This window comes from Bombina bombina, chromosome 6 (genome assembly GCF_027579735.1).
Source record: "Bombina bombina isolate aBomBom1 chromosome 6, aBomBom1.pri, whole genome shotgun sequence".
NCBI lineage: Eukaryota > Metazoa > Chordata > Amphibia > Anura > Bombinatoridae > Bombina > Bombina bombina.
Genome location: NC_069504.1, coordinates 653,738,904 through 653,810,992, shown reverse-complemented (window position 1 = coordinate 653,810,992; position 72,089 = coordinate 653,738,904). Strand labels below are relative to the sequence as shown.

Genomic DNA, 72,089 nt, shown 5'->3' with positions numbered 1-72,089 from the left:
GGTAGAATTTAGTAAAACTATGCAAAGAAGACCAAGTTGCTGCTTTGCAAATCTGATCAACAGATGCTTCATTCTTAAAAACGCAGGAAGTGGAAACTGACCTAGTAGAATGAGCCGTAATCCTCTGAGGCGGGGATTTACCTGATTTCAAATAAGCATGATGAATCAAAAGCTTTAACCAAGATGCCAAAGAAATGACAGAAGCCTTCTGACCTTTCCTAGAACCTTAAAAGATAACAAATAGACTAGAAGTCTTCCTGAAATCTTTAGTAGCTTCAACATAATATTTCGAAACTCTTACCACATCCAAAGAATGTAAGGATCTCTCCAGAGAATTCTTAGGATTATGACACAAAGAAGGGACAACAATTTCTCTACTAATGTTGTTGGAGTTCACAACTTTAGGTAAAAATTTTAGAAGAAGTCCGCAAAACCACCTTATCCTGATGAAAAATCAGAAAAGGAGACTCACAAGAAAGAGCAGATAAATCAGAAACTTTTCTAGCAGAAGAGATGGCCAAAAGGAACACGTTCCAAGAAAGTAATTTAATGTCCAGAGAATGCATAGGCTCAAACGGAGGAGCCTGTAAAGCTCTCAAAACCAAATTAAGACTCCAAGGAGGAGAAATTGATTTAATGACAGACTTTATATGAACCAAAGCCTGTACAAAACAATGAATATCAGGAAGTTTAGCAATTTTTCTGTGGAAGAGAACAGAAAGAGCAGAGATTTGTCCTTTCAAAGTATTGCAGACAAACCCTTATCTAAACCATCCTGAAGAAACTGTAAAATTCTAGGAATTCTAAAAGAATGCCAAGAGAATTTATGAGAAGAGCACCATGAGATGTAAGTCTTCCAAACTCGATAATAAATCTTTCTAGACACAGATTTTCGAGCCTGCAACATAGTATTAATCACTGAGTCAGAAAAACCTCTATGACTAAGCTTTCAATTTCCATACCATAAAATTTAATGATTTGAGATCCTGATGGAAAAACGAACCTTGAGATATAAGGTCTGGCCCTAATGGAAGTGGCCAAGGTTGGCAACTGGACATCCGAACAAGATCCACATACCAAAACCTGAGCGGCCATGCTGGAGCCACCAGCAGCACAAACGATTGCTCCATGATGATTTTGAAAATCACTCTTGGAAGAAGAACTAGAGGCGGAAAAATATAGGCAGGTTGATAACTCCAAGGAAGTGTCAATGCATCCACTGCTTCCGCCTGAGGATCCCTGGACCTGGATAGGTACCTGGGAAGTTTCTTGATTAGATGAGATGCCATCAGATCTATTTCTGGAAGCCCCAACATCTGAACAATTTGAAAAAACACATCTGGGTGAAGAGACCATTCTCCCGGAAGAAAAGCTTGGCGACAGAGATAATCCGCTTCCCAATTGTCTATACCTGGGATATGACCGTAGAAATTAGACAGGAGCTGGATTTTGCCCAAGCAAGTATCCGAGTTCCTTCTTTCATAGCCTGAGGACTGTGAGTCCCACCCTGATGATTGACATACGCCACAGTTGTGTCTGTCTGAAAACCAATAAATGTCTCTCTCTTCAAATAGAAGCCAAAACTGAAGAACTCTGAGAATCGCACAGAGTTCCAAAATATTGATTGGTAATCTCGCCTCTTGAGATTTCCAAACCCCTTGTGCTGTCAGAGATCCCCAGACAGCTTCCCAACCTAAAAGACTTGCATCTGTTGTGATCATGGTCCAGGTTGGATGAACCAAAGAGACCCGTAGAACTATACAATGGTGATCTAACCACCAATCAGATATAGTTGAATATTGGGATTCAAGGATATTAAATGTGATATCCTAGAATAATCCCTGCACCATTAATTCAGCATTAAAAACTGGAGAGGTCTCATATGAAAATGAGCAAAGGGAATCGAATCCAATGCTGCAGTCATAAGACCTAAAACTTCCATGCATATAGCTACTGAAGGAAATAAAAGAGACTGAAGGTTCCGACAAGCTGAACCCAATATAAATTGTCTCTTGTCTGTTAGAGACAAAGACATTGACACAATCTATCTGGAAACCTAAAAAAAGGTGACCCTTGTCTGAGGAATCAAGGAACTTTTGGTAAAATGATCCTCCAACCATGTCTTTGAAGAAACAACAGAAGTTGAATCGTATGAGATCCTGCAGAACGAAAAGACTGAGCAAGTACCACGATATCGTCCAAATAAGGAAACACAGAGAACCTTTGAAAAGATTCCTAGAACTGTTGCTAGGCCAGAAAGGAAAAGCAACAAATTGGTAATGCTAGTCTAAAAAAGAGAATCTCAGAAAATGAAAATAATCTGAATGAAAACAGAATATGAAGATATGCATCCTGTAAGTCTATTGTGGGCAAATAATGCCCTTGGTGAACAAAAGGCAGAATAGACCTTATAATCACCATTCTGAAAGATGGTACTCTTACATGACAATTCAAAAGATTTTATATCTTTGGGACAATGAATAGTTCTGAACAAAACTCCAGACCATGTTCCTGAAACGGAACTGGTATGAATACCCCAGATAACTCCAGGTCTGAAACATACTTCAGGAAAGACTGAGCCTTTACTGGGATAGCTGGAATATATGAGAGAGAAAAAGACTTCTCACAGGCAGTCTTACTCTGAATCCTATTCTGTACCCCAATCTAAGAAGTTTGGACCGAACTGAACCAAACAACTTTAGAAAAATCTTAACCTGCCCACAACCAGCTAAGCTGGAATAAGGGCCGCACCTTCATGCGAATTTGGGGGCTGGCTTTGATCTCTTAAATGGCTTGAATTCATCCCATTTTGAAGAAAGCTTCCACATAGAAACATATTACTTGGGGAAGAATTAGGTTTCTGTTCCTTATTAAGAACAAAAACTGATATAAGCTTAAGATTTACCCTTAGAACTTAATCTTGAAGCAAAAAAACTCCCTTCCCCAGAGTAACAGTTGAAAGTATTGAATCCAACTGTGAACCAAATAATTTATTACCTTGGAAGGAAAGAAAATAGAAATCTGGATTTTAGAAATTAAATCAGCATTCCAAAATTTAAGCCACAAAGTTCTTCTAGCTAAAATAGCTAAAGACCTAGATTTAACCTCAATTTTGATAATATCAAAAAATGGCATCACAAATGAAATCATTAGCATGTTGAATCAAGTTAACAATGCTAAACAAATCATAATCCGATACTTGTTGCGCAAAAGTTTCCAACCAAAAAAGATGAAACAGCTGCAACATCAGCCAAAGAAATTGCAGGCCTAAGAAAAGGACCTGAAAATAAATTAACTTTCCTTAGATAAGATACAAGTTTCCCATCTCAAGAATCTTTAAAATAAATACTATTTTCCATAGGAATAGTAGTACGTTTAGCAAGAGTAGAGATAGCTCCATTAACTTTGGGGATCTTTTCCCAAAACTCCAAACTAACTGTTGGCAAAGGATAAAATTTTAAAACCTTAAAGAAGGAATAAAAGAAGTACCAGGCCTATTCCATTCCCTAATATTAGGAACTGGAAAAAAACCTCTGAAGTAACCACAGGAGGTTAATAAACAGAATTTAAATGTTAGCTAGCCTGAAAATCAAGAGGACTAGTCTCCTCAATATCCAATATAATCAACACTTTTTCAACAAAGAACAAATGTACTCTATTTAAGAATAAAAAGTAGATTTGATAGTGTCAATATCTGATGAAGGATATTCTGAATCAGATAAATCCTCATCAGAGAAGGATAATTCAGTATGTTGTCGGTCATTTGAAAATTCATCAACTAAATGAGAAGTTTAAAAAAGACCTTTACATTTTATTAGAAGGCGGGATGGCAGACAAAGCATTCTGAATAGAATCAGAAAAATATTCTTATAAATTCCCAGGTATATCTTGTACATTAGATGTTAAAAGAATAGCAATAGACAATGCATTAATACTGATGGACATTTTTTCTGCATGTAAAAGTTTATCATGATAACTTATTACAAACCATAGCTAAAGATAAAAATTCATAACATTAAAATAAATGAACTTAACTTTGGTAGGACTGATATCAGTCAGCAGGAATCCAACAGTGTTTTCTGATACATGAACAGTTTTGAGATATCTTGCAAATGTAAGAGATAAAACAACATATAAAGCAAAATATAAATTTCCTTATATGACAGTTTCAGGAATGGGAAAAAATGCAAACAAAATAAGCCTCTGGAAACCAGAAGCAAAATGAAATAAAGACTTAAATAATATCAGAAATCTGGCGCCAAGAATGACGCCCACAACTGACAAAATATTTTTTGGCGCCAAGAACGTCTGCAACAAACACAAGCGTCATAGATGACGCAACTATGTGAAAATTCTCGGCGCCAACTAAGACGCCGGAAATGATTAAATTACGTCAACAAACGTAATTCTCGCGCCAAAAAAGTCTCACGCCAAGAATGACGCAATAAAACATAATTTATGCTTACCTGATAAATTCCTTTCTTCTGTTGTGTGATCAGTCCACGGGTCATCATTACTTCTGGGATATTATCTGCTCCCCTACAGGAAGTGCAAGAGGATTCACCCAGCAGAGTTGCTATATAGCTCCTCCCCTCTACGTCACCTCCAGTCATTCGACCAAAGACCAACGAGAAAGGAGAAGCCAAGGGTGTAGTGGTGACTGAATTATAATTTAAAAAATATGTACCTGCCTTAAAAAACAGGGCGGGCCGTGGACTGATCACACAACAGAAGAAAGGAATTTATCAGGTAAGCATAAATTATGTTTTCTTCTGTTATGTGTGATCAGTCCACGGGTCATCATTACTTCTGGGATACCAATACCAAAGCAAAAGTACACGGATGACGGGAGGGATAGGCAGGCTCATTATACAGAAGGAACCACTGCCTGAAGAACCTTTCTCCCAAAAATAGCCTCCGAAGAAGCAAAAGTGTCAAATTTGTAAAATTTGGAAAAAGTATGAAGCGAAGACCAAGTTGCAGCCTTGCAAATCTGTTCAACAGAGGCCTCATTCTTAAAGGCCCAAGTGGAAGCCACAGCTCTAGTGGAATGAGCTGTAATTCTTTCAGGAGGCTGCTGTCCAGCAGTCTCATAGGCTAAACGTATTATGCTACGAAGCCAAAAAGAGAGAGAGGTAGCAGAAGCTTTTTGACCTCTCCTCTGTCCAGAATAAATGACAAACAGGGAAGAAGTTTGGCGAAAATCTTTAGTTGCCTGCAAGTAGAACTTGAGGGCACGAACTACATCCAGATTGTGTAGAAGACGTTCCTTCTTTGAAGAAGGATTTGGACACAAGGAGGGAACAACAATCTCTTGATTGATATTCCTGTTAGAGACAACCTTAGGTAAGAACCCAGGTTTAGTACGCAGAACTACCTTGTCTGAGTGAAAGATCAGATAAGGAGAATCACAATGTAGGGCTGATAACTCAGAGACTCTTCGAGCCGAGGAAATAGCCATTAAAAATAGAACTTTCCAAGATAACAATCTTATATCAATGGAATGAAGGGGTTCAAACGGAACACCCTGTAAGACGTTAAGAACTAAGTTTAAACTCCATGGCGGAGCAACAGTTTTAAACACAGGCTTGATCCTAGCTAAAGCCTGACAAAAGGCCTGGATGTCTGAATTTTCTGACAGACGCCTGTGTAACAAGATGGACAGAGCTGAGATCTGTCCCTTTAATGAGCTAGCCGATAAACCCTTTTCTAAACCTTCTTGTAGAAAAGACAATATCCTAGGAATCCTAACCTTACTCCAGGAGTAATCTTTGGATTCACACCAGTATAGGTATTTACGCCATATTTTATGGTAAATCTTTCTGGTAACAGGCTTCCTAGCCTGTATCAGGGTATCAATAACCGACTCAGAAAAACCACGTTTTGATAAAATCAAGCGTTCAATTTCCAAGCAGTCAGCTTCAGAGAAGTTAGACTTTGATGTTTGAATGGACCCTGAATCAGAAGGTCCTGTCTTAGAGGTAGAGACCACGGCGGACAGGATGACATGTCCACTAGATCTGCATACCAAGTCCTGCGCGGCCATGCAGGCGCTATTAGAATCACTGATGCTCTCTCCTGTTTGATTTTGGCAATCAATCGAGGAAGCAGCGGGAAGGGTGGAAACACATAAGCCATCCTGAAGTTCCAAGGTGCTGTCAAAGCATCTATCAGAACCGCTCCCGGATCCCTGGATCTGGATCCGTAGCGAGGAAGTTTGGCGTTCTGGCGAGACGCCATGAGATCTATCTCTGGTTTGCCCCAACGTCGAAGTATTTGGGCAAAGACCTCCGGATGAAGTTCCCACTCCCCCGGATGAAGAGTCTGGCGACTCAAGAAATCCGCCTCCCAGTTCTCCACTCCCGGGATGTGGATTGCTGACAGATGGCAAGAGTGAGACTCTGCCCAGCGAATTATCTTTGATACTTCTATCATTGCTAGGGAGCTTTTTGTCCCTCCCTGATGGTTGATGTAAGCTACAGTCGTGATGTTGTCCGACTGAAACCTGATGAACCCCCGAGTCTTTAACTGGGGCCAAGCTAGAAGGGCATTGAGAACTGCTCTCAATTCCAGAATGTTTATTGGCAGGAGACTTCCTCCTGACTCCATTGTCCCTGAGCCTTCAGAGAATTCCAGACAGCGCCCCAACCTAGAAGGCTGGCGTCTGTTGTTACAATTGTCCAGTCCGGCCTGCTGAAAGGCATCCCCCTGGACAGATGTGGCCGAGCAAGCCACCATAGAAGAGAGTTTCTGGTCTCTTGATCCAGATTCAGAGTGGGGGACAAATCTGAGTAATCCCCATTCCACTGACTCAGCATGCACAATTGCAGCGGTCTGAGATGTAGGCGTGCAAAGGGTACTATGTCCATTGCTGCTACCATTAAGCCGATCACCTCCATGCATTGAGCTACTGACGGGAGTTGAATGGAATGAAGGACACGGCATGCATTTAGAAGCTTTGTTAATCTGTCTTCTGTCAGATAAATCTTCATTTCTACAGAATCTATAAGAGTCCCCAAGAATGGAATCCTTGTGAGAGGCAAGAGAGAACTCTTCTTTTCGTTCACTTTCCATCCATGCGACCTTAGAAATGCCAGAACTAACTCTGTATGAGACTTGGCAGTTTGAAAGCTTGAAGCTTGTATCAGAATGTCGTCTAGGTACGGAGCTACCGAAATTCCTCGCGGTCTCAGAACCGCTAGAAGGGCACCCAGAACCTTTGTGAAAATTCTTGGAGCCGTGGCCAATCCGAATGGAAGGGCTACAAACTGGTAATGCCTGTCTAAGAAGGCAAACCTTAGATATCGGTAATGATCTTTGTGAATCGGTATGTGAAGGTAAGCATCCTTTAAATCCACTGTGGTCATGTACTGACCCTTTTGGATCATGGGTAAGATTGTCCGAATAGTTTCCATTTTGAACGATGGAACTCTTAGGAATTTGTTTAGGATCTTTAAATCCAAGATTGGCCTGAAAGTTCCCTCTTTTTTGGGAACCACAAACAGGTTTGAGTAAAACCCTTGTCCTTGTTCCGACCGCGGAACCGGATGGATCACTCCCATTAATAATAGATCTTGTACACAGCGTAGAAACGCGTCTTTCTTTATTTGGTTTGTTGACAACCTTGACAGATGAAAACTCCCTCGTGGGGGAGATAATTTGAAGTCTAGAAGGTATCCCTGAGATATGATCTCTAGCGCCCAGGGATCCTGGACATCTCTTGCCCAAGCCTGGGCGAAGAGAGAGAGTCTGCCCCCCACTAGATCCGGTCCCGGATCGGGGGCCCTCGGTTCATGCTGTCTTAGGGGCAGCAGCAGGTTTTCTGGCCTGCTTGCCCTTATTCCAGGACTGGTTAGGTTTCCAGCCTTGTCTGTAACGAGCAACAGCTCCTTCCTGTTTTGGTGCAGTGGAAGTTGATGCTGCACCTGCTTTGAAATTCCGAAAGGGACGAAAATTAGACTGTCTAGCCTTAGCTTTGGCTTTGTCTTGAGGTAGAGCGTGGCCCTTACCTCCTGTAATGTCAGCGATAATTTCTTTCAAACCGGGCCCAAATAAAGTTTGCCCCTTGAAAGGTATATTAAGTAATTTGGACTTAGAAGTTACATCAGCCGACCAGGATTTTAGCCACAGCGCCCTACGTGCCTGAATGGCGAATCCTGAATTCTTAGCCGTAAGTTTGGTTAAATGTACTACGGCCTCCGAAATGAATGAATTAGCTAGTTTAAGGACTCTAAGCCTGTCCGTAATGTCGTCCAGCGTAGCGGAACTAAGGTTCTCTTCCAGAGACTCAATCCAAAATGCTGCCGCAGCCGTAATCGGCGCGATGCATGCAAGGGGTTGCAATATAAAACCTTGTTGAACAAACATTTTCTTAAGGTAACCCTCTAATTTTTTATCCATAGGATCTGAAAAAGCACAGCTATCCTCCACCGGGATAGTGGTGCGCTTAGCTAAAGTAGAAACTGCTCCCTCCACCTTAGGGACCGTTTGCCATAAGTCCCGTGTGGTGGCGTCTATTGGAAACATCTTTCTAAATATTGGAGGGGGTGAGAACGGCACACCGGGTCTATCCCACTCCTTAGTAACAATTTCAGTTAATCTCTTAGGTATAGGAAAAACGTCAGTACTCGCCGGTACCGCAAAGTATTTATCCAACCTACACATTTTCTCTGGTATTGCAACAGTGTTACAATCGTTAAGAGCCGCTAAGACCTCCCCTAGTAATACACGGAGGTTTTCCAATTTAAATTTAAAATTTGAAATATCTGAATCCAATCTGCTTGGATCAGAACCGTCACCTACAGAATGAAGCTCTCCGTCCTCATGCTCTGCAAGCTGTGACGCAGTATCAGACATGGCCCTAGAATTATCAGCGCACTCTGTTCTCACCCCAGAGTGATCACGCTTGCCTCTTAGTTCTGGTAACTTAGCCAAAACTTCAGTCATAACAGTAGCCATATCTTGTAATGTTATCTGTAATGGCTGCCCAGATGTACTAGGCGCCATAATATCACGCACCTCCCGGGCGGGAGACGCAGGTACTGACACGTGAGGCGAGTTAGACGGCATAACTCTCCCCTCGCTGTTTGGTGAAATTTGTTCAATTTGTACAGATTGGCTTTTATTTAAAGTAGCATCAATACAGTTAGTACATAAATTTCTATTGGGCTCCACCTTGGCATTGGAACAAATGACACAGGTATCTTCCTCTGAATCAGACATGTTTAACACACTAGCAATAAACATGCAACTTGGTTACAATCTTATTTAACAAAAACGTACTGTGCCTCAAAGAAGCACTAACGATTAAATGACAGTTGAAATAATGAACTGAAAAACAGTTATAGCATCACTCTTTAAAAACAACACAACTTGTTAGCAAAGGTTTGTTCCCATTAGTAAAGCAACACTAATTAAATTTTAAACATAAAAATCACAGAGCAACGTTTTAAAACACAGTCACTACATAAATCTCACAGCTCTGCTGAGAGAATCTACCTCCCTTCAAAGAAGTTTGAAGACCCCTGAGTTCTGTTAGAGATGAACCGGATCATGCAGAAAATACAAGTGTAACTGACTGGAAATTTTTTGATGCGTAGCAAAGAGCGCCAAAAACGGCCCCTCCCCCTCACACACAGCAGTGAGAGAGAAACGAAACTGTCATAAGCAAAACAAGCAAACTGCCAAGTGGAAAAATAATGCCCAAATATTTATTCACTCAGTACCTCAGAAATGCAAACGATTCTACATTCCAGCAAAAACGTTTAACATGAATTAAATACCTATTAAAAGGTTTAATGTACTTTTACAGAGTAATTCCGGTGAAATACCATCCCCAGAATACTGAAGTGTAGAGTATACATACATGTCATTATAACGGTATAGCAGGATTTTCTCATCAATTCCATTCAGAAAATAAAAACTGCTACATACCTCAATGCAGATTCAACTGCCCGCTGTCCCCTGATCTGAAGCTTTTACCTCCCTCAGATGGCCGAGAAACAGCAATATGATCTTAACTACTCCGGTTAAAATCATAAGAAAAACTCTGGTAGATTCTTCTTCAAACTCTGCCAGAGAAGTAATAACACGCTCCGGTGCTATTGTAAAATAACAAACTTTTGATTGAAGTTATAAAAACTAAGTATAATCACCATAGTCCTCTCACACCTCCTATCTAGTCTTTGGGTGCAAGAGAATGACTGGGGGTGACGTAGAGGGGAGGAGCTATATAGCAACTCTGCTGGGTGAATCCTCTTGCACTTCCTGTAGGGGAGCAGATAATATCCCAGAAGTAATGATGACCCGTGGACTGATCACACATAACAGAAGAAATTATAGCATTTTGCGCTCCTGTGAGCCTAAAAGCCCGCAATTTAGAAAAGAGAGTCAATTTGAAAATTTCAGGTAAGAATTTTTTTATTTTTTTTAATATGCATTTCCCAAAATGAAACTAAAGGAAATATACTGATTAACCTGAATCATGGCAAATATAAGTACAAAACATATATTTAGAACTTTACATATAAAGTGCCAAACCATAGCTGAGAGTGTCTTAAATAAAAGAAAACATACTTACCAAAAGATACTCATCTACATAAAGTAGATAGCCAAACCAGTACTGAAACGAGAATCAGTAGAGGTAATGGTATATAAGAGTATATCGTCGATCTGAAAAGGGAGGTAGGAGATGAATCTCTACGACCGATAACAGAGAACCTATGAAATAGATCCCCATTAGGATGACCATTGTATTCAATAGGCAATACTCCCTTCACATCCCTCTGTCATTCACTGCACTCTGAGAGGAACCGGGCTTCAGCCTGCTGCGAAGCGCATATCAACATAGAAATCTTAGCACAAACTTACTTCACCACCTCCATAGGAGGCAAAGTTTGTAAAACTGAATTGTGGGTGTGGTGAGGGGTGTATTTATAGACATTTTGAGGTTTGGGAAACTTTGCCCCTCCTGGTAGGAATGTATATCCCATGCGTCACTAGCTCATGGACTCTTGCCAATTACATGAAAGAAATTGCAGTATTGTCTTAAGAAAAATATTGTAAACAAGAGATAGCAGTAGAGATCAACCTCCCAGTGGGGATGAGAGAGAACCCAGCTTATTTATAAAGGTATTTATTGAAGCTGCTTTAAATGCAAATAATTATTATTAGCTGCTTGCATTAATGCATTGTTCCTTTAAGGGGACATTCCAGACAAACATTAGATCAGATTATTAGAAGCCAGTACGTACATGCTTCTAGTGAAGGCTGTTACTGTATGTTTTAAATGCTTACATTTAAATCCAAAATGCATACATGTGAATTTTAGTTTGGGCTGCAATTTCCTCACTTTTATTTCCCTTAAAGTGAAGATCAATTCTGATGAATTGGTGCCTGGTTTTTAATAATCCTATTAAAAACAAGGGCACTTTAATACATCAAAATTGACATTTCACTTGTTTTCTTCAAATACTTACCTTTTAATCCTGACATACGCTGCAGCGCTTCCTCCACCCGTCGCAAGCCCTCTTTGCGGGTCCAAAATGACGAATCCGGCTTCCTCCAATCACGGTGTAGCCTCAGGCCAAGAATCCCCGGGGGGGGGGGGGAAGCCGTGATTGGAGGAAGCTGGATTTGTAATTTCTGATGTATGAAGAGGCTTCCGACGGCTAGGGGAATCGCTGGAGCGGTTGTGAAGATTAAAAGGTAAGTATTTAAAGAAAACTAGTAAAATGTCAATTTTGATGAATTAAAGTGCCCATGTTTTTAATAGGATTATTGAAAACCGGGCACCAATTCATCAGAATTGACCTTTACTTTAAGAATATCTGTTAATTTTTGTGTGTGCTAATACTCTCTTCCTCATATCTACATATAATAGGTGCAATCTGAAACAAATGATAAAAATGATATATATAATCTCTGTGTGTTTATGAATGTGTGTGTATATGATTGTGTATGTAAATAAATAAATGTGTGTGTGTTTTTATAATAATAATTTTATTAACAGCCAGTGGCGTAGCGTGGCTTGTCAGCGCCCAGGGCAAGGCAAGAATTGCGCCCCCTAACCCATTAGCACTGACTGAGTCTCTTCCACCAGTACAGTAGGGATTGGCAAATTTGCTTTGAATCTAGGAGCCAGCTCAACAACTTAGGAGACAGGTTTTTGTTTTAAAACAAACAAAGCTTTATTTTTAACAACAAGAATATATACTATATATAGAATTGTAAACTCTACATTCATCCTTAAAAATTAGGACTCATTATGGTTGCAGGCAGCCATTACTTTATTATATACATTAAGTAAGTACATTATATAAAACTTAACAATTACATTTTTTATGGTTTAATATTTAAACATGGGATTTCATTTTTAAAATACATCTGAGCCAGCATGCCAGAGTGTGAGAGTGATCTATGCTGCTTTAAAGTGAAAGCTGGTTATTATTTTCAAATTCATTTTTAACCTGGGTAAAACATACAAGATGTAGATCATCTACATCTTGTATTTTTTATTTTACCCAGGTTAAAAATGAATTTGAAATAAAATAACCAGCTTTCACTTTAAAGCAGCATAGATCACTCTCACACTCTGGCATGCTGGCTGGCTCAGACTCTGGGTCCTTTGGAAGTTGGAATTTGGCTGGCTGGCTCAGAGTGACTCTGGGTCCTTTGGAACTTGGCTGGCTGGCCCTGCAACGTCACCTGGGTAACGATAGATGCTAAGCTGCATTTTGCGTGTGTTGCCATTTCCAATCCCTATTCCCCAGGGCCCAGGCAAAAACAGGGGCTATAATAATTTAATTATAATTCTGGCTGGCAGTGGCACTGGTGGTCTGGTTCTGATACGGACCCGGTGATGAGTTTGGTAATTTTTGTTGACACTACTTACCTTATCATTGCGGGCGCAGTGTGCTAGTCAGCTTGACTCCACTCTGGCTCTGCTGCTCTGACCTCTTCCTCCCTCCTGACATGTGCGCTGGGAGTGGGAGTGGACCGTGCTAACTAGTGGCGTAAACACTAGTCTAGCAGCAGGTAACGGTTGGATAGGATTACACTCATAAAATTATGATAATTAAATCATTACACAGCATGTCTTGACTTCAGAGTAGTAGACAGTTCACTTGAGAGACAGAACGGCTGGGTGCAGGCGCCTGTCAGATTTTTTAGCCTCCCTGTAGCGCCGCTGGGATTGGGACTGTGACTGTCTACTGTCTTGAGATGGTGGGGACTGGGGAGGCTGGGAGCCAAGCATTTTGCGCCCCTCAGAATTTTGCGCCCGGGGCAACCGCCCCTGTGGCCCCCCCCACGCTACGCCACTGTTAACAGCTACTAAGAATTTTATGAAAAACTAAATAATTATAATATATGTGTGTTTGTGTATATCCATGTGAGCGTATATGTGTGTGTGTTTGCATCTGTGGGTATGCAGATGCATTATTAAGTTACCTTTTTTTAGGGGGGGGGGGGGCAAAAAGAAAAATCTTGCACCAGGTCACACTGTTCATTAGGTCTGCCACTGTATAGGTTAAAGGGATACTAAACCGATTTTTTTCTTTCATAAGTCAGATAGAGCGTACAATTTTAAGCAACTTTAAAATTTACTCCGATAATCAATTTGTCTTCGTTCTCTTGCTATCTTTACTTGAAAAAGCAGGAATCTAAGCTAAGGAGTCAGCCCATTTTTGGCTCAGCACCTGGGTAGAGCTTGCTGATTGGTGGCTAAATGTACCCACCTATCAGTAAGTGCTATCCAAGGGCTTTATTTCAGTTATTTTGACAGACTTGCATTTGAGCCAATCAGTGCTAAATAACTCCACGGGAGTGAAGGAACACAATGTTATCTATATCAGTGGTTCTCAACCAAAGTGACCTCAAGGCCCGGTAAATTTTAGCTAGACATGTCCAGGGCCCGGTAGTTTTTATATATATATATATATATATATATATATATATATATATATATATATATATATATATATATATATGTATATATATACATATATATATATAGTGAGCAGCAGGGGTGGGCTGATCAGCCAAGCAAATAGAGGGACCAGCAAGTAGGGGGGGCCACAAATAGCATCTCCACAGATCCTGGTGCATTCCTTAAGCTGGAGTTTTCAGTTGCCCTATCAGTAAATAAGCAAAAAAAAGTATGGGTTTAGTGGGGGCACTGGCAGGGGTCTGTTGCTGTAAGGGCCATGGAGTGTGGGGTCTGGCCCTGGAGGATGGGTGCCCTTTCTCTTTACCTTAATGTTGGGGGTCCTGGCTCTGGAATACATTTTGGTCAGTGTGAGACAGTGTTCCTGGGGGCCTTGATTGGTATCAGTCTACCCCTGGTGTGCAGTGGGGTAAGAGTGTGCAGTGGGGGCATGACAGGTCGGGGCCCACCAGCAGGGCTATCACGGCCCGGTACTGGGCCACGGCCCGGCTGTTGAGAAACCAGGATCTATATGGTACACATGAACTAATAGCTTCTGTGAAAAACTGTCAAAGAGGCGGCTTCAAGGGCTTAGAAATTAGCATATGAGCCTACTTAGATTTAGCTTTCAAAAAAGAATAAAAAAAGAAGAAAGCAAATTTGATGATAAAAGTAAATTAGAAAGTTTTTACTACACTGTACCTTTAAAGACTAGGAAATATTATTTTATTAGTCTGATTCTTTTGTCTGAACATTGCATTGATGAGACAAAACAGATATTATGAGAATAGTGTGTAATATATCACCAGTCAGTTTCTTTAAAAAAGTTTTTCTCATAAAAAAAAATACTCTTCTAAGAAACTCAGTAGCTATTGAATTACTCAAGCAATGCATAACAGGTGTTTATATTATATAAAATTACATTAATTTTAAGAACCCGTGCTAACTGGGGAATTTTGCTATTTTAAAGATGGGATCTATATTTCAACAAGCGTAAAAGAACAAAATACTTTTGTGAAAATGAATTACATCACATATTTACTTGACTGTGCTTTTAAATAATCGGTTTACAGTATCTAACTTTTTGGCTGTGTATGTTTCTGACCGGTAGGGGGAGCTAACCGTCTCTGTGCTTTCGGAGTAGCTAGTAGTTAATTGTAACAAGCAGGGGGAAGACGCATCCTGAATTAGTAGAGACCGTGGATTTGCGGCCTTTACTCTTGTACCTCTATCTGTCCTCATGTTGTGGTTTGGATTTGGGTATAAGGGTTTCGGGCAGGTCGCTCTTGGGGAGGATCTGATCTCGAGTCTTCCAGAAGTGGTCAAGTTAAAAGGCGCAGAGGTTGGAGATTCTATGATATCCAGAGTTATTCCCTCGTGGAGCTATACTGCGTTTCTGACAGGTGACGTCCTAGGGTGTCTTTTGAGTTAATCCTGTGAACAGATTATTTTCTTTTATCAATATGTATGAAGCTATGCAGTGAACCTTATGAACAGGATCAAGGGTAATTGTGAAATGTTCGTGTATGCTGTATTTACGAATATGCATCATTAAAACATAGTGAAATATAACAGCCTTTGGATAAAGTAGCCATTGCTCTTTTTTTCCCTTTCATGCATCTAAAAATATAGCTTATTTGAAATAAATAAATAGACAGTTATTAAAGTGAAAATTAAACTATATTGATTCAGACGGAGAAGCAATAAAAAAAAAAGAAGCTAATTTGTTTGTGGGACATACTAAACAGCATATTGGGATGATGGGCTGCAATACTTAACACTATCAATAGGTGTCAGTATACTTTTTACACACATTCATAGTAATGACTCTTGTAAGTAACTCAAAATATGTTCTTTTCTGCAGTGCTTGATACTAAGTTGCATAAAGTAGTTGCAAATGTTTAACTATTCACTTACTGATATAAATATAGTTGTATAATGGAATCATATTAAATTATATAGAAATTAGTCAATACTTTTGTAGGACTAGATAGCTGATTTAATATAGTACATGTATGTATCTGTTTTGATAGGAAACTGGGAATATGTTTTAAACATGGGAAGTATGGGTTACACATGCCAAGGAAAGTATTTGTTTTATTTCTGCTAAGTATGTGGTTATAATTATTTTTATACATGGGGATTATGGGTGCAATATCATGGTTAAACATACCAAGGAACACATTTCACCTGTTACTGATAAGAATATGGTTAAAAATATTTTTAGATATGGGGATTATGGGTGCAATATCACGGTTACACATGCCAGGGAACATATTTGATATTTTCTGATAGGAATATGGGTTTAATTATTTTCTACCTCGGGATTATGGGTGGAATATCATAGTAACACATGCCAAGGAAGATATTTAACCTGTTTCTGAAAGGAATATGGGTATAACCCCTTAATGACCGGATCATTTTTAAATTTTCTTACCCTTAATGACAATGGCTATTTTTACATTTCTGCAGTGTTTGTGTTTAGCTGTAATTTTCCGCTTACTCATTTACTGTACCCACACATATTATATACCGTTTTTCTCGCCATTAAATGGACTTTCTAAAAATACCATTATTTTCATCATATCTTATAATTTACTAAAAAAATAATATATAAAATATGAGGAAAAAATGGAAAAAAATACACTTTTTCTAACTATGACCCCCAAAATCACATCTAAAACCACCAAAAAACACCCATGCTAAACAGTTTCTAAATTTTGTCCTGAGTTTAGAAATACCCAATGTTTACATGTTCTTTGCTTTTTTTGCAAGTTATAGGGCAATAAGTACAAGTAGCACTTTGCTATTTCCAAACCACTTTTTTTTTCAAAATTAGCGCTAGTTACATTGGAACCCAGATATCTGTCAGGAATACCTGAATATCCCTTGACATGTATATATTTTTTTTTAGAAGACAACCCAAAGTATTGATCTAGGCCCATTTTGGTATATTTCATGCCACCATTTCACCGCCAAATGCTATAAAAAAAAATAAAAATAAAAAAAAAGTTCACTTTTTCACAAATTTTGTCACAAACTTTAGGTTTCCCACTGAAATTATTTACAAACAGCTTCTGCAATTATGGCACAAATGGTTGTAAATGCTTCTGTGGGATCCCCTTTTTTCAGAAATAACAGACTTATATGGCTTTGGGGTTGCTTTTTGGTAATTAGAAGGCCGCTAAATGCCGCTGCGCACCACACGTGTTTTATGCCCAGGAGTGAAGGGGTTAATTAGGGAGCTTGTAGGGTTAATTTTAGCTTTAGTGTAGTGTAGTAGACAACCCCAAGTATTGATCTAGGCCCATTTTGGTATATTTTATGCCACCATTTCACCGACAAATGCGAGCAAATAAAAAAAAAAAAAACACTTTACATTTTTCACAATTTTAGGTTTCTCACTGAAATTATTTACAAACAGCTTGTGCTTTTATGGCAGACATTGTTGTAAAAGCTTCTATGGGATCACCTTTGTTCAGAAATAGCAGACTTATATGGCTTTAGCGTTGCTTTTTGGTAATTAGACGGCCGCTAAATGCTACTGCGCACCACACGTGAGTTATGCCCAGCAGTGAAGGGGTTAAATTGGGTAGCTTGTAGGGAGCTTGCAGGGTTAATTTTAGAGATCAGCCTCCCACCTGACACATCCCACCCCCTGATCCCTCCCAAACAGCTCTCTTCCCTCCCCCACCCCACAATTGTTCCGTACTGGCAGAAAGTCTGCCAGTACTAAATAAAAGAGGTTTTTTTTTTGTTTGTTTGTTTTTAAATAAAAATAATAAAATATTTTAGCTGTGATGGACCCCTGCCTTAGCCCCAACCTCCTGACCCCCCCCTCCAGCTCTCTAACCCTCTCCCCTACCTAATTACCGCCATCTTGGGTACTGGCAGCTGTCTGCCAGTACCCAGTTTGGCCCCAAAAAACAAAGTAGTGTAGCAGCCCCCCCCCCACAATACCCCCACCCCTCCCCTTCCAGATCCTTTTATATTTATTTATTTATTTATTTTTACTTTTTTCTCCCTTTCTGCCCTCATTGGTGTCAGTGTGGCTAATGCGCGCACGTGCACGCGCGCCCCGTGCACACGCCCGCGCGCCCCATGCACGCACATGCACGCGCGCTCCCACCCAGACAACGGCACCATCGCTACCGGTGCAGAGAGGGCCACAGATTGTCTCTCTCTGCGTCGGAGGCTTGTAAAGGGGTATTGCAGGATGCCTCCATATCGAGGCATCACTGAAATACCCTCAGAGCTGCTGGAAGCGATTGCGATCGCTTCCAGCACTCTGTTAGACAACTGACGTACCAGGTATGTCTATTGTCATTAACTGTTAGTTTTTGCATGATGTACCTGGTACGTCAGTTGTCATTAAGGGGATAATTATTTTTTCTACATGGGAATTATGGGTGGGATAGCTTGGCTACACATGCCAAGTAATATATTTGACTTGGTACCCATAAGAATATGGGTATACATATTTTTATATGTGGGGATTATGGGTGCAATATCATGGTTAAGCATACCAAGGAACACATTTCACCTGTTTCTAATAAGAATATGGTTAAAAATATTTTTAGATATGGGGATTATGGGTGAAATATAATGGTTACACATGCCAAGGAACATATTTGACCCTTTCCTTATTGAAAAGTTTTATAAATATTTTTATATGTGGGGATTATGCTTACGCATGCTAAGTAACATATTTGACCTGTTTCTGATAAGAAAATGGGTATAATATTTCTACATATGGATTTTGGTTGCAATGTCATGGTTACACATGCCAAGGAACATATTTTACCTGTTTCTGATAAGAATATGATTATAATTATTTTTTTATTTCGGGATTATGGGTGGAATATCATGGTTACACATGCCAAGGAACATATTTGACCTGTTTCTGATAGGAAAATGTGTATAATTATTTTTCTACATGGGTATTATGGGTGGAATATCATGGTTACACATGCCAAGGAACATATTACCTTTTTGCTGATGAAACATGGGTATAAATATTTCTTTTACAAAGATATGACGAGTCCACGGATTTCATCCTTACTTGTGGGATATTAACCTCCTGCTAACAGGAAGTGGCAAAGAGCACCACAGCAGAGCTGTATTTATAGCCCCTCCCTTCCCCTCCACCTCCAGTCATTCTCTTTGCCTGTGTTATACTAGGAAGAAGTAAAGTGAGGTGTTAGTTTTAGTTTCTTCAATCAAGAAGTTTTTTTTATTTTTTAAATGGTACCGGTGTGTACTATTTTCCTCAGGGGGATATGGAAGAAGTTTTCTGCCCTGAGGTTGATGATCTTAGCAGACGTAACTAAGATCCACTTTGGTTCCCACAGAGTGCTAAAGGTAGTGTAAGAGAAATCTTCAGAGTGGAGAACAGCTGCATGCTATAAGCATTGAGGTATGTTCAGTCTTTTTTCTGAGGAGACCTGTTATATAAGAATGGCTGACATTTTATTCTTTGCTAAAAAAAGGGGTTAAAGTAGACCTGGTTTAAAAAAAAAAAAAAAGGGGTGTTACTTTAAATCCTTTACTAAACATTTTTCATTTGACATATTGGGTGTTTGTAAGGGACACTGGGAGAGGCAGCTCATTATCTTTATTGTGTGTTATGACAAAGGCTGCAGCATTACAAGGCTGTTTCTTGGGGGACCACATGGTCTTTTTTTCCTCTCCGCTTCCTATGCGGTGTTGCGGATTAGTTTGTTGATCGTCCTTGATGGGCGGGGCCTATTTTTCGCTCGCTCTGACGCGCAGTATACTTTGACTCAGAAGGCAACAGGCATGAGCTCCGGTTAGGCCTAAACTTATGCTCTGATGACTGGTTCGTGGTAGAGTCGTTTTTCCAGTACTTTAAGGGCAGGTAGGCTGCACAGCAGAGCTGTGGCGAGGTGCAGGGGTCATTTTGTCAAACAAATTGTTTTTTCTACTATAAATCTCCTGTAAAAGTAAATTTTGCCTATTGCTCTTAGGTGCAATAATTTTTGGGCACATTAAACATGTTTTTCTAATCGGATTTCGTTATTTAGCTTTTATAAACAGTTTTGGAAAAATTGTACTCTTTTTATTTTTTAAAGGCGCAGTACATTTTTTGAAAAAAATTGTTGAAAGTGTTTAACAACTTTTAAGATTATTGTTAGTCTGTTCAACATGTCTGACATTGAGGATACTAATTGTTCTATGTGTTTAGAAGCCATTGTGGAACCCCCACTTACGTCGTCTACCTCTTGTACTGAAATGGCCTTATAGACTCGGTAGACATGTAAATATTTCTAACAGAGGTCAGAAAGACAAAGATTCTGAATACTTGCCGAGCACTTCAGTCCATTCATCGGCCATCAGTGGCTCAGTGCATGGAAGTCATTGGATTATTGGTAGCGGCAATGGATATAATTCTGTTTGCCCGCTTTCATCTCAGACCACTGCAGCTGTGCATGCTCAGACAGTGGAATGGGGATTATGCAAATTTATCTCCTTAGATAAATCTGGATCAAGAGACCAGAGACTCTCTCTTCTTTGGTGGTTGTCGCCGGATCATCTGTCCCAGGGGACTTGTTTCCGCAGACCCTCGTGGGTGATAGTGACAACGGATGCCAGCCTTCTGGGGTGCAGTCTGGAATTCCCTAAAGGCTCAGGGTGTTTGGACTCGGGTGGAGTCTCTACTTCCAATCAATATTCTGGAACTGAGAGCAATATTCAATGCGCTTCAGGCGTGGCCTCAGTTGGCTTCGGCCAAATTCATCAGGTTCCAGTCGGACAACATCACGACTGTGGCATATATCAATCATCAGGGGGGAACAAGGAGTTCCTTAGCGATGATAGAAGTATCCAAGATAATCTGATGGGCGGAGACTCAATCTTGTTATCTGTCAGCAATCTACATCCCAGGAGTAGAAAATTGGGAAGCAGATTTTCTAAGTCGTCAGACTTTTCATCCCGGGGAGTGGGAACTCCATCCGGCGGTATTTGCCTCACTGATTCTCAGATGGGGCAGACCAGAGTTGGATCTAATGGCATCTCGACAGAATGCCAAGCTCCCAAGATACGGATCCAGGTCAAGGGATCCACAGGCCGAACTGATAGATGCCCTGGCAGTGCCTTGGAAGTTCAGCCTAGCTTATGTGTTTCCACCATTTCCTCTCCTTCCACGCATGATTGCTCGAATCAAACAGGAGAGAGCTTCAGTAATCCTGATAGCGCCTGCATGGCCACGCAGGACTTGGAATGCCGATCTAGTGGACATGTCCTCTCTGCCACTGTGGAAACTTCCTTTGAGACTGGATCTTCTCATTCAAGGACCTTTCCAACATCCAAATCTAATTTCTCTGCAGCTGACTGCTTGGAGATTGAACGCTTGATTCTATCTAAGCGAAGATTCTCTGATTCGGTCATTGATACTTTGATACAGGCTAGAAAGCCTGTTACTAGAAAAATCTATCATAAGATATGGCGTAATTATATCTTTATTGGTGTGAATCCAAGGGTTACTCATGGAGTAAAACTAGGATTCCTAGGATTCTGTCTTTTCTCCAAGAAGGATTGGAGAAAGGATTATCAGCAAATTCTTTAAAAGGACAGATTTCTGCTTTGTCAATTTTGCTTCACAAACGTTTGGCAAATATGCCGGATGTTCAGTCTGTTTGTCAGGCTTTAACTAGAATTAAAGTTAGACAGTAAACCTTAAAAAACATAATTTATGTAAGAACTTACCTGATAAATTCATTTCTTTCATATTAGCAAGAGTCCATGAGCTAGTGACGTATGGGATATACATTCCTACCAGGAGGGGCAAAGTTTCCCAAACCTCAAAATGCCTATAAATACACCCCTCACCACACCCACAATTCAGTTTAACGAATAGCCAAGAAGTGGGGTGATAAAAAAGTGCGAAAGCATATAAAATAAGGAATTGGAATAATTGTGCTTTATACAAAATCATAACCACCACAAAAAAAGGGCGGGCCTCATGGACTCTTGCTAATATGAAAGAAATGAATTTATCAGGTAACTTCTTACATAAATTATGTTTTCTTTCATGTAATTAGCAAGAGTCCATGAGCTAGTGACGTATGGGATAATGACTACCCAAGAAGTGGATCTCCACACAAGAGTCACTAGAGAGGGAGGGATAAAATAAAGACAGCCAATTCCTGCTGAAAATAATCCACACCCAAAATAAAGTTTAACGAAAAACATAAGCAGAAGATTCAAACTGAAACCGCTGCCTGAAGTACTTTTCTACCAAAAACTGCTTCAGAAGAAGAAAATACATCAAAATGGTAGAATTTAGTAAAAGTATGCAAAGAGGACCAAGTCGCTGCTTTGCAGATCTGCTCAACCGAAGCTTCATTCCTAAACGCCCAGGAAGTAGAAACTGACCTAGTAGAATGAGCTGTAATTCTCTGAGGCGGAGTTTTACCCGACTCAACATAGGCAAGATGAATTAAAGATTTCAACCAAGATGCCAAAGAAATGGCAGAAGCTTTCTGGCCTTTTCTAGAACCGGAAAAGATAACAAATAGACTAGAAGTCTTACGAAAAGATTTCGTAGCTTCAACATAATATTTCAAAGCTCTAACTACATCCAAAGAATGCAATGATTTCTCCTTAGAATTCTTAGGATTAGGACATAATGAAGGAACCACAATTTCTCTACTAATGTTGTTGGAATTTACAACTTTAGGTAAAAATTCAAAAGAAGTTCGCAACACCGCCTTATCCTGATGAAAAATCAGAAAAGGAGACTCACAAGAAAGAGCAGATAATTCAGAAACTCTTCTGGCAGAAGAGATGGCCAAAAGGAACAAAACTTTCCAAGAAAGTAATTTAATGTCCAATGAATGCATAGGTTCAAACGGAGGAGCTTGAAGAGCTCCCAGAACCAAATTCAAACTCCAAGGAGGAGAAATTGACTTAATGACAGGTTTTATACGAACCAAAGCTTGTACAAAACAATGAATATCAGGAAGAATAGCAATCTTTCTGTGAAAAAGAACAGAAAGAGCAGAGATTTGTCCTTTCAAAGAACTTGCGGACAAACCCTTATCTAAACCATCCTGAAGGAACTGTAAAATTCTCGGTATTCTAAAAGAATGCCAGGAAAAATGATGAGAAAGACACCAAGAAATATAAGTCTTCCAGACTCTATAATATATCTCTCGAGATACAGATTTACGAGCCTGTAACATAGTATTAATCACAGAGTCAGAGAAACCTCTTTGACCAAGAATCAAGCGTTCAATCTCCATACCTTTAAATTTAAGGATTTCAGATCCTGATGGAAAAAAGGACCTTGTGACAGAAGGTCTGGTCTTAACGGAAGAGTCCACGGTTGGCAAGAGGCCATCCGGACAAGATCCGCATACCAAAACCTGTGAGGCCATGCCGGAGCTACCAGCAGAACAAACGAGCATTCCTTCAGAATCTTGGAGATTACTCTTGGAAGAAGAACTAGAGGCGGAAAGATATAGGCAGGATGATACTTCCAGGGAAGTGATAATGCATCCACTGCCTCCGCCTGAGGATCCCGGGATCTGGACAGATACCTGGGAAGTTTCTTGTTTAGATGGGACGCCATCAGATCTATTTCTGGAAGTTCCCACATTTGAACAATCTGAAGAAATACCTCTGGGTGAAGAGACCATTCGCCCGGATGCAACGTTTGGCGACTGAGATAATCCGCTTCCCAATTGTCTACACCTGGAATATGAACCGCAGAGATTAGACAGGAGCTGGATTCCGCCCAAACCAAAATTCGAGATACTTCTTTCATAGCCAGAGGACTGTGAGTCCCTCCTTGATGATTGATGTATGCCACAGTTGTAACATTGTCTGTCTGAAAACAAATGAACGATTCTCTCTTCAGAAGAAGCCAAAACTGAAGAGCTCTGAAAATTGCACGGAGTTCCAAAATATTGATCGGTAATCTCACCTCCTGAGATTCCCAAACTCCTTGTGCCGTCAGAGATCCCCACACAGCTCCCCAACCTGTGGGACTTGCATCTGTTGAAATTACAGTCCAGGTCGGAAGCACAAAAGAAGCCCCCTGAATTAAACAATGGTGATCTGTCCACCATGTTAGAGAGTGTCGAACAATCGGTTTTAAAGATATTAATTGAGATATCTTTGTGTAATCCTTGCACCATTGCTTCAGCATACAGAGCTGAAGAGGTCGCATGTGAAAACGAGCAAAGGGGATCGCGTCCGATGCAGCAGTCATAAGACCTAGAATTTCCATGCATAAGGCTACCGAAGGGAATGATTGTGACTGAAGGTTTCGACAAGCTGTAATCAATTTTAAACGTCTCTTGTCTGTTAAAGACAGAGTCATGGACACTGAATCCATCTGGAAACCCAGAAAGGTTACCTTTGTCTGAGGAATCAAAGAACTTTTTGGTAAATTGATCCTCCAACCATGATCTTGAAGAAACAACACAAGTCGATTCGTATGAGATTCTGCTAAATGTAAAGACTGAGCAAGTACCAAGATATCGTCCAAATAAGGAAATACCACAATACCCTGTTCTCTGATTACAGACAGCAGGGCACCGAGAACCTTTGTAAAAATTCTTGGAGCTGTAGCTAGGCCAAACGGCAGAGCCACAAACTGGTAATGCTTGTCTAGGAAAGAGAATCTCAGAAACTGAAAGTGATCTGGATGAATCGGAATATGAAGATATGCATCCTGTAAATCTATTGTGGACATATAATTCCCTTGCTGAACAAAAGGTAAGATAGTCCTTACAGTTACCATCTTGAACGTTGGTATCCTTACATAACGATTCAATATTTTTAGATCCAGAACTGGTCTGAAGGAATTCTCCTTCTTTGGTACAATGAAGAGATTTGAATAAAACCCCATCCCCTGTTCCGAAACTGGAACTGGCATAATTACTCCAGTCAACTCTAGATCTGAAACACATTTCAGAAATGCTTGAGCTTTTACTGGATTTACTGGGACACGGGAAAGAAAAAATCTCTTTGCAGGAGGTCTCAACTTGAAACAAATTCTGTACCCTTCTGAAACAATGCTCTGAATCCAAAGATTGTGAACAGAATTGACCCAAATTTCTTTGAAAAAACGTAACCTGCCCCCTACCAGCTGAGCTGGAATGAGGGCCGCACCTTCATGTGGACTTAGAAGCAGGCTTTGCCTTTCTAGCTGGCTTGGATTTATTCCAGACTGGAGATGGTCTCCAAACTGAAACTGCTCCTGAGGATGAAGGATCAGGCTTTTGTTCTTTGTTGAAACGAAAGGAACGAAAACGATTATTAGCCCTGTTTTTACCTTTTAGATTTTTTATCCTGTGGTAAAAAAGTTCCTTTCCCACCAGTAACAGTTGAAATAATGGAATCCAACTGAGAACCAAATAATTTGTTACCCTGGAAAGAAATGGAAAGTAAAGTTGATTTAGAAGCCATATCAGCATTCCAAGTTTTAAGCCATAAAGCTCTTCTAGCTAAAATAGCTAGAGACATAAACCTGACATCAACTCTGATAATATCAAAAATGGCATCACAGATAAAATTATTAGCATGTTGAAGAAGAATAATAATATCATGAGAATCACGATGTGTTACTTGTTGCGCTAAAGTTTCCAACCAAAAAGTTGAAGCTGCAGCAACATCAGCCAAAGATATAGCAGGTCTAAGAAGATTACCTGAACACAGATAAGCTTTTCTTAGAAAGGACTCCATTTTCCTATCTAGAGGATCCTTAAACGAAGTACCATCTGACGTAGGAATAGTAGTACGTTTAGCAAGGGTAGAAATAGCCCCATCAACTTTAGGGATCTTGTCCCAAAATTCTAATCTGTCAGGCGGCACAGGATATAATTGCTTAAAACGTTTAGAAGGAGTAAATGAATTACCCAAATTATCCCATTCTTTGGAAATTACTGCAGAAATAGCATCAGGGACAGGAAAAACTTCTGGAATAACTACAGGAGTTTTAAAAACCTTATTTAAACGTTTAGATTTAGTATCAAGAGGACCAGAATCCTCTATTTCTAAAGCAATTAGGACTTCTTTAAGTAAAGAACGAATAAATTCCATTTTAAATAAATATGAAGATTTATCAGCATCAACCTCTGAGACAGAATCCTCTGAACCAGAAGAATCATCAGAATCAGAATGATGATGTTCAGTTAAAAATTCATCTGTAGGGAGAGAAGTTTTAAAAGATTTTTTATGTTTACTAGAAGGAGAAATAACAGACAGAGCCTTCTTTATGGATTCAGAAACAAAATCTCTTATATTATCAGGAACATTCTGCACCTTAGATGTTGAAGGAACTGCAACAGGCAATGGTACTTTACTAAAGGAAATATTATCTGCTTTAACAAGTTTGTCATGACAATCAATACAAACAACAGCTGGAGGAATAGCTACCAAAAGTTTACAGCAGATACACTTAGCTTTGGTAGATTCAGCACTTGACAGCGATTTTCCTGTAGTATCTTCTGACTCAGATGCAACGTGAGACATCTTGCAATATGTAAGAGAAAAAACAACATATATATAAAGCAAAATTGATCAAATTCCTTAAATGACAGTTTCAGGAATGGGAAAAAATGCCAAAGAACAAGCTTCTAGCAACCAGAAGCAATAAAAAATGAGACTTAAATAATGTGGAGACAAGAGTGACGCCCATATTTTTTCGCGCCAAATAAGACGCCCACATTATTTGGCGCCTAAATGCTTTTTGGCGCCAAAAATGACGCCACATCCGGAACGCCGACATTTTTGGCGCAAAATAACGTCAAAAAGTGACGCAACTTCCGGCGACACGTATGACGCCGGAAACGGAAATAGAAATTTTTGCGCCAAAAAAGTCAGCGCCAAGAATGACGCAATAAAATGAAGCATTTTCAGCCCCCGCGAGCCTAACAGCCCACAGGGAAAAAATCAAATTTTAAGGTAAGAAAAATGTTAAATTAAAATGCATTATCCCAAATATGAAACTGACTGTCTGAAAAATAAGGAAAGTTGAACATTCTGAGTCAAGGCAAATAAATGTTTGAATACATATATTTAGAACTTTATAAACAAAGTGCCCAACCATAGCTAGGAGTGTCACAAAAAATAAGACTTACTTACCCCAGGACACTCATCTACATATAGTAGATAGCCAAACCAGTACTGAAACGAGAATCAGTAGAGGTAATGGTATATATAAGAGTATATCGTCGATCTGAAAAGGGAGGTAAGAGATGAATCTCTACGACCGATAACAGAGAACCTATGAAATAGACCCCTTAGAAGGAGATCACTGCATTCAAATAGGCAATACTCCTCACATCCCTCTGACATTCACTGCACGCTGAGAGGAAAACCGGGCCCCAACTTGCTGCGGAGCGCATATCAACGTAGAATCTAGCACAAACTTACTTCACCACCTCCATCGGAGGCAAAGTTTGTAAAACTGAATTGTGGGTGTGGTGAGGGGTGTATTTATAGGCATTTTGAGGTTTGGGAAACTTTGCCCCTCCTGGTAGGAATGTATATCCCATACGTCACTAGCTCATGGACTCTTGCTAATTACATGAAAGAAATAATGTTATATAATTCTGCACATAGTGCAGAATTATATAACATGATATTAGCGCAATCTTTATAAAACAAAATTTCCCCTTTGAATTTTAAAAAATACCTGCTGTTTTACAGACCGCTCTCTGTGATCTGCTGAGCCGGTCTGTTTTTTTCAAACAGCGCATCGGGCCAGCTGTATAGTCACAGCCCGGCCCGACCGCGTCATAGCACTAAGTGCAGCTCTGACAGAGCAGGAGCGAGCTGCACTTAGTGCTATGGCGCGGTCTGGCCGGGCTGTGACTATACAGCTGGCCCGATGCGCTGTTTGAAAAAAACAGACCGGCTCAGCAGATCACAGAGAGCGGTCTGTAAAACAGCAGGTATTTTTTAAAATTCAAAGGGGAAATTTTGTTTTATAAAGATTGCGCTAATATCATGTTATATAATTCTGCACTATGTGCAGAATTATATAACATTATTTTGAATGTTTATGGACACTTTAAGCCTGTATTTAGACCTATTGCTCCTCCCTGGAGTGTGAATTTAGTTCTTCAAGGGGTTCCGTTTGAACCCATGCATTCCATAGATATTAAATTGTTTTCTTGGAAAGTTCTGTTTTTGGTTGCTATTTCTTCTGCTCGAAGAGTTTCTGAGCTTTCAGCATTACAATGTGATTCGCCTTATCTTATATTTCATTCTGATAAGGTGGTTTTACGTACCAAACCTGGATTTCTTCCTAAGGTTGTTTCAAATAAGAACATTAATCAGGAAATTGTTGTTCCCTCCTTGTGTCCTAATCCTTCTTCCAAGAAGGAGCGTCTGTTACATAATCTGGACGTGGTCCGTGCCTTGAAGTTTTACCTACAGGCAACCAAGGATTTCCGTCAGTCATCTTCATTGTTTATTCTGGAAAGCGTAGGGGTCAGAAAGCTACGGCTACCTCTCTTTCTTTTTTGCTGAGAAGTATCATCCACCTAGCATATGAGACTGCTGGACAGCAGCCTCCTGAAAGAATTACGGCTCATTCTACTAGGGCGGTGGCTTCCACTTGGGCTTTTAAAAATGATGCTTCTGTTGAACAGATTTGTAAGGCTGCGACTTGGTCATCCCTTCATACTTTTTCCAAATTTTACAAATGTGATACTTTTGCTTCTTCTGAGGCTGTTTTTGGGAGAAAGGTTCTTCAAGCAGTGGTGTCTTCCGTTTAGGTTCCTGTCTTGTCCCTCCCTTTCATCCGTGTCCTATTGCTTTGGTATTGGTATCCCACAAGTAAGGATGAAAGCCGTGGACTCGTCATATCTTTGTAAAAGAAAAGTAAATTTATGCTTACCTGATAAATTAATTTATTTTACGATATGACGAGTCCACGGCCCACCCTGTTCTTTTTAAAGGGACACTCAATTAAAATCAAACTTTCATTATTCAGATAGAGCATGTCATTTTAAACAACTTTTCAATTTACTTCCATTAACTAAATGTGCACAGTCTTTTTATATTTAAACTTTTTCAGTCACCAGCTCCTACTGAGCATGTGCAAGAATAAGTGTGTATGCATTTGTGAATGGCTGATGGCTGTCACATGGTACGTGTATGCATTTGTGATTGACTGATGGCTGTCACATGGTACAGGGGGAGTGGAAAAAGACATAACTTTTAAAATTGTCAGAAAAAAATCTACTACTCATTTGAAGTTCAGACTAAGTGCTATTGCATTGTCATGTTATCTTGCATTTGTTGATTATGCAAATCTACTGTGTTGACTGGTCCTTTAAGACAGTTTTATTTTTTGTAAACTTCAGTCACCTCTGCACCTTTTTAGCCTTTCCTTTTCTCTTCCTAAACCTTCGGTCGAATGACTGGAGGGGAAGGGAGTTGCTATATACAGCTCTGTTGTGGTGCTCTTTGCCACTTCCTGTTAGCAGGAGGTTAATATCCCACAAGTAAGGATGAAATCCGTGGACTCGTCATATCGTAAATGAAATTAATTTATCAGGTAAGCATAAATTTACTTTTTTATATATAGGGATTATGGGTGGAATAGCATTGTTACACATGCCAAGTAACACATTAAACTGGTTTCTGATAAGAAAATGTGTATAATTTTTCTAAGAAAGTATGGAGTGGGTAACAGCGCTATGACGTAGAGGGGGGCGGGATCGTGGGTGGGGTAGCAGGGGGCGCGCACTGGCGCGGACGCGTGCACGGGGAGGGAGCAAGTGGGAACTGCTATATTACGGCAAATTTCTTGTGTACAGTGGGAAAGGGGGGGAAGGCAAGCTGTATTTTTTTTTTTATTATAAACAATCAAGCAGGGGGTGGGGGAAGCTACACTACAGAAAAATAAATAAAAAAAACAAACAAATTTTTTTGCAAACTGGGTACTGGCAGACTGCTGCCATTACCCAAGATGGCTCCCAATAAGGCAGAGGGGGAGGGTTAGAGAGCTGTTTGGGGGGTATCAGGGAGGTTGGGGGCTAAGGGGGATCCTACACAGCAGCATATGTAAATATGCTAATAAATAAATTCAAAGATACCTTTTTATTTTAGTACTGGCAGACTTTCTGCCAGTACTTAAGATGGCGTGTACAATTGTGGGGGAGGGAAGGGAGCTGTTTGGCAGGGATCAGGGGGTGTGATGTGTCAGGTGAGAGGCTGATCTCTACACTAAAGCTAAAATTAACCCTGCAAGCTCCCTACAAGCTACCTAATTCCTTCACTGCTGGGCAAAATACACGTGTGGTGCGCAGCTGCATTTAGCTGCCTTCTAATTACTAAAAAGCAACGCCAAAGCCATATATGTCTGCTATTTCTGAACAAAGGGGATCCTCATCCCAGAGAAGCATTTACAACCATTTGTGCCATAATTGCACAAGGTGTTTGTAAATAATTTCAGTGACAAACCTAAAATTGTGAAAAAATTTAAGTTTTTTTTTTAAAATTTGATCGCATTTGGCGGTGGAATGGTGGCATGAAATATACCAAAATGGGTCTAGATCAATACTTGGGGTTGTCTACTACACTACACTAAAGCTAAAATTTACCCTAGAAGCTCCCTACATGTTCCCTAATTAACCCCTTCACTGCTGGGCATAATACACGTGTGGTGCGCAGTGGCATTTAGCGGCCTTCTAATTGCCAAAGAGCAACGCCAATGCCATATATGTCTGCTGTTTCTGAACAAAGGGGATCCCAGAGAAGCATTTACAACCATTTATGCCATAATTGCACAAGTTGTTTGTAAATAATTTCAGTGAGAAACCTAAAGTTTGTGAAAAAGTGAACGATTTTTTTTTTTATTTGATCACATTTGGCAGTGAAAGGGTGGCATGAAATATACCAAAATGGGCCTAGATCTATACTTTGGGATGTCTTCTAAAAAAAATATATATACATGTCAAGAAATATTCAGGGATTCCTGAAAGCCATCAGTGTTCCAATGTAACTAGCGCTAATTTTGAAAAAAGAGGTTTTGAAATAGCAAAGTGCTACTTGTACTTATTGCGATATAACTTGCGATATAACTTGTGTAAACATTGGGTATTTCTAAACTCAGGACAAAATTTAGAAACTATGTAGCATGGGTGTTTTTGGTGGTTGTAGATGTGTAACAGATTTTGGGGGTCAAAGTTAGAAAAAGTGTGGGTTTTTTTTCCATTTTTTCCTCATATTTTATAAAAAAATTTTATAGTAAATTATAAGATATGATGGAAATAATGGTATCTTTAGAAAGTCCATTTAATGGTGAGAAAACGGTATATAATATGTGTGGGTACAGTATATGAGTAAGAGGAAAATTACAGCTAAACACAAACACCGCAGAAATGTAAAAATAGCCTTGGTCCCAAACTGACAGAAAATGGAAAAGTGCTGTGGTCATTAAGGGGTTAAAATGGTATGCTCTATCTGAATCATGAAAGAAAAAAATTGGGTTCAGTGTCCCTTTAAACTTTCAGGATTCAGATAGAGCATACAATTTTAAGCAAATTTCTAATTTACTCCTATTAATTTTTCTTTGTTCTCGATATCTTTTTTTGAAAAAGCAAGAATGTAAGCTTAGGAGCCAACAATCAGCAAGCGCTACCCAGGTGCTGAACCAAAAATGGTCTGGGTCCTAAGCTTACATTCTTGCTTTAAATGACTTAATAGTTGTGCAAAACATATCAAGAATTTCTAACAATTTCTCTGGTAGAGCCTATATTATTATTTGACTCTGCTGACATAGTTGTGTTATAATTAAATATTCATGCAGGCTGCTTCTGTTTCCCTTCAGAGGATGGATCCGTTCTTCTATCTGGTTTTGTCGGTGGGTGCCACGTTCCGTATCTTTGCCTTCCGGGCATCAAATGCCTTGACCTTCTTCCAACAGAAAATGTCATTATTCTGCAGTTTACTGACTGTGTCAAGTGTTGGGCAGTTAACACTCTGAGTCCCTTATTAATGCATGAAAAATCTGTGTGGAAAATGGATACCTGTGCTGGACACAATGTAGGTAATATCTTAATTCATAATGTTTTATTTTTTTATTACCAGGCGAATGTAATGGAGTCTGATGCACCCACATTAGAATATATTTATTTTGTTTATTGATATACTAGCATTTATTTAGCATGCATCGGTATATTTCAATGTACAGTTAACCCAATGAATGCAGCATAGCAAAACACAAATTTGTACACTGATAAATGGGGAATTTGGAGTCATGATTATATGAGAGCTACCAGTGGTGGTGTTATAGATAACAATTGAGTGGACCGTTTGCTAGGTGTTATTTGGATCCTAGCAGATAATAATTAGGCAAGCCTGGATAATTGATCATATTCAGAGTTTAATGGGACGCTGAAGAAAACTTTGTTTAATCTATTTATCTATCTAATTATTACTTTTAAAAGCTATTCTCTTGTCATACTTGCAGAGGTCTGTTAGCAAATCTATCCTCACTATCACTTTTAAGAGGCGTTGGTATTAATTTGAAAGAACAGATGCATTTAAATATGTACAGATATGGTAGAAGAGATTACCTCTTAATAGGAACACACAGGAGAAGATATATGTTGATAAGGTTATTTCCTCTCATCATTAGCGTTCCCTTTGGTAGCCAATGGACACATCATCCCTCAAGCTCCATTCTTCAGGCAATTACCAACTAAATGCAGTGCCCACAAGTTGGTGTTAGGAAATGAACATGTTGTGCTAATCACCACTGAAGGGACTTTACTTACATGGGGAGCTGGCAGGTACAGTATAATGGTAAGACTGATAGAACGTAGATCATGATTTTAACTCAGCCCTTTAATCCACTTCTCGAAATCTCATATTATGTTGTTATATTAATAAACTGCTATTTAATGTCCCTCTTCTGTGCATCTTAAAGACATTGTTGTTGTTTATACAAGATACTTTTCACAATTATTATTTCTGTGGCGAGTCAATATATTTGCTGGTTCTTTCTTCGTTTCACTGCCAAGACCATTTTGGAATTAACATTTGCCACTTCAGCCCTGTTACATTGCCAGTATTAACAAAGGTGCACATTCTTATGTTCTAGACTACTGCTTAAAGGGATATGAAACCCAATTTTTTTCTTCCATGATTCAGATAGAGCTTGTGATTTTAAACAACTTTTCAATTGACTTCTATTATCTAATTTGCTTTGTTTTCTTAATATCCTTTGTTGAAGAAGCAGCAATGCATTACTGGGAGCTAGTTAAATTGGGTGAGCCAATAACATGAGGCATATAAGTGCAGCCACCAATCAGCAGCTCCTGAGCCTACCTAGGTATCATTTTCAACAATGATACCTATTGTGCTAAGTCTCGAGATGAAGCTAATTCAATAATTTAAGTAAATTGGAAAGTTGTTTAAAAAACATAATTTATGCTTACCTGATAAATTTATTTCTCTTGCAGTGTATCCAGTCCACGGATCATCCATTACTTATGGAATATATTCTCCTTCCCAACAGGAAGCTGCAAGAGTCCACCCACAGCAAAGCTGCTATATAGCTCCTCCCCTAACTGCCATATTCAGTCATTCGACCGAAAACATGCAGAGAAAGGAAAAACCATAGGGTGCAGTGGTGACTGTAGTTCAAATGAAAAAATTACCTGCCTTAAAGTGACAGGGCGGGCCGTGGACTGGATACACTACAAGAGAAATAAATTTATCAGGTAAGCATAAATTATGTTTTCTCTTGTTAAGTGTATCCAGTCCACGGATCATCCATTACTTATGGAATACCAATACCAAAGCTAAAGTACACGGATGATGGGAGGGACAAGGCAGGTACTTAAACGGAAGTTACCACTGCCTGTAAAAAAACCCTTTCTCCCAAAAATAGCCTCCGAAGAAGCAAGGTATCAAATTTGTTAAATTTGAAAAGTATGAAGCGCAGACCAAGACTCCGTCTTGTAAATCTGTTCAACAGAAGCCACATTTAAAAAAGGCCCAAGTGAAAACCACAGCTCTAGTAGAATGAGCTGTAATCCCTTCAGGAGGCTGCTGTCCAGCAGTCTCATAAGCTAAATGAATTATGCTTTTTAACCAAAAAGACAGAGAGGCTGCTGAAGTCTTTTGACCTCTCCTCTGTCCAGAATAGACAACAAACAAGGTGAACGTTTGATGAAAACTGTAGTAGCTTGTAAGTAAAACTTTAAAGCACAAACCACGTCCAATATTGTGTAATAGACGTTCCTTCTTTGAGGAAGGATTAGGATACAAGCATGGAACAACTATCTCTTGAGTGATGTACTTGTTAGATACCACCTTAGGAAAAAACCCAGGTTGGTACGCAGGACTACCTTATCCGTACGAAGGACCAGATAAGGAGAATCACATTGTAACACAGATAACTTGGAGACTCTACGAGTCGAGGAATTAGCTACCCAAAAGGAACTTTCCAAGATAAAGATTGATATCTATGGAACAAAAAAGGTTCAAACGGAACTTCTTGAAGAACCTTAAGAATCAGGTTTAAGCTCCATGGCGGAGCAACAGTTTTAAACACAGGCTTGGATCTAACCAAAGCCTGACCAAATGCCTGAACGTCTAGAATACCTGCCAGACGCTTGTGCAAAAAAATAGACAGAGTAAAAATCTGTCCCCTTTTAAGGAATTAGCTGACAACCCTTTTCTCAAAAACATCTTGGAGAAAAGATAATATCCTGGGAATCCAGACTTTACTCCATGAGTAACCCTTGGATTCATAACAATCAGATATTTACACCATATCTATGTTCAATTTTCCTAGAGACAGGCTTTCATGTCTGTATTAAGGTATCAATGACTGACTCGGAGAAGCCATGCTTTGATAACATCAAGCGTTCAGTCTCCAGGCAGTCCATCTCAGATTGATTCTATTTAGATGGTTGAAAGGACCCTGAGGTAGAGAGACCTGTCTCAGAAGCAGAGACCGTGATGGAAAGGATGACATGTCCACCAGATCTGCATACCAGGTCCTGCGTGGCTACGCAGGCGCTGTCAAAAACACCAAAGCCCTCTCCTGCTTGGTCTTGACCTCCGGAGGAAATCCCACTCCCCCGGAAGAAAAGTCTGACGACTTAGAAAATCCACCTCCCAGTTCTCAACACCTGGGATATGGATAGCTGATAGACAAGAGTGAGTCTCTGTCCAGTGAATTATTGTAAGACTTCTAACATCGCTAGGGAACTTCTGTTCCCCCTTGATGGCTGATGTAAGCCACAGTCGTGTATATTGTCCGACTGAGTATGATGTACCTCAGAGTTGCTAACTGAGGCCAAGTCTGAAGAGCATGGAATATCACTCCCAGTTCCAGAATATTTATTAGAAGGAGGGTCTCCTCCTAAGTCCACTATCCCTGAGCCTTCAGGGAGTTCCAGACTGCATCCCAACCTAAAAGGCTGGCATCTATTGTAACAATTGTCCCATCTGACCTGCGGAAGGTCATACCCTTGGACAGATGGACCCGACATAGTCACCAGAGAAGAGAATCTCTGGTCTCTTGGTCCAGGTTTAACAGGGGGACAAATCTGTGTAATCCCCGTTCCTCTGACTGAGCATGCATAGTTGCAGCGGTCTGAAATGTAGACGTGCAAACGGTACTATGTCCCTTGCCGCTACCATTAAGCCGATTTCATTCATGTACTGAGCCACCGAAGGGCGCGGATGGGATGAAAAAAACACGGCAGAAATTTAGAAACTTTGACAACCTGGACTCCGTCAGGTAAATTTTCATTTCTACAGAATCTATCAGAGTCCCTAGGAGGGAAACCCTTGAGATTGGGGATAGAGAACTCTTTCCTTGTTCACTTTCCACCCATGTGATCTCAGAAATGCCAGTACTACGTCCGTATGAGACTGGGCAATTTGGATGTTTGACGCCTGTATCAGGATGTCGTCTAAATAAGGGGCCACTTCTATGCCCCGCGGTCTAAGGACCGCCAAAGCGACCCCAGAACCTCCATAAAGATTCTTGGGGCTGTAGATATCCCAAAGGAAAGAGCTACAAACTGGTAATGCCTGTCTAGAAAGGCAAACCTGAAAAACGATGGTGATCTTTATGCATCACAATGTGAGGATAAGCATCCTTCAAATCCATTGTAGTCCTCTATTGACTCTCCTGGATCATAGTTAAGATGGTACGAATAGTTTCCATCTTAAATGACGGAATTCTGAGGAATTTGTTTAAGATCTTTAGATCCAAAATAGGTCTGAAGGTTCCCTCTCCTTGGGAACCACAAACAGATTTGAGTAAAAACTCTGTCCCTGTTCCTCTCTTGGAACTGGATGGATCTCGTACACAATGTAAGAATGCCTCCTTCTTTATCTGGTTTGCAGATAATTGTGAAAGGCGAAATCTCCCCTTTTTTTGGGGGGGGGTCTTTGAAATCCAGAAGATATCTCTGGGATATAAATTCCAATGCCTAGGGATCCTGGGCATCTCTTGCCCACGCCTGGGCAAAGAATGAAAGTCTGCCCCCTATAGGATCCGTTACCGGATAGGGGTCCGTTCCTTCATGCTGCCTTAGAGGCAGCAGCAGGCTCCTTGGCCTGCTTATCTTTGTTCCAGGTCCGATTGTCTCCAGACCGCCTTGGACTGAGCAAAAATTCCCTCTTGTTTTGCCTTAGAGGAAGAGGATGCCACACCTGCCCTGAAGTTTTTAAAAGGTGCGAAAATTAGACTTTTTTTTTTTTTTTTTGCCCTTGATTTAGACCTATCCTGAGGAAGGGCATGACCTTTTCCTCCAGTGATATAAGCAATAATCTCCTTCAAACCAGGCCCGATTAGGGTCTGCCCCTTAAAGGGAAGTTAAGTAGCTTATTTATTAAAGTCACGACAGCTGACCATGATATAAGCCATAGCGTTCTGCGCGCCAGTATAGTAAAAAAACAGAATTCTTAGCCGTTAGTCTAGTCAAATGAACAAGGCATCAGAAAGTAATATTTTCTGAGATATTACCAGTGCCGTGTGTTAACTCAGTAAGGCAGAAGGAGCTAAGGTCTGTTAATTCATGGCTAAAAACATGGTGTAAAAATGAGGGGTTTGACTTTTTAGAACACTGGGCTGATTTTTCACTAGGGTACAAATTGTACAGTAAGGATGGATTGCACCTGAATGACATGGGTGCAGGTGTGTTGGGGGAAAGGATGGTAGCACGTTTAGAGAACCTTTTAAACTAGGCAAAGGGGGGGAGGGTCAATTAGAACAAAATAGAACAGAGAGATCAGTGTCTGAATATGTCACTCCCTTAATATCTCAAGGAAGGGATGACTTAAGAAATGTCACATTAGAAAGTATAGAGGAAAGTACACCAAGTAGCAGCAGAAAGCACATGAAAATTAAATGTATGACAACAAATGCAAGAAGCATGACAGGTAAAATGGGGGAGCTGACGCTCTTAGTTGCAGAAGAGGACTATGATGTTATCAGTATAACTGAAACTTGGTGGGATGATTCACATGACTGGGCAGTTAACTTAGAGGGGTATACATTATTTAGGAGGGACAGGAATAATAAAAGGGGTGGAGGAATCTGCATGTATATTAAACCTGACCTTAAACCTACAATACGGGAAGATATTTATGATACAAGTGACAATGTAGAGACCCTGTGGGTTGAAATAAAGAGTGGGGGGAAAAATCCTAAAAAAATATTACTAGGAACATGCTACAAGCCTCCCAACATTAGTGACCCGGAGGAAACTCAACTACTTATCCAAATAGGTAAGGCTGCTAATAACAGTGCTGTAATTATGGGAGATTTTAACTACCCTGATATAAACTGGGCCAATGAAACTAGTTATTCAGCTAAGGGGGATAGATTTTTAAATGTTCTCAGGGATAACTTCTTGTCACAATTAATAGAGGAGCCAACTAGGAGTAAAGCTATATTGGATTTAGTGCTATCAAACAATACAGATATAATATCAAACATAGAAGTTAAAGAACATTTGGGTAACAGTGATCATAACATGGTCACATTTGAAATCTCTTTTCATATGCAGTGTTTTAAAGGCTTAACTAAGACTTTTAATTTCAAGAAAGCAAAATTCAACGATTTAAGGAAATCATTAAATAATATAAATTGGGACAATGTATTTTCTAATAAAAATACAGAGGATAAATGGATAATATTTAAAAATTTGTTAAATAAATATACATATCAATACATACCATATGGTTATAAAAATAAAAATAAAAAAAACTAAGCCGTTATGGCTAAATAAAAATGTGTTGAAAGAAATTAGGAAAAAACGTAGGGCATTTAAATTATTAAAAGAAAATAGTACAGACTCAGCATACAATATTTATAAGGAATGTAACAAAGCATGCAAAAAAGCAATCAAATTAGCCAAAATTGAAAATGAAAAATTAATTGCCAAGGATTCTAAGTCTAACCCTAAAAGGTTCTTTAAGTACATAAATAGCAAAAAATCTAAGAAGGATAATATAGGTACATTAAAATGTGTGGAGGGTAGCATGATAAATAATGACAGGGAGAAGGCTGAGGTACTAAACCAGTTTTTTTTCTTCAGTATACACAAGAGAGGAACCATTGAATGATACTTTGGAACAGAATAGAACATGCCAGTCCATACCACTAACTGGGTTTTGTTTAGAGGATATCAGGAAAAAACTAAAAAATATTAAGGTAAATAAAACTCCAGGCCCAGATGGAATACACCCAAGGGTGTTAAGGGAACTTAGCACTGTTATAGACAAACCTCTACTCTTAATTTTTCAAGACTCATTATCCTCAGGCATGGTACCCCAGGATTGGCGTAAAGCTGATGTGGTGCCACTCTTCAAAAAGGGAAGCAGGGATGATCCAGGAAGCTATAGACCAGTTAGTCTGACATCAATAGTGGGGAAGATATTTGAAGGGATTATAAGGGATTATATTGATGAGCATATTCGTGTAAACAAGATTATGAGTTCTAATCAGCATGGCTTTAGGAGAAATAGATCATGTCAAACTAATCTAATTAGATTCTACGAGGAAGTAAGTAAAAATATAGATAAAGGGGAATCAGTTGATGTGATATACTTAGATTTTGCAAAGGCATTTGATACAGTGCCACATGAGAGATTAATGCACAAAATTAAGGGACTGGGAATAGCAGAAAATGTTAGCTCATGGATAAATAACTGGATAAAAGATAGGGAGCAACGAGTAGCAGTAAATGGATCATACTCAGATTGGACAAAAGTAATCAGTGGCGTCCCCCAGGGATCAGTACTGCGCCCTGTTCTTTTTAATATTTTTATAAATGACTTGGAGCAAGGATTAAATAGCGACATCTCTATTTTTGCAGATGATACTAAGTTAAGTAAGGTCATTAGGTCAGAGCAGGATGAACTCTCTTTGCAAAGGGATTTGCTAAAATTAGAACTATGGGCAAGTGAATGGAAAATGAGATTTAATACGGAAAAATGTAAGGTTCTACATTTTGGAAGTAAAAATAAGCAGGCTATGTATTTTTTAAATGGGACAAGACTTAGCCAAACACAGGAGGAAAGGGATTTGGGAGTAGTAATAGATAACAAGCTAAAGATGAGTGCACAATGCAGGGCAGCGGCTTCAAAGGCTAATAAGATACTAGCATGTATTAAAAGAGGCATTGATTCAAGGGAGGAAAGCATAATTCTGTCATTATATAAAGCCCTGGTAAGACCTCACCTTGAGTTTGGAGTGCAGTTCTGGGGACCGATTGCTAAAAAAGATATTGCAGAACTAGAAAAAGTTCAGAGAAGGGCCACAAAGCTAATAAGGGGATTGGAGAAATTAACCTATGAGGAGAGGCTAGCCAAACTGGGTCTGTTCTCTTTAGAAAAAAGGCGCTTGAGAGGTGACATGATTACTTTATATAAATATATTCAAGGCCCATATACAGAGATGGCAGAAGCTCTTTTTATTCCAAGAAAATTGGTTCTGACAAGAGGTCATAATTTAAGGTTGGAGGAAAGGAGATTTAATCTCCTGCAACGGAAACGTTTTTTCACTGTAAGAGCAATAAAATTGTGGAACTCATTACCAAAGGAGGTAGTGAATGCCAATACCATAGATACATTTAAAAATAGTCTGGATAAATTTCTGTATATAAACAAAATTCATGGATATGATTGCTAGTATTAAATGGGTCACATTTTAATGGGGTTATTTAAGCTTAACTGGAGCTTTTTGTAAGTATTTTAGATTTGTATAGGTTGAACTCGATGGACTTCAGTCTTTTTTCAACCTTATCTACTATGTTACTATGTTACTATGTAAAACAAAGGAATTGGCTAGCATAAGCTTGTCAAATATATTCATCCAATGGAGTCGCTTAACTGTAAAGCCTCATCAAGAGACTCAACCCAGAACGCCGCAGCAGCAGTGACAGAAGCAATGTATGCAAGGGGCTGCAGGATAAAACCCTGTTGAATAAACATTTTTTATCCATTGGATCTAAAAAGCACAACTGTCCTCGTCAGAGGTAGTGGTACGCTTAGCTAGAGTAGAAACTCTTCTCTCCACCTTAGGAACTGTCTGCCAGAAGTCCCGTGTGGTGGTAACTATTAGAAAACATTCTTCTAAAAAATAGGAGGGGAAGAGAACGGCACACCTGGTCTATCCCATTCCTTATTAAAAATTTTTTAGTAAACCTCTTTAGGTATTGGAAAAACATCAGTACACACCGGCACTGCATATTATTTATCCAGTCTACACAATTTCTCTGGCCCTGCGATTGTACACATTCATTCAGAGCAGCCAAAGCCTCCCTGAGCAACAAGTGGAGGTTCTCAAGCATAAATTTTAAATGTAGAAATATCAGAATCAGGTTAAATCATCTTCCCTGAGTCAAAAAAAAATCACCCACAGACTAAGCATATTGTGAGGTAGTATCATACATGGTTCTTAAAGCGTCTGTATGCTCTGTATCTACCCCCAGAGCTAACTGCTTTCCTTTAATTTCAGGTAGTCTGACTAATACTGCTGCCAGAATATTATTCACCACCTTTGCCATGTCTTGTAAAATAAACGCTATGGGCGCCCTTGATGTACTTGGCGCCATTTGAGCGTGAGTCCCTGAAGCGGGAGTCGAAGGGTCTGACACGTGGGGAGAGTTAGTCGGCATAACTTTCCCCTCGACAGAATCCCCTGGTAAAAGAAACGCTATGGGTGCCCTTGATGTACTTGGCACCATTTGAGCGTGAGTCCCTAAAGCGGGAGTCAAAAGGTCTGACACGTGGGGAGAGTTAGTCGGCATAACTACCCCCACGACAGAATCCTCTGGTGATAATGTTTTTAAAGACAAAAAATGATCTTTATTGTTTAACATGAAATCAGTACATCTGGTACACATTCTAAGATGGGGTTCCACCATGGCTTTAAAACATAATGAACACAGAGCTTCCTCTATGTCAGACATGTTAGAACAGACTAATAATGAGACTAGTAAGCTTGGAAAACACTTTAAATCAAGTTAACAAGCAAATATATAAAACGTCACTGTGCCTTTAAGAGAAACAAATTTTGTCAAAATTTGAAAAACAGTGAAAAAAAGGCAGTAAAACAAACGAAATTTTTACAGTACATGTAATAAGGTAACAGAGCATTGCACCCACTTGCAAATGGTTGATTAACCCCTTAATGCAAAAAACAGATAAAAAAAAAAAAAAAAAAATGACAGACGTTTTTAAAAACAGACACAACAAACTGCCACAGCCAACAGTGGGAAGCTTCAGTTAACTGTTTCTATGCAAAATTTAAGCCAGCCATGTGGAAAAAACTTAGGCCCCAATAAGTTTTATCACCAAACATATGTTAAAAAACGATTAAACATGCCAGCAAACGTTTTAAAACACATTTTTACAAGAGTATGTATCTCTATCGCTGCATTTAAGGCTTTACTTACATTACTTCGGTATCAGCAGTATTTTCTTAGTCAATTCCATTCCAAGAAAAATATTTTACTGCACATACCTTATCTGCAGGAAAACCTGCACGCCATTCCCCCTCTGAAGTACCTCACTCCTCAGAATGTGTGAGAACAGCAAATGGATCTTAGTTACGTCTGCTAAGATCATAGAAAAACGCAGGCAGATTCTTCTTCCAAATACTGCCTGAGATAAACAGCACACTCCGGTGCCATTTAAAAATAACAAACTTTTGATTGAAGAATAAACTAAGTAGAAAGCACCACAGACTCTCACGACCTCCTATCTATGTTGAGGCTTGCAAGAGAATGACTGAATATGGCAGTTAGGGGAGGAGCTATATAGCAGCTTTGCTGTGGGTGGACTCTTGCAGCTTCCTGTTGGGAAGGAGAATATATTCCATAAGTAATGGATGATCCGTGGACTGGATACACTTAACAAGAGAAATAAAAATTAGGTTTCATGTCACTTTTAGTTTAAGGTGTTAAATGCACACTTTTTTTTTTTTTTCTTTTTTTTTTTTTTTTTTTTTTTTTAAAAATATCTAAATATGGTGATCACTCTACCTCAGCTATTTTAGGACTTTTATTTTTACCACTGTGCTTTCTCATGACACTATTATACATTATGGACAATTACAATAGAACTGTGTATGTGGACTTGCAAAAGTATTAGTTTGGTGGAAAACGTTTTGTAATTTTACTTTAAGACATGGGCAGCTTGGGCATGGAGATTTGGAAGATGTGCAAGATCCTCGAATTGTAGACGCTTTGCATGGTGTGGTGATGGTTGATGCAGCAGCAGGAGGCTGGCATTCAGTTGGTCTGAGTGGTAAGTGTTGAGACAAATCAGACATTCTACACTACAGCTTGATATGATCTTATATGCTCAAAGGGACACTAAACCCAATTTTATTTCTTTCATGATTCAGATAGAGCATGCAATTTTAAGCAACTTTCTAATTTACTCCTACTATAATTTTTTCCTTGTTCTCTTGCTATCTTTATTTACAAAACAGGAATTTAAAGCTTAGGAGCCAGCCCATTCTAGGTTCAGCACCCTGGATAGCGCTTGCTTATTGGTGGCTACATTTCGCAAACCAATAAGCAAGCATAACCCAGGTTCTTAACCAAAAATGGTCCGGCTCTTAACCTTTACATTCCTGCTTTTTAAATAAAGATTGCAAGAGAACGAAGAAAAAATTGAATGCTCTATCTGAATCATTAAAGAAAGAATTTGGGTTTAGTGTCATTTAAGTCTCCAGCATTTGACCATAACTGTCTTGATGTAGTTATACAATCTTTAAGCGTACTCTTATTATCCTTTCTGCTGTCAGTAGATTTGAGTATTTTTAATAATTTGTTTTTCTTTCAACATTTACCATTCATGGCTACTTTAATAAAAATGGTTTTGAGCATGAGTGCTGCTACAAGGTATCAGGTTTCCTCTTTTCCTTTATTGCAGTTAGCTTGACCTAAGTACTGGTACAAAAAGGTACCTTATGCCAACCAAACAAAACTCTTGAAGTAAATTAGTTTAATTTATATTTAGGAATGGTGGTATTGTTTACATTTAGTCAGTCTTACAAAATGACTTCTGATAATACAGAATATAAATATTAATGTCTAGAAGATACATAGTACTAAAGCTGGTTCCTCTTACATTTTACAGAAGGTGGTGATATTTACTGTTGGGGCTGGAATGAATCTGGGCAGCTTGGACTTCCTTCGAAAGCACTAGCACAAGAAAGTAAGTATTTGCTAGCCAGTTCAATAACCAAAAACAACATACCGGTAATTTCTTACACATCTGCTGCAGATTGTTTTGTAGCCCCAGACTGGCGTATTATCAGAAATCTCCAGCCCTATATTAATATGAAAAGATCTGTACACCTTTTATTGAGCCTACAGCTTTTCTTGATTTAAAAGGCTGAATCAAATCAAATAATGTAAATACTTTTTTTTTTAAATTTTCATAAAATCTTGTCCCCCAGCTTCCCCAAGCACATCCTTTAGAATGTAAGGTCACAAGTCCACCTGTCCTGTTGACCTTTTTATGTAAATATGGTTTACAGTTTATAGTGACTCAAAGACAGGGCTCTCTACCCTTATGAATTATGTAAATATCTTCCACTACTATATACTTAATGGTACTGCGCTGTGTAATGTGTTGGTGCTTTATAAATAGATGATGATGATAATAACAAACCAACACAAAAACAATTAGATCCTCATAAAAAAACAAAAGCAAACTTGTTTGCATATACATTACATTGTAATAGTTTTCAGATTCCAAAAATAAAGGTACCTTCTTACTAACCTAAAGCAAGTGAATTTGTTCAGCCCTGTCTATGGGAGGTTATTGTTGAAATATCTGCAGCTGGACAGGTATATTAGATATTTTGTGGGACATTGCATATATTGTGGAACACCATGAGGACCATCGTAAAAAAAAAAAAAATGTGGAGAAAAGATAACACCACCAGGAATAGCAAAGACCAGTACTCTACAACTAATAATCAGGAAATTAAAAGCCAACAGCAACTTTTAAGTGGATGCATAATATTTTTTTACATACTTACTACAGTAATTTTATGCATTCTAGACAATTTGTAGTTGGGGAACAAAACCAAATCTATTTTTCACCAAAATAACATTCAGATCTGTATTTAGGGCCTAATTGCAGACCAATGCCTGTTTATGATATTTCAAATGTATTTCTTATAAAATTATTTATAATGTTGGGGAAGAATGTAACCTTTTCCCTACCAGGAATATTAGAGACAAACCTGCCCAAAGTACCGGAGAATTTTTAATGTTTAAACAGAAATAGAGCCTTTGTTTTTTTTTTATTTACCAATGAAAACTATATCTATATATTTAAAGTAGACAACCCAAGGTATTGTGCTAAGCCTATTTTGGTATAGTTGATGTCACTATTTGGCCGCCAAATATAATCATATTAAAAAATCGTTAACATTTTCGCAAAATTTGGGTTTCTCACTAAAATTATTAACTACTGCAGTCATAAGACAAATGAATGTAAAGATTCTCTGGGATGCCCTTTGTTCCAAAATAGCATACATGCATGGCTTTGCCATCAGTTTTTGGCAGTAAGAAGGCCGCTAATTGCAGCTGCGCACCACACTTCTGAATTTCCCGGTAGTGAAGGGGTTAATCAGTTAGCTTGTAAGGTAACTATTTGCTCTAGTGTAGGGATTAGTACCTTCCCTACCTGGTTTTATATGGTGAAACACAACAAAATGGTTTGTTTTATAGCTGTCGCAAAACATTGTTTATTTATCTTTTTGACCAGAAGCAAATACAGAAGAAGCACCTACAGGGGCAGATCCTGCGGAAGCCAGTGAATTTATTACAATTCAGGCCTTTCCAGCTTTAATTGATCTGCCTCATGAATCAGAGGTTATCAAGATCAGTTGTGGATCACGGCATACAGCTGCCGTAACTGGTTAGTACAAATCTACACCTTTTGCAAGTACTATTGAATAAAAGTGACAAATAGGTTTTCTTTCCTAAGATATGGTGAGTCCACGACATCATCAATTACTGTTGGGCATATCGCTCCTGGCCAGCAGGAGGAGGCAATTAGCACCACAGCCAAGCTGTTAAGTATCGCTACCCTTCCTGCAAACCCCAGTCATTCTCTTTGCCTTCAGTGCAAGGAGGAGGTGAAGTTTTGGTGTCTGAAGAAGATTGGATTTGTTTCACTTCAATCAAGATTTTATTATTTTGAAAGCCAGAGTAGGTTTACTCTGACCTTTCCTCTCAAGATTGGGTCTAGCCGTACTCCACGTTAGTCTCTTCAGTAGGGCAGTGGTGGCTTTAAAGCAGTTAGGAACTTGTAAGGTGGGCCTTGCTGTGTTTTCCGAACATATTTGCTGCCCTAGTATAGAAAGCCAGAGTAGGTTTACTCTGATCTTTCTGTTTTTCCACAGGCCTCTGTAAGCAATTGGCATCCTTCCACGCTGTGTGAGCTGTCCTCCTGCCAGACAGCTAGAGATGCAGGTAAGTGCCTTTTGTCCTTTGGGGGCCTGAAGGAGGCTGGCACTTAAGAGGTTAACCTGGTTCATGATGCATCACTTTGGGGACTAGTATCCTAGGTTTAGGACCGTGTTAAGGCAGTAGCAAGCACTAGGATAAGCATGTGAAATTGAGACATGGGGTTAAACTTCCTTTATCGATAGGAAGAGTTAACCCCATTTTGTTGGCCAATATTTAAACTTATTTTTCCAGTTTGTGTTTCAAAGGTAGAAACTAGTTTATTGCACTACTATACTTGTCATGTATATTGCAACTCTGGGATCTTTAACCGCTGCGCAACTAGCGAACAGGAAGCGGCTCCATATTCTTGTCCTTCCGGTCTGAAGCGCGGGGTTCATAGAACCAGTCGCAGTTTTTCAGACCGGTCACATGAGCGCATCAGTCCGTTCTGTGTATGTTCCAGATCTGTTGCGAGCAGTTTACTTTGAGACACGGAGGGACGGTTAGAGACGTTCCACCTATCGTTTTGTGTTGGGCAGGTAGGCACCTCAGTCTGAAGGCTGAGGTGTAGGGGCGCTAACATGTTCTATAAAATAATATAGCAAAACTTTTGCATTTTTATTCTTGCCTAATTGTTTTTGCCAGATTTAAGTGTTAGAAAAAACAGTGGATAACTTTACTGACTGGGAACTAAGAGTGAAGCCCAGTCATGAGTGTATTTATAAAATGAGTAGGAAACCTGACACCAGGTATTACTTTATAAATTTAGCGTTTCTCACTTGGGGGACACTGGTGAGCATGAAGGGTTTATTTTAAAGGGACAGTTACTTAAAGAATGTTTTTATATGTAATTTTCATTAAATTTCTTTTACTTTCCTTCATCATGGAGCAGGATGCTGTGCCCTTGACCAAATAGTATGCCCTTGCCTTTTTTGTTCCCCTTGCAAGTTGAGAACTTTAAAAAAATAAAGACAAGCTGTTTTTTACTGAGCCAACAGTCTCTCAGGATGATGCTGTTCAGTCAATGCCACAGTCTTCTCCTCAGACGTCCCAAGCCTTAATGGCGTTGCATGCAGTGTCCTGCGGTTCCTCTTAATCTCCTGGAGGAGTTTATTTGCAAGCAGAAGTTGCTGCCCAGGTATCCTCTGTGGTATCTACGGCTTTAACTGCCATCCCCTTCTACAGGGTAAACGCAAGAGGGAAATTAGAGATTCAGATAGTAGGGTGTCTCCTCTAGTTTTGGCTACCTAAGTACTTTTTCTCGTACGTCTGATGAGGAAGATACGCCAGTAGCCTCTGAGGGTGAATCTCAGATTCGGACAGTATAATTACTTTCATCTGCTGCTGAAGTGGTATCCTTCAGATCTGAGCTTGAAGACCTCCGTGTACTTTTAAAGGAGGTTTTAGCTACCATGTACGACTCTGATAACTCTGTCGTTGTCAACCCTAAGAAGCCTAGTAAACTTCATAAATACTTTGAGGTTACTTCCTCTGTAGAGGTTTTTCTTGTACCTGACCGTACCACAGAGATTATAGCACAGAAATGGGAGAAACCTGGGATTCCTTTTTCCCCGTCTCCTGTCTTTAAAAAGATGTTTTCTGTTGCTGACCCTATTAAGGAGTCGTGGCAAGCGGTGCCTAAAGTAGAGGGGGCCATTTCTACTCTGGTTAGGAGAACTACTATTTATTTTGAGAATAGCTGCTCCTTTAAGGGCTTATTTGAAGAAAATGTTTGTTCATCACGGTCTCCTATGGCAACTTACCGTGTGTATTGCCGCTGTGATAAGTGCGGCAGCCTATTGGTTCGACGCCTTGTCTGAGTCTCTTCAGGGGGAGACTCCCTTAGAGGAGTTCCAAGTCAGGATTAAGGCTCTTAAGCAAGCCAATTCCTGGGAGCCAAAATATCTGGTTTCGCTGTGCTAGCACGCAGAGCACTGTGGCTGAAATCTTAGTCGGCCAATGTTTCATTTAAGCCTAGGCTTTTGTGGATTCCTTACTAGGATAAGACCTTGTTTGGACCCGGTCTTACAGGAATCATTCTGATATTACAAAGGGCGTCAGAGTAATTTTCATTCCTTTTGTAACTTCAGAGGAAAGTCTTCCCCTTCATCTTTCAAGCAGGAACAGCCCAAGTCTTCTTGGAAACCCAGTCAGTCTTGGAACAAGGGGAAGCAATGTAAGAGACCTGCAGCTGAATCTAAGTCAACATGAAGGGTTTGCCCCCGATCCAGGATGAGATCAAGTAGGGGGGCAGACTTTCTTTAGAGATGTCTCAGATCCCTGGGCTGTGTACATAGTATATCAGTGTTACATCCACCTCTCGAGTATCTGCAGACCAGATAAAAAGAGAAGCATTCTTGTAATGTGTACAGGATCTTTCTCTCCTTGAGTGATAGTTCCAGTACAGGAACAGGCTCTAGGTTTCTGTTCCAATCTGTTTGTGGTTCCCTAAAAAGAGGGAATTTTCCGTCCTATTCTAGACCTGAAGTGTCTAAACAGGTTTCTCAGAGTACCTTCCTTCAAGATGGAAACTATCCGTTCCATTCTTCCTTTTGTGCAAGAGGGTCATTTCATGACGATCATGGACCTGAAGGATGCGTACCTTCATGTTCCCATTCACTGGAATTTTTACAGACTTCTCAGACTCGCCTTTCAGGACAAAGGTTCTGAGAAGTTATTGGGTTTCAGGGAATTGTAGTGTCGCACTGCATGACATATTTGTTCAGGCGCCATGTTTTAACAAGCAAACTCTCACACAAGAGGTCCTGTTGTCTTGTCTACGTTTCCACGGATGGAAAGTGAATCTGGAATGAGTTCCCTTGTTCCGGCTACAGGGTAGTTTCCTTAGGGACCATAATTGATTCACTATCAATGAAAATCTTTCTGACAGAAATCAGAAGTTCCAGAATTCTCCCTTTTGCCTCTCTCTTCAGTCTACTGTTCGGCCATCAGTGGCTCATTACCTTTTGAGAGCTCTGCAATTTTGCTTGCTCAGTCAATAGAACGAGGTCCATGCGGATCTGTCTCAGAGGATAGATCTAGATCAGTCGACAAGAGACTCTCTTGTGGTAGCTTTTTCAGGAACATCTGTCTCAGGGAACATGCTTTCGGAGACTTTCCTGGGTGATTGTGACCACGGACGCCAGCCTGCTGGGCTGAGGAGCAGTCTGGGACTCGTTAAAGACACAGAATCTCTAGACTCGGGAGGGGTCTGCTCTTCCCATAAACATTTTGGAGTTGAGAGTGATTTTTAATGCTCTGATGGCTTGGCCTCAGCTGTCCTTAACACGGTTTATCAGGTTCTAGTCAGAAGGAACTCTGTGTTCCTTAGCCATGAAGGAGGTGGCTTGGATTATCAGTGAGCGGAAGCTCACAATTGCTGTGTATCTGCCCTCCTCAATCCAGGACAACAGGGAAGCGGATTTTCTGAGCAGTCAGACTTTTCATCCCGGGAAGTGGGAATTACATACGGAGGTGTTCTCCAGCTTACCCTCAGATGGGGGGTGCTGGATCTGATGGCATCTCTGCAGAATGCCAAGCTTCCAAGGTATGGTTCAAGGTCAAGGAATCCACAGGCCACTCTGATGCTCTAGTCGTTCCTTGGGATTTCAGGTTGGTTTTCTGGTTTCCTCCGTTTGCTTTCCTTCCAAGAGGCATTGCTCGTATTAAATAGGAGAGAGCGTCAGTGATTCTAATAGCCCCTGGGTGGCCTCGCAGGATCTGGTATGCAGACCTGGTGGAGATGTCGTCTCTCTCACCTTGGAGACTGCCTCTGAGGATGGACCTTCTGATTCAGGGTCACTCCTTCATCCAAATCTTGTTTCTCTGAAGCTGACTGCTTGAAGATTGTTCGTTTAGTTCTGTCTAAGCGTGGTTTTTCATTAAGACCATGATTAGGCTCGCAAGCCTGTTGCTAGAATGAGTTGCCATAAGATATGGCGTAAATATCTTTATTGGTGTGAATCCAAGGACTACTCTCGGAGTGGGTCAGGATTCCTAGGATTTTGTCCTTTCTCCGGGTAGGTCTGGAAAAGGTTTGTCAGTCAGTACCCTGATGGGTCAGATTTCTGCTCTATCTGTTTTGCTACATAAGCGTCTGGCGGATGTGCCAGATGTGCAATCCTTTTGTCAGGCCTTGGTCAGAATCAGGGCTGCGTTTAAGTCAGTTGCTCCTCCTTGGAGCCTTAATCTTGTTTTTTTAAAGTTTTGCAGCGGGCTCCGATTGAGCCAATGCATTCCATATATATTAAGTTGTTATCTTGGAAGGTTTTTTTTTCTTATTGCTATCTCTTCTGCTCAGAGTTTCGGAACTCTCGGCTTGCAGTGTGATTCGCCTTATTTTATCTTTAATGCCGATAAGGCGGTCCTTCGTACTGTTTGGTTTCTTCCCTAAAGTTGTTTTGGACAGAAATATTAATCAGGAAATTGTTGTTCCTTCTCTCTGTCCTAATCCTTTTTTTAATAAGGAACGTTTATTGCACAACTTGGATGTTGTGCGCGCTAAAATTCTACCTACAGGCGATTGAGGATTTTCGCCAGTCTTTTGTCCTGTTTGTTGTTTCTCTGGGAAACGTAAAGGTCAGAAAGCTACTGCTTTTTCTTTTTCTCTCTGGTTGAGAAGTATAATTTGTTTGGCCTATAAGAATGCTGGACAGCAGCTTCCTGAGAGAATTACAGCTCATTCCACTGGGCAGTCTTTTCTTCTTGGGTTTCAAGGATGAAGCTTCTGTGGAACAGATTTGCAAGGCTGCAATTTGGTCTTATCTGTATATTTTTCTCAAATTTTACAAATGTAATAGTTTTGCCTCGGCTAAGGTTTCTTTTGGGAGAAAAGTTCTTCAAGCGGTGGTGCCTTCTGTTTAGGTTAACTGTCTTGACCCTCCCTAATCATCTGTGTCCTCTAGCTTGGGCATTGGTTCCCAACAGTAATTGATGATGTTGTGGACTCACTATATCTTAGGAAAGAAAACAAAATTTATGCTTATCTGATACATTTCTTTCTTTCCGGATATGGTGAGTCGACGGCCCCGTCCTTTATTTTAAGTCAGTTATTTTTTACTAAACCTCAGGAACCTCTACGTCTTGTGTTTATTCCTTTTTTTTTCTTCTGTCGAATGACTGGTGTTTTTGGGAAGGGGAGTGATACTTAACAGCTTGTCTGGGGTGCTCTTTGCCTCTTCCTGCTGGCCAGGAGTGATATTCCCAACAGTAATTGATGATGCCGTGGGCTCACCATATCCGGAAAGAAAGAAATTTATCAGGTAAGCATAAATTTTGTTTTTCGCACAATGTTATACAGAGCCCACCTGTATACTGAATTATTAATTTTTTGCTGAGATCTAGTACAATAATATTACATACCCTTGCAACCGTGTTTAAGGTCTATATCTGAAAATACCTTATATAATGTAAAACACTGTAACAGGTGAGCCAATGTTTTTGGCTCATTATTCAAGACACAATTATAATTTAAGAGATTTATTTATAATTAATCAGATGGCCCTTAAAACCAGCAGTATTTAAGTATTTAGGATTTACTTCTGTAATCCAATTTGCTTTGTTCTCTTCGTACCTGTAAGCCGTTGACAGACGCATATACAGCTCTGGGGAAAAAAAAATTAAAGGGATACTTAACAGCTACTTAAGTTTTTCTGAACTAACTGTTTCTGAGGAATCAAAATAAACTAATACACTGTACTCAATGCTCTATGTTCATCTTATTACAAGCTCTTCAAGAAGACTCCTCATATTTTCTATGCTTATCTACAGCTTTTGTTTTCCTATGAAGGGTGGCATCTTGTAACGTACGTTACTCACAGGCACTGCAGTCACATGACACGTGTGCACCCAAGTCATGTGATGCGCACGGCATTTCTTATACCCTTCATGGGTTAGTATTAAAGGGACATTAAACTGCTGGGTACAACTACAGTATTGGGGTTAGTACTTATCATGCAATTGCTTCCCTCCTGTACCTGCAGCTCTATTAAAGCTGTTCTCTTAGTTTAACGGAATCCAGTTAGTAAAGCTCTGCATTTTATACTGAGCACCGCCATCTTGTAGCTCATGTATTGTTGCATCCCGTGATAGGAGCAGTGCACTTTCATAGATCTGTGATGTTACTGGATTTCTGACAACTGTTCCTTGCACTTCAGTTTAACTCGCATAATAGAGAGCAGAAGCGTTACATTTGTGCTGTTTTTTTTTTTTTTTACACAGTTTAAATATGACGTGAAGATGCAGATATTCACAAACTCATTGTACGGAGGTTATAATAAGAGAATGGCTTTGAAGACAGCTGCAGGTACAGGAGGAAAACAATAGCATGATCAGTAGTAGCCATTCTATTTTAGTTGTATTCAGCTATTTTATGTCCCTTTTAAGCTGAGCTTAGTAAATTTTAGCTTCAACTTTATTTATATGGAACATCAATGCCCCCAGTCAAACACAGGGATCCATCCATTGCTTTATGTAATATATAGTAATGATTCCCAAATTTAGTTTTTTGTAAATACAATCACTATTCACTTCATGATTCACTTTTTTAGCCTCTCTATCGCTGCTGTGTCGTCAGTAACCAACTTAAGAGAAGTTGTTAGCTTCTTGATATAACAGCTTCTTAGTGAACATTTTTCTTATGATTAAACAGGGTGAATGACATGAGGCTTATAGAACCGTGCTGTAAAACTTTAGTTTTTAAAGGGACAGTCTACTCCATAATTTTTATTGTTTTAAAAAATAGATAATCTCTTTATTACCCATACTCCAGATTTGGATAACCAACACGGTTATATTAGTACACTTTTTACCTCTGTGATTACCTTGTATCTAAGCCTCTTCAAACTGCCCCCTTATTTCTGTTCTTTTGACAGACTTGCATTTTAGGCAAGCACTGCTGACTCATACATAACTCCATGGGATTGAGCACAATGTTATCTATATAGCACACATGAACTATCACTGACTGTGAAAAACTGTTAAAATGCACTGAGATAAGAGGTGGCCTTCAAGGGCTTATAAATTTAGCATATGAGCCTACCTAGGTTTAACTTTCAATAAAGAATAACAAGAGAACAAAACAAATTTGATGATAAAAGTCATTTGGAAAGTTGTTTAAAAGTGCATGCCCTATCTGAATCATGAAAGTTTAATTTTGACTAGACTGTCCCTTTAATTAGCCATTTTATGCCCCTTTGGAACCTTTTAGATGAAAGCAGGAGGTTGCCTGGGTTGTACAAGGAGCAGAGATCACTAGTAATTGGATTACACCTAAAATCTTTGTATACAGTTCTGCAGACTGTTGACTACTAAACTAATGCTTTACAAGAACCCCTCTTCTTAATCTTACATTCTTAAGAAAATATGTATTCCTGAATTTCAGGTTCTGGAGATCTGTATACGTGGGGATGGGGTAAGTATGACATTTGTATGGTGTGATGTGTTATCTGACAATACAAGAACATTCATTGGTGTTAGGTTCTTTACTAATTACTCACCAACTTCTTTTAAACCAATATTCATATGTATATTTGTTAATGGTATTCAGTCTTGTCTGCTAAATAAATAAACAAGTCCATTAAGTTCAACCTATACAGACCTTACATGATTTACAATTAAGAATCTGCCAATTGAACATACATTACAAAATTTGAAAGCCTAAACATTTAAAGGGACACTGTAACCAAAAAATTTATTTTATGATTCAGATTGAGCATGAAATTTTAAGCAACTTTCTAATTTACTCCTATTATAAAATTTTCTTCATTCTCGTGGTATCTTTATTTGAAATGCAAGAATGTAAGTTTAGATGCCGGCCCATTTTTGGTGAACAACCTGGGTTGTCCTTGCTGATTGGTGGATACATTCATCCACCAATAAAAAAGTGCTGTCCAGAGTACTGAACCCCAAAAAAAGCTTAGATGCCTTCTTTTTCAAATAAAGATAGCAAGAGAACGAAGAAAAATTGATAATAGGAGTAAATTAGAAAGTTGCTTAAAATTGCATGCTCTTTCTGAATTACAAAATAAATGTTTTGAGTTCAGTGTCCCTTTAACACAAGCAGTCATTTCCCCAAATTCTGTATTAGCTAGAAATGTATCAAACCCATTTTTAAATGTATCTAAGGTATTGACAGTCACTACCTCCTAAGGGAATGAGTTCCACAATTTTATTGCTCTTACCGTGAAAAAATGTTTAGGTTGCTGGAGATGAAATCTGCTTTCCTCTAGCTTCAAATTGCAAACACTTGTCACAAACAACTGCCTTAGAATAATCTGTATATGGGCCTTGAATACAGGTGGCCCTCGTTTTACAACGGTTCAATTTACACCGTTTCAGAATAACAACCTTTTTTTCCAGTCATGTGACTGCTATTGAAAAGCATTGAGAAGTGCATTTATTAAAATAGCCAGTAGGTGGAGCTGTCCGCTTGTGTTGCAGCAAAGCCAAGCAAGCTGAAATTAATCAGTTTAACCAGACCTGAGCTATCTAGCAGATTTCAAAAGAACAAGATCTTCCTGTCTATAAATCAGTCCAGATTGGAATGCATAGAAATAACTATTTATTATAAGTGAAGTCTGTTTTGTGTGATTATTTTATTAGGTTTCTAATGCTGTTTAGCAAATGTTTTTGTTCATTTAACTTAGTTTAATTATATAGTCTGTGTTGTGTGATTATTTTATTAGGTTTATAATGCTGTTTAGCATTTAAAGTCTTCATTTCAAAGCTTTAAAAAGAATGTATTAGGCATTACTTATGAAAATTTTGAGAGGGGCCTGGAACCTATCTCCCTCACTTCCCATTGACTTACATTATAAACTGGGTTTCAATTTACAACGGTTTCGGTTTACAACCATTCCTTCTGGAACCTAACCCCGGCGTAAACTGAGGGCTACCTGTATATTTATATAAAGTATTCATATCACCACCCAAGCTCCTTTTTTTCTAGAGTAAACAAACCCAATTTGGCTAACCTATCTTCATAGTTTAAATCCTCCTTTCCCCTTATTCATTTTGTGGCCCTTTTCTGAATTTTTACTAATTCTGCAATGTCCCTTTTTAAAACTGGTCCCCAGAACTGCATATTAAAAGGATATGAAACTTAAAGGACCACTGTAAGTAAATATTTTCTATGCCTGTTACTAACTACCCCAAATACGCTTTTTATCAATAGCATTTCATTAACATATCTCTACCGTATATCAGAAATCTTGTCTGCAAATTTAATTGTTTTCCAAACCCACTCTGTGGGTATCCTTTGCTCTGTACCAATCCGTTTACAATACCTAGGTTTCAAAATGGCGCTTTAAACACAATTTCATTGGTTTAAGTATTTTGAACATGCAGTGCTGAAAATAGCAGGCAGGATAACGTGACATCATCGGCGAATAAAAGATATAACTTTTAGAACGTTATGAAACTTCGTTTTGGAGAAAATATAGGTCAGTAGGTTTTAATTAATGTTTATTAACTTTAATATGTTAGTTGTTTGGCTTAAAAATTATAACAGAAAGTAATCCTTTAATTGTTTCTTCAGACAGAAATTAAGCTTAGGCGTGTGCACGTGTTGGGAGCACTATATGGCAGCAGTTTTGCAAGAAAGTTATCCATTTGCAAGAGCACTAGATGGTAGCACTATTATCTGCCATGTAGTGCTCCAGATACCTAACTACGTATCTCTTTAACACAGAATACCATAGGAACTAAGCAAATTTGCTAATAGAAGTAAATTTAAATATTTAGTTTAAATGGTATGCTCTGTCTGAATAGCTCATATCCCTTTACCAGAGATTTATATAGCAGTTATCTGAACTGGAGCACAGCTTAAATAATCAGCTGATTAGTAAACATAGTTATTTTACCTGCTCTCATCTAAGGTAATCCTAAAAACCTGGACCGTTGGGGAGGCCTGAGGACAGGTTTGAAAACCAGTGGTATAGTTCAATTTAAATGATAGCCTGCTTGTTTGTAAATCCAAAATGTAGAACCGTACGTTTACCAATATTAAATCTTATTTACCATTTACTAGCCCATTCATTGTGCTGATTTTATTTAGTTCTGAAAATTGTGGCTTTTCTATCTCTCAGATCTGGAAGAGCATACTACAGGCTCTTTGATGCTAACCCTGATACATGTGTTTCCCTAATTGGCTTTAACAGATAAGAATTGCAAAACTATTCACTTTATACTAACATAATTGCCTTATCTGTAGAATCAATTACCAAACGAGTCAAGTGGTGGGGGGAGTTTGGCTATTGAAAAACATATGCAGCAAATATAGAAAGCAAAAAAACTAAATCTTAAATGCCCACTTAATGAAGTGCTCTAAAAAATTGTAATTATCTGTAAAATTGTGAGTTCATTAGGACAATTTGTTTTAATCTGGTGGTATGAAAAAATATGTATTGGTATTTCTTTCCTAAGATATGGTGAGTCCACAACGTCATCAATTACTAGTGGGATATCACTCCTGGCCAGCAGGAGGAGGCAAAGAGTACCACAGCAAAGCTGTTAAGTGTCATTCGCCTACCCATAATCCCTAGTCATTCTCTTTGCCTCTGTTAATGGAGGAGGTGAAATTTTGGTGTCTGAAGAAAATTGGATTTCTTTTGCTACAAGCAAGATTTTGGGTATAGCCGTAGTCCACATCAATCTCTTTAGTAGAGTAGTGGTGGCTTTAAAGCAGTTAGGAACTAGTAAGGTGGGCCTTGCTGCGTATTCCTAACATGTTGCTGCCCTAGTACAGAAAGCCAGAGTAGGATTGCTCTGATCTTTCTTTTTTTCACAGGCCTGTGTAAGGTGTGGCTTCCTTTCACGCTGTGTAAGCTGTCCTCCTGCCAGACAGCTATTTGTGCAGGTAAGTGCCTGTGGTCTTCTGGGGCTAGGAGGCTGGCACTGAAGGGGTTAATCTAAGACTCCTTGCATCATTCTAGGGACTAGAATCCTGAGTTCAGGGTCATTATAGGCAGTGGGCAGACAAACTGTATATGTGCCTTTAGAGACTGGGGTTTAAACTCCTTTATGGCAAGGAAGGAGTTAACCCATATCGTTGGCTCAGTAGATTTATTGATCAGAGGACACTTAGTTCATGTAGTAAACGCAAGAGGAATATTATATGTGAACGTAGTGTTTTGAGACTTTGTTTAAAAAGAGATTGCATCTGTTGCGATATATTTAGCCGATGCGACTCAGTAGCTGTTTTGTGGTCCTCTTCTGGCATTAAGTGCACGTTTTAGATGTGGCGCAGCTTTACAGGCCGGTCACGTTTTCCTTGGTTTTGCTCCTTCATAGTTCTTCTGAAACAATTGTGGCCACAGCTCGATGTGAAGGCAGCAAGCAGGAGCAGTCCAGCTTTAAATCCTCTCGCTCTTTTGCAAAGGTAGGCTGAGGTGTAGAGGTGCAGTTTAGGGGTTAAAGTACATTTAATTTTGCTGCCTAAAATCCTTTACCTTCTTGGGGATTAAGCATACTCGCTGAGAGGGCACAATTTGACTTTCTAGCTAAAGTCTATATATTACTGTTGGTTTTTTCTTAAAGTAACAGTACTTTAAAAAAAAAAAATATATATATATATATATAGTTACCAAATCCTTGTACCTTTAATGGGACAGGAAGCTGTTCTTATGGACAGGTGTCTGCTTTGTTTGGATAATTTAATTGTGTTGCCCTTGCAATTCTGTTCTTCATGCATAGATAGGACTTAAAGGGACACTCAGGTTAAATTAAATGTTCACGATTCAGATACATCATGTAATTTTAAACAACTTTCCAATTTACTTCCAATAAAAAAAATGTGCACAGTCTTTTATATTTACAATTTTTGAGTCACCAGATCCTACTGAGCATGTGCAAGAATTCACAGACTATACGTATATGCATTTGTGATTGGCTGATTGCTATCACATGGTACAAGGAAAGTGGAAATATACATAACTTTGAAATTTGTTATAAAAGAATCTACTACTCATTTGAAGTTCAGACTAAATGCTATTGCATTGTCTTGTTATCTTGCATTTGTTGATTATGCAAATCTAATGTGTTGACTGGTCCTTTAACAGTATAAAGATAAACTTTTTGTTTATGAGCCAACAGTCTCAGGATGATGCTGTTCAAATGCCACAGCTTTCTCCTCTCATGTCCCTAGCCTCTATGGCATCACATGCAGTGCCCTGCGGTTCCTCTCAACCTCCTGGAAGAGTTTATTTGCAAGCAGAAATTGCTGCCCAGGTATCTTCGGCGGTATCTGCGGAATTAGCTGCTATTCCTATACTTCAAGGAAAACGCAAGAGGAAAATTAGAGATTCAAATAGTAAGGTTTCTGCTCCAGCTTCTGCTACTCAAGTTGCCCTTTCTGATAAATCTGATGCAGAATATACGTCGGTAGCTTCTAAAGGGGGGGAGATCTCAGATTCAGACAGATTCTTCTGATGCTGAAGTTGTATCCTTCAGATTTAAGCTTGAACACCTTCATGTACTGTTAAAGGAGGTTTTAGCTACTTTGGACAACTCCGATACTCCTATCGTTGTCGACCCTAAGAAAGCAAGTAAACTTAATAAATACTTTGAGTTTCCTTCATCAGTTGAGGTGTTTCCTGTGCCAGACCATGCTACGGAGATTATAGCACAGGAATGGGAGAACCAGGGGTACCTTTTTCCCCGTCTCCTGTCTTTAAGAAGATGTTACTCCATTAAGGAGTCATGGCACATGGTGCCTAAGGTAGAAGGGGCCATTTCTACTCTGGCAAAGAGAAATACTATTCCTATTGAGTATAGCTGCTCCTTTAAGGATCCAATGGACAAAAAGCTGGAGGTTTATTTGAAAAAGATGTATGTCCATCAAGGTCTCCAATGGCAACCTGCAGTGTGTATTGCCACTGTGTCAAGTGCGGTATCCTATTGGTTTGAAGCCTTATCTGATTCTCTTCAGGAAGAAACTCCCTTAGAGGAGATTCAGGACAGGATTAAAGCTCTTTAATTAGCCAATTCCTTTATTTCTGATGCTACCATGCAGGTTATTAAAGGGACATAATACTCTGACAGGAAAATATCACCTGAGCATCTCTATGTAAAAAAGGAAGATATTTTACTTCACAATCTCCTCAGCTCAGCAGAGTAAGTTCTGTGTAAATAGTTATACTCCGCTGCTGCCCAGCTGCAGGTAAAAAAAAAATCATGAAGAAATGAACTGCAGCCAATCAGCTTCAACAGTGCTGAGGTCATGAACTCTTTTACTGTGATCTCATGAGATTTGACTTAAATCTCATGAGATTTCATAGTATACTTCCTTTAAACTGAATAGGGAAATAACATGAGAGTGCACGAGGCTCAACCCCTTAGCTGTCCCGGGACAGACATACTGATTTGCTGCTTAGAAGTCCTTTACAGTAGAACTTTTGAGGTAAATTATCTTTCTTTTTTACATAGAGATGTTCAGGTGATATTTTCTAGTCCGCTTTTTACAGCTATGCTGCATCACTTTCAAGTGTTTCAACATTTGGGTATTATGGCCCTTTAAGCTGGAAGCCAAGATATCTGGCTTTGCTGTGTTTGCTTGCAGGGCATTGTGACTGAAATCTTGGTCAGCCGATGTTACCTCTAAGTCCAAGCTTCTGACAATTCCTTGCAAGGGTAAGACCTTGTTTGGACCTGGTCTGGCAGAAATAATTTCTGATATTACTGGTGGAAAAGGGTCTTTTCTAACACAAGATAAGAAGAATAGACCTAAAGGACGTCGGAGTAATTTTCGTTCCTTTCGTAACTTTAAGGGAAGGTCTTCCCCTTCTGCTCCCAAGCAGGAACAGTCCAAGTCTTCCTGGAAGCCTAATCCGGCTTGGAACAAGGGTAAACAACTAAAGAAGCCCATAACTGAGTCTAAATCAGCATGAAGGGTTTGCCCCCGATCCGGGATTGGATCAAGTGGGGGGCAGACTTTCTCAGTTTTCTCGGGCATGGATATGAGATGTCCCAGATCCCTGGGCTGTGGACATAGTATTACAAAATAGATTTCAAGGCCTTTCCTCTCGGGGCAGGTTTCTCCTCTCAAGGTTATCTGAAGATCAGATAAAAAGAGAGGCATTCTTGAAATGTGTTCAGGATCTTTCCTCCCTGGGAGTGATAGTTCCAGTTCCTGTAGAGGAATAGGGCCTAGGTTTCTATTCAAATCTGTTCATGGTTACCAAAAAAGAGGGATCTTTCAGACCTATATTAGACCTGAAGTATCTAAACAAGTTTCTCAGAGTACCGTCCTTCAAAATGGAAACCATTTGTTCCATTCTTCCTTTGGTCCAAGAGGGTCAGTTCATGACGACCATAGACCTGAAGGATGCTTATCTTCATGTTCCCATCCACAGGGATCAGCACAAGTTCCTGAGATTCTCCTTTCTAGACAAATACTTTCAGTTTGTGGCTCTTCCATTTGGCCTTGCCACAGCTCCCAGCATTCTCTCAAAGGTTCTGGGGTTCTCTTGGCAGTGGTCAGGGCTCGGGAAATTGCAGTGGCACACTACCTGGATGACATTTTTTTTTCAGGAGCCATATTTTCAACAAGCAAACTCTCATACAGAGATCTTGTTGTCTTTTCTACGTTAACACGGATGGAAAGTGAATCTGCAAAAAAGTTCCCTTGTTCCAGCTACAAGGGTGGTTTCCTTAGGGACCATAATAGATTCTCTATCTATGGAAATTGTTTCTGACGGAGGTCAGAAAATCCAAGATTCTCTCCTCTTGCCTCTGCAGTCTATTGTTCGGCCATCAGTGGCTCAATGTATGGAGGTAATTGGTCTGATGGTCGCTGCCATGGACATCATTCTCTTTGCTCGATTCCATTTGAGAGCTCTGCAGTTATGCATGCTCAGTCAATGGAACGGGGACCATTCGGATCTGTCTCAGAGGATAGATCTAGATCAATCAACAAGAGACTCTCTTCTGTGGTGGCTTTCTCAGGAGCAGCTATCTCTAAACACATGCTTCTGGAGACCTTCCTGTATGATTGTAACCACGGACGCCAGCCTGCTGGGCTGGGGAGCAGTTTGGGGCTCGTTAAAGACGCAGGGACTATGGACTTGGGAGGAGTCTGCTCTCCCCAAAAAAAATCTTGAAGTTGAGAGCGATTTACAATGCTCTGATGGCTTGGCCTCAGTTGTCCTTAGCCCGGTTTATTAGGTTCCAGTTGGACAATATCACCTCAGTGGCTTACATCAACCACCAGGGAGGAATTCGGAGTTCCTTAGCCATGAAGGAGGTGGCTCAGATTGTTCAGTGGGCAGAAGCTCACAATTTCTGTGTCTCTGCCATCCACATTCCAGGTGTGGACAACTGGGAAGCGGATTTCCTGAGCAGACAGACATTTCATCCCAGGGAGTGAGCACTCCATCCGGAGGTGTTCTCCAGGTTAACCCTCAAATGGGGGATGCCGGAGTTGGATCTGATGGCGTCTCGGCAGAACGCCAAGCTTCCAAGGTACGGCTCAAGGTCAAGAGATCCGCAGGCCGCCCTGCTAGATGCTCTGGCGGTTCCTTGGGATTTCAGTTTGGCATATGTTTCCTCCATTAGCTCTTCTTCCACGAGTCATTGCTCGTATCAAACAGGAGAGAGCATCAGTAATTCTAATAGCTCCTGCGTGGCCTCGCAGGATCTGGTAATCATACCTAGTGAAGATGTCATGTCTTCCACCTTGGAGATTGCCTCTGAGGAAGGACCTTCTAACTCAGGGTCTATTCCTTCATCCAAATCTCGCTTCTCTGAAGCTGACTGCTTGGAGTTTAAACGCTTAGTTCTGTCTAAGCGGGGTTTTTCTGAGTCTGTCATTGAGACCATGATCCAGGCTTGCATGCCTGTTACTAGGAGGATTTACCATAAGATATGGCGTAAATACCTTTATTGGTGCAAATCCAAGGGCTACTCTTGGAGTAGGGTCAGGATTCCTAGGATTTTATCCTTTCTTCAGGATGGTCTGGAGAAAGGATTGTCGGACAGTTCTCTGAAGGGTCAGATTTCTGTCTTCTATATTTTGCTGCACAAACGTCTGGCGGATGTGCCAGATGTTCAGTCTTTTTGTCAGGCCCTGGTTAGGATCAGGCCTGTGTTTAAATCATCCTTTGAGTCTTAATCTTGTTCTTAAAGTTTTGCAGCAGGCTCCGTTTGAGCCAATGCATTCCATAGATAATAAGTTGTTATCTTGGAAGGTTTTGTTTCTTATTGCTATCTCTTCTGCTCGGAGAGTCTTGAAACTCTGTTTTGCAGTGTGAGTCTTTTTATCTTATCTTTCATGCTGATAAGGCGTTTCTTCGTGCTAAGTTGGGTGGTTTCTGATAGAAATATTAATCAGGAAATTGTTCCTTCTCTATGTCCTAATCCTTCTTCTCATAAGGAACGTTTGTTGCACAACCTGGATGTTGTGTGTGCTCTAAAATTCTACCTACAGATGACTAAGATTTTTCTTCAGTCCTCTGCCCTGTTTGTTTCTCTGGAAAGCGTAAAGGTCAGAAAGCTACTGCTACTTCTCTTTCTCTCTGGTTGAGAAGCATGATCCGTTTTGCTTATGAGTCTGCTGGACAGCATCCTCCTGAGAGAATTACAGCTCATTCCAGTAGGGCTGTCGGCTGTTCTTAGGCTTTCAAAAATGAAGCTTCTGTGGAACAGATTTGCAAGGCTGCAACTTGGTCCTCTTTGTATACTTTTTCCATATTTTCCAAATTTTATACTTTTGCCTCGGCTGAGGCTTGTTTTGGGAGAAAGGTTCTTCAAGCGGTGGTGCCTTCTGTTTAGGTCTGCCTGTTTTGTTCTCCCTCCCTATTTATCTGTGTCCTCTAGTTTGAGTATTGGTTCCCACTAGTAATTGAGGACGTAGTGGACTCACCATATCTTAGGAAAGAAAACAAAATGTATGCTTACCTGATAAATGTCTTTCTTTCCGGATATGGAGAGTCCACGACCCCACCCTTTATTAAGACAGTTATTTTTGATTAAACCTCAGGCACCACTACACCTTTTGTGTTATCCCTTCTTTCGATTTTCCTTCTGTCAAATGACTGGGGATTATGGGCAGGCGAGTGACACTTAACAGCTTTGCTGTGGTGCTCTTTGCCTCCTCCTGCTGGCCAGGAGTGATATCCCACTAGTAATTGATGACGTTGTGGACTTGCCATATCCGGAAAGAAAGAAATTTATCAGGTAAGCATAAATTTTGTTTTTTTGTTGCTGCAAAATCTTAATCCTAATGTAACACCATTAAATAAACTAGGACACGGCTAATTGCTTTCAAAATTTGAATAATTAGTTGAAAGTCAAGCTGACACCAATTTGTTGCATAATCAAATATTAAAAACACCTAGAAAGCCCCAGAGTATGTTAGAAAGGCTATATAAACAGCTGCACCATGAAGACAAGCTAAGCGCACAAGACGTCTGTGGAGAGATCTGAACGTCGTTACTAATTTGTAAAGGATGATAAACTAATGCCAAAATCATTCATGTCTTGACAGTATGAAAGGGATATAAAAGTGCAAAAAGAAAAAGCTGTAATTTTTAGAACATTTTATTATTGTACTGTTGCTTGTATTTAACTGTGTGTCTAACACATAGTTAAAGTATATTCCAGAGAAGCAATGCATGACTGGTAGCTAGCTGAGCACATCTAGTAAGCCAGTGGCACATTTGTGTAGCCACTAAACACCAGCTAGCTCCCAGTAATGCATTGCTACATGAGTATGTGTTCACATAATTTTTCAACAATGGATATCAAAAGAACAAAGTGAAATTGAAAACAAAAGTGAATTTATAAGTTTCTTAAAATTACATGTTCTATCTGAATCAGTTTAATTTTATTTTTCCTATTTGTTTAACTTTTCAAAAATTATATTTTTAATTTTAATCTCCATGAGAATAATTTAAATTGATGGTAAAATGATGTTTTAATATCAGGTCTGGAGTCTAGGTGATAGTTGTTGATATTTTAGATATACTTTAATTGATCACTCCGGCCGCCCACTTCATGTTTAAAAAAAAAAAACGTATTTTGAGATAGCGATAACCCAAATCATGCTTAATGTTGAAAATCACGATTGCGTTTTCGCATTCCTCTATAGAAGTCAAAAGAGATAATAAAAGTGGAAAAAATGTAACACTCACTCTCTCATGCAAACACTATAGCATTTTCACAATTACGCTAACCTGACATGAATTTTTTGGGACTTCATTGATTTATAGCGCGGTCTTGCAACCAGTGTTGAGACTGCTCTATTCCACAAAGCCTGCTGGAGGGAGGGCATTAATAGCGTTTTCTTGCTAGACTTGTGCTATTATGTCCTGAAAAAAACCTTAACGACCAGTGACATACAGGGTACATTGTGGTCATTAAGGGGTTAAACATATCGATATACATGCAAATTCATCTTTAGCAATGTATCTGTATGTATCTCTATGTTAAAGTACTTTGGCGGCTTTTATTTCCCTAACACCTGAGATCTCATATCTTTGAGCCCTTTTTTGTGCAATATTTTTGTTGAATAATTCTGATTATATGGTGTTATGAGTGTAAGTGTACTTTGTAATGTATTTTTTAGTATCGGAAAACAGTTAACCACAGCTCTAAAATTGAAGTAAGGATTGAAACGTAAATTGCGCTAGTGCAATCACAATTTTGCTCAATTTGTAATATCAGCACAATTAAAAATGCTTGCGAAAAAGACGATATCACTTGTGCAAAACCGTTTGCGTCTCACTTGTATCCTAGCCCTTTATCTTTGTATAAAATGGCTATAAACAAACACTGTTGCCATAGAATGCTTGACGCATGCACGCTCCAGAGCTTCTTATCAGCCTACCTAGATTCACTCTTAAAGGATATCAAGAGAACAAATCAAATGTGATATTAAAAGTAACATGGAAGTTGTTTAAAATCACATGCTCTATATGAACCATGAAAGATTAATTTTGCCTTTACTTTCCCTTTTGTGAGCAAGCTTTTTGTATACTGGGTTAAACCTCATTGTGCAGCTACATGCACCACCTCTGAGGTAATATAGCTAAAGATTTTTTAGAACAAATCAGAGAGAACGTTTTGGAAAAGCATCTATCGGTGTGCAGCTATAAAAACAAACAGAATTAATATTCAGAACTTTCCCTGGAACATGGTTATTATTAAAAAAGGAAGAAATAATGTGATGGAACAAAAAACAAACAAACCTAGAGCAGGCCGTATCTTACCTCCAGCGCCATCCTGGCTCTTGCTCATATTAAATATATATATATATATATATATATATATATATATATATATATATATATATATAAAAATAAATCCACTTACTTGAAGAAATCAAGATGAGGTAAGTGCCACATGTTGGTACAGATGATAACAGATTGTAATGGCTGCCTTCTTGTCTCCTTGGGTACAGTAAAAAAACTCTTCTGTTTTTACTTTATTTTAGAATCGCCTTTATCTGGTTTAATACACTCATAGAGGAAAGGAGGAGAGGGTACAAAACATAGTACTCTTTATTAAAGTAGTAAATTAAAATATAAACTTACTCAAACAAACCCCAATCAGAATGAGGTAAGTGTATGGGTGTATATTTTAATACTACTTAAATAAACAGTATTATGCTCTGTACCCTCTTCTTTCCTCTTCGAGTGTATTACACGTGGCACTTATCCCATTTTGATTGAGGTTTTTTCAAGTAAGTGGATTTCTTTTGGGGGGTATATAGAAGACAAGTATTCTGAAATTACACTTTAGGGTTAACCTTACCCTTGTTTGAGGATTTTCTTGGCTGCTAGCACATAGGATTATTGAACACACATATATATTAATTTATAAACACAATCAGCTGTTGTATAGGAGAAATATTAGCCAGTCACAGCTATATATTTTAAGTCTTTCATTCTAAGTTTGACATGTTGATGTCCACATTCCTCGTAGATTGCAAAAGATAACAACTTGCAATCTATTTTAAAATGTCATTCTATGATCCCTGGTGGCAGCATGATGTGTGACACACAGGCATTTGCTTAGTTTTTCTGGTGTTGATAGAGGGGCTATCTTCTGGAGCACATATCTTGGTCCTGTGTCACATCAAGGGACTTGTGACCCTTTTTTCAATTCACCTGCAGCACGACCACAAAGTAATTTTAGCTGACGGAGATATAGAGACAAGTCATCCATTGTTTGAAAATGGACAAGCTTGAAATTGTGAAATGGTATTCACTTACACCACTGCTAATTTAAAATTCAGTCATTTCTATTGCATTGTCTTTTTGTTGTGCACTTGTCGATTATGCAATTCTACTGTATTTAATATGAAAGATGGTAGTACTCTCTTTAAAGAAACATTAAACTACTGGGTACAACTACAGTAGCAGGTTTACTACTCACCATGCAGTTGTTTTCCCTCTTGCGCCTGCAGTTTACTAGATGACGCCATCTTGAAATTTAGGGGCTGATATATCAAGGTCCGAATGACCCCTGATTTGCAGTTAAGAAGCCACGTTCTTAAGACCGCTGCTCCTTAACTTGTCTGCCTGGTCTGAGGCTGCAGACCTCAATCTGTCCAATCCTATACGATCGGGTTGATTGACACCCCCTGCTGCAGGGGACGGCATTGCACAAGCAATTCACCAGAACTGCTTGTGCAATGTTAAATGCCAACAGCATATGCTGTCGGCATTCAGCGATGTCGGGCTGACATGATCCGCTGAGCGGATCATGTCGGACAGGCAGTTGATAAATTGGCCCCTTTGTGTTCTTGTACTTAGTGACTAAATCAGTACACAGTCACAGTTCAGTGATATGGTCTTCTTGACAAGCCATATCATGTATTTCAGTTTTTGCTAAATATTTGTTACTTCTAAACTGAAAAAATATAGCTCTCCTGCTTTATGCAAGTTAACCCAAATTCAAGGTACTGCTGTCAAAAACCACTAATCTGTAAACGTGCACTGCTTCTGTCACACAATTTAACAATACTCATGTCCCAAGATGGCTGCTCCCAGTATAAAGTTACAGAGCTTTACCAACTGGATTCTGTAATGGGTTAAAATAAGAGAATGGCTTTAAAGACAGCTGCATGTACAAAAGGAAAAACACTAGCATGAGTAGTATTATCCCTTATGCTGTAGTTGTACTTAGCTGTTTAATGTCCCATTAAAATAAGAAGTCTAGTTACCCTCTAGATATTAGGTGGTTGCCATACAAATTGCACTCACTTATTTACTAGGTGTCTTTTTGGCCTCTAATGGTACCCTACACCCCCTTATATGCACTAAAATGGCAGAGGTCCCTCTGTATAATGAAGGTTTACATGCTCTGGTGATCACCATGGTAACAGTATTTACCTGATAGAGTATTGTATTTTGCATTGTTTCTTCTATTGCAAAAGCTGATTTAAAGGGACAGTCTAGTCAAAATTAAACTTTCATGATTCAGATAGGTCATGCAATTTTAAACAACTTTCCAATTTACTTTAATCAACAAATTTGCTTTGTTCTCTTGGTATTCTTTTTTGAAAGCTTAACCTATGTAGGCTCAAACTGATTTCTAAACCGTTGAAGGCCGCCTCTTATCTCAGTGCCTTTTGACAGTTTTTCACAGTTAGACAGTGCTAGTCATGTGTGTCATATAGATAACATTGTGCTCACTTTTGTGGAGTTATTTAGGAATCGGCACCGACTGGCTACAATGCAAGTCTGTCAAAAGAACTGAGATAAGGGGGCAATCTGCAGAGGCTTAGATACAAGGCAATCAGAGGTAATAAGTGTATTAATATCACAGTGTTGGTTATGCAAAACTAGGGGATGAGTAATAAAGGGATTATCTATCTTTTTAAACAATAAAAATTAAAGTAGACTCTCCCTTTAAATGTTTCTACAGAAAGCATTGCATTAGCTCATGTTTGTATTCCTTCATTTGTCATAAAAAAAATGATGTTGATTATGTTACAGTATTGAATTAATTTATGGCTACAGCATAATACGGATAACATAGTGACTTAAAGTGATTGTACATTTTAATGAATTATTGGCCAGTATCTAAAATATTCGGCACTTTAATTCATTAAACTTTATAATTACGCTTCTATTTTAAAATATTTACCATTGCGTTATGGTAAACATACTGCCGATCCTCCGCCTGCATCTCCTACTGTATTTAGCATATTGATGACAAATCAAGCGTCCTCCAATCGAGCTGGACACCAAAGGGAGCACACAACGATTGGAGGAAGCCTGATTCGTTATCGATATGCTACATACAGTAGGAGATGCGGGCAGAGGATCAGCGTTATGTTAACCATAATGCAATGGCAAATATTTTTAAAAATAAGCGCTGTAAAGTTTAATGAATTAAAGTGCCCCTGTTTTTTAAGATTATTTTAGATAGTGGGCAGTAATTCATTAAACTTTAGAATCACTTTAAAGATCTATAGGACATTTGTAAGAATTGATGGAATCATGTTTTTAATAAATATATATATAAATATTTTGGCACTTCCCCCTAACTCTAGGTAAATATGGACAGCTCGGCCATGGGAATACAATGAGTTTGGACCATCCACAACGTGTGGAATATTTTTCTCAGAATCAACTTTGTGTTAAAGAGGTGTCTTGTAAACATTGGAAGACTTATGTACGGTGCCATCAGAAAATTATTTCAGCAGGGCTGAACCATAATGATAATGGTGCTACAATATGAGATCCATAGAAGGCCAAAGCAGAGGAGGACAATTTACAGATATGAAATTTCTGAACCCCCCCCTTTTTTTTATTTTAAGGATGGAGATTTGAACAGACTTGAAGAAAAGCTGAATTTTAATTAAACATTTGTTTTTATATTGAAATTTTTTTTTTGAAATATACATAAAGTATGTTGCTAAACCTCATATTATTGATTTACTTTTTTTTTCTGAGTGCAATGTATTTATGCTATGTATTTGTGAAAATAAGTTTTGTTTACTATGCCAGATATAATAGAGCTTGGCCTAAAGAAAACTTTGCAGTTATACTTTGCTTTTGGAATGGCCTAGAAAATGCATGCTTATTTCTCAGATGTCATAAGACCAAGCAACCATTATGTTGTCATATGATTAATGAATACAACCATAGTAATCCTACTTTATTCTTTATCCATGTTTTTGCTGCAGAAACGTGTTTTGGTTTTTCTCCAGGATGCTCGAGTGTTACATTTTGGGGATTTACAAGATAGACCATTGCATAAGCCAAACACTTTTGGGACTAGAAACAAATTTCACCTTTTTTCCTCATCCAAACTTCCACAAGTAATAATTTCCCCACTTAGACTAAATACATATTGACCATATTGCCTTTCTTATACAAAAATGGGCAGTGAAATAAGCTCTGCCCAACAGTTTTTTTTTTAAATAAATAATAAATATAAGGCCAATTTTGCCTAGAAAAAATAAGACACTTATTTGTTGCTTGCCATAATTTTGAAAGCAGAAGGCATTAATCTGTTCAGAGATTGCCTTGTAGAAAACTGGTTAGTCAGGTATCACAGATGCTTAGCCTAAAGAGACATGAAACCCAAAATCTTTCTGTCATGATTCAGACAGAACATACAATTTTAAACAACTTTGCTTCTATTATTAGATTTGCTTAATTCTCTTGTTATACTTTGTTGAAGGAGCAGCATTACTGGGATCTAGCGAAACACGTTGGGTGAACCAATGACACAACATATATGTGCAACTACCAATCAGCAGCTAGCTTTCAGTGGTGCACCTGAAGCCTACATACTGTAGGTATGCTTTTCAACAAAGTTTACCAAGAGAGCAAATTAAATAATAGAAGTAAATTGGGAAGTTGTTCAAATTTGCATGCTCTGTCGGAATCATGAAATATAATTTTTGGGTTTCATGTCCTTTAATACCATGGATTCACAGAAATATCAGTTTATTATTTATTTAGTTTTCCCTCTGAAATGATTAGTTTAGGCAATTTACTTGTCTTCGGTTCACAATTTAAAGGGCCACAGTAACAGGCATAGAAAATATTTACTTACAAACTACCCCAAATACGCTTTTTATCAATAGCATTTCATTAACATATCTCTACCGTATATCAGAAATCTTGTCTGCAAATTTAATTGTTTTCCAAACCCATTCCGTGGGTATCCTTTGCTCTGTACCAATCCGTTTACAATACCTAGGTTTCAAAATGGCGCTTTAAACACAAAGTTATTGGTTTAAGTATTTTGAACACGCAGTGCTGAAAATAGTGGGCAGGATAACGTGACATCATCGGGGAATAAAAGATATAACTTTTAGAACGTTATGAAACTTCGTTTTGGAGAAAATATAGGTCATTAGGTTTTAATTAATGTTTATTAACTTTAATATGTTAGTTGTTTAGCTTAAAAATTATAACAGAAAGTAATCCTTTAACTTTCCTAACTCCATTCTGGGTTTTTCAATTGTCGTATCTAGCTCTACTAGAACAATCATTGCAGTTTTCATAACATGGTCATCAAAGGCTTTATACTTATAGTAGTGTGGACAGTTCCAGGGGCGCCTGCTCTCTTAATGCAGTTTTTTTTAATTTATTTTTTTATTTTTAATCCAACAATATAGTCAATATACAATCTGAACGCAGGGCAGCAAATAGAAACAGAAAAGCAACAATATATCTTTCTGTCCATTACAGGTAACATTGTTGGGGTTTTTACTTTTTAACATAAAATAACAGTAGAATAAGATAACTTAAAGATCTAGAGTTTTCCTTACATTAAATCACTTCTAATCAAAAGAGAAGAAAAAAACAAACAGATTTTTAATTTAGCTCCTTTCTGAGCACGTGAGATCAGATTCATAGACCTCAAGATCTGTGATTGGGGCCCCACTAGCGCTATCTAAGATAAATCTTCGAACGCGTATAATAACTCATGCCAGAGGCAGGAGCAAGGTTCTTCCTACAAACTATATAACAAAAGAAATATTGTGGTATACGCTTTTATCAATAGTGGATTTTGCTAAACTTCAGTCATAATCTGGTATAGGCACTTGTAGAAGCTAGGTTCTACCTACAAGCAAAAGAGGCAAACAAAACAAGGCAACACAAAACAAAACAGAATAAAACAAAACAATATTTTTTTTCCTCCCTCCCCCCCCTCCTCTTTCCCTCTTTATATATTCTCATGATCCTGGGAGAATTTCATTTTGTACTAGCAGACAAAAAGCATTCAATTTTTTGAGCGGTGCTATTAATTGTAATTGCAATTCTATAGGAAGTGTTTTTAGGGGACCCAGCCACTTCCCTAGATAGGCATTTAGAGATTTCTCTATGTTAAATGATACAAGATATTGTTCCATAATTATAAGATCCTTAATTTCTTTTAAGAAGCTATCAAAAGAGGGGGCCTTATTAGCTTTCCAGTTTTCTAAGGTAAGATTTCTTCCTAATAGTATGACTGTATTGATCAGCTTGTGGTTTCTATGTCTCACTGGTATACATAAAAAAATAGTTTTTATGTCTAAGGAAAACTCTCTTTCTAAAGCCCTATTGAGCCAATAGTTAACTTTGTTCCAAAATTGTAAGCAATGCTCGAGGTCCACCCTAATCATATTACATCTAGAGCAATTTGGAGTTTCGTTATGGGACTATTTGCCCAATAGGGCTGGGGTTATGTATATCCTATTTATTAACTTGCAATGTGATTCTCTCCAGGATTATAGAAAGGAAGATGCACTAGCTAGTTCAAAGCTTTTTCCTATGTCTTCCAAAGTTACAGAGGGAAAATCCTTTCTCCATTTTACTTGAAGATTATTCAAATGTATTACTCCTAAATTATTAATCAGTATATTATACAAAAAGGATATAGAGTACAACCCCTTCTAATAAAGATTGATTGCGGGGTCTAGATTGCCCAATTCCCATTTTGAATCATTATGCTTAGTGATTTGGTAATAAAAGTGCCTTAGTTGGGGATATGCAAAAAAAACTATGTTGAGGTTAAATTCTTGTTTTAATACCTTGAATGGTTTCATACCGGTGGAACTTGTTTCCTTTACCTTAATCAAGTTCCTGATACCTTTCTCCTCTTACTCTTTAAATACCAAGGAGTTAATTCCCGGTGGGAAATTCGGGTTTCCTCTTATCGGGAGATGTTTAGATAGTTTGTAATTAACCGGAATTTCTCATGTGTATTTCTGCTAAGCTAATATTGGTCCTTTGAGTATATGCATTTTTAGTAAATGGTTAGGAATACTCGTAATAGAG

General features: G+C 39.1%; 1 protein-coding gene across 1 annotated transcript; it reads left to right on the top strand.

Annotated features, from left to right (window-relative positions):
• Positions 1–15,111: 15,111 nt before the first annotated feature.
• RCCD1 (RCC1 domain containing 1) lies at positions 15,112–68,737 on the top strand. The gene is made up of 8 exons (XM_053717711.1): positions 15,112–15,327; positions 31,740–31,958; positions 32,550–32,703; positions 42,576–42,697; positions 43,538–43,615; positions 45,182–45,334; positions 53,249–53,278; positions 68,363–68,737. Exons 1-8 carry the CDS (start codon positions 15,165–15,167, stop codon positions 68,548–68,550), a joined length of 1,107 nt encoding a protein of 368 aa, XP_053573686.1. The 5' UTR covers positions 15,112–15,164; the 3' UTR covers positions 68,551–68,737.
• The last annotated feature ends 3,352 nt before the right edge of the window (positions 68,738–72,089 follow it).

Bases quoted from the DNA above. Each gene is read 5' to 3' on its own strand.
- RCCD1 (XM_053717711.1), top strand. From the start codon at position 15,165: ATGTTGTGGTTTGGATTTGGGTATAAGGGTTTCGGGCAGGTCGCTCTT. The intron at 15,328-31,739 runs GTGACGTCCTAG...GTTTCCCTTCAG, and splicing joins CTATACTGCGTTTCTGACAG to AGGATGGATCCGTTCTTCTA. The intron at 45,335-53,248 runs GTTAGTACAAAT...CCTGAATTTCAG, and splicing joins GCATACAGCTGCCGTAACTG to GTTCTGGAGATCTGTATACG.